We start from the raw sequence: 72,089 nt of genomic DNA on the forward strand, positions 1-72,089 counted from the left end.
CTCTTAATAGCAAATGATAGTGATCTGAGTTTCTTCTGAATGTGACACTGGAGAAATCATTTACCTTTGTGGACCTACTGATTCCTTACTTGTAAAATAAGGAAAGAGAAAAATAAGTACTTGTTAAGTAACTACTATATGTGAGGCACTGTGCTAAGATCTTTGCACATATTATCTCATTTAATCCTTATGACAACAGTGGAGCTATTATTATCCCCATTTTACAGTTGATGATACTGACAGGATTAAAGTTAATTGACTTGCCCAGAGAAACACAACTAGTTAAATGTCTGAGGCAGGCTTTGAATTTAGGTCTTATTGATTCTAGGCCCAGCACTCTGTCCATTGTACCAACTAGCTAGCTCTGCATAAGGAGAATTAAAATAAAGAGACTGAACCATATGGTCTTTAAAACAAATCCCTTTTCCAAAAATATTCAAAGTAGATTATTTTCTAACCTTCAATGATAACATCTGAGGAAAAAAGACTATCCTTCTTGCAACCAAATTCCAAAGTACTGTAGTATAATTATATAGCCATTTATCAAAACTTTTCCATAACAGCCCTATTTTAGGCATTGTGTGCCACAATTGTTTGTGAATTATATATTAGCTTTTTTGTATTGTTTTCAAAAGTGCCTGGACTTTTGCCCTACCTGTTTGCCTGGCCTATCCTATTGGAGTACAGACAAAGTCCATAATAGAGTCCTTTGATATTGAATAAAAGTTCTGAGTAAACAGATGGAGAACTTAAAAAGTCCGTTGCAATATTTATTTTGAAACCAAATACCACATTCATAAAAGTGTTGAAAATTCCATCTTTCTGAAACATAAGCATTTAAAAGAAAGAAAAAGTCCTATACTTTGGTGGAGGCACAGTAGCTGAAATATTGTAATTGCTTTTAAGTGCCAAGGCAGTTTGAATAATAAAAGAGAAAATTACAGTGACTGCTTCCCTTGTGAAAAGCCATTCTTTTAGTAATTCAGTAAACAAAAGCACTTACATAATCCTGTTCATCTGTGAAAAATAGTTTATGACAAAGATGTCTCTGTGATAAGAATTAATTAAGACCAGCCATCTGGTTTGAAGAATTCTTCTAGAAATGAAATATGTATGTGTGTATGTATGTATGTATGTATGTATGTACATGTGGGTGTAATTTTTTTTAATTGTTCCACTTATTAGAGAGTAAAAGTGTAGGCTTTTTTCTCCCAAATCATGAAGTTTTTTGAGTGGGAAGGTATATGTATGTGTGTGTGTATATACTATTTGATAAAATTAATAAGTATATCTTTAGTACAGAAAAGGAAAAACTATAAGAAATTTTTACTTTTTGCATGTTTCTGTATCTCTTTCATATCTGTAGTAATGTATGTTCCCCCAAAGAATAAGTTGTAAGGAGGGTACTAATTTCATTTAATCCATAATTGTGGCAAAAATACTCTGTAATGCTATCTCTATTTCAGATCCAACATTGATTCATTTTCTTTCTCATTTTGACTTATAAGTATTAATCAAATAAAATATTGCCAAATAGGGTATGCATAACAATGTATTTTTCCTGCCATAATAAAGGAATTATTTTTTCAATACCATTTATTTCATAGACTGAGATCAAAGGTTGAAAGGACTTTCAGAACTCATCTAGACCAAAGTTACATAACCTGGGTTACTTGGCTAGATTTCAGGGGGATCTATGTACTTAGATGGAAAAAAAACCATTATTATTTTCAGTACCCAATATAAACTTAGTTATTCTATATGTTACTTTATCATTTTATAAATCACTATTCTGAGAAGGATCCATAGGTTTCACTAGATTACCAAACGGGATCCATGACATAAAATAAAGGTTTAACAACATATGATCTTATAATATATTGCAATAAAAATTAATAAACTCAGCTCTATATTTGACAAACCAAACGTCACAAGATTATAAATATAAAATTACAGTGAGACTCCTTATCTTTCTATAGAAACTGCTGTCTCCAAAGTTACCAATGATCTTATTGCTGAATACAAAGGCCCTTTCTCAAACTTCATTCATCTTGACCTCTCTGCAGCCTTTGACACTATTGATCATTCTTCTTGATTCATTTCTCTAGAATTTTTGTGCAACCACTCACTCTTGTTTCTCCTCTTACCTATCTGACCACTCTTTCTGAGTCTCTCTCTCTCTCTCTCTGTCTCTGTCTCTCTCTCTGTCTCTCTCTCTCTCTCTCTCTCTTTTTGGTGAGGCATTTGGGGTTAAGTGACTTGCCCAGAGTCACACAGCTGGTGAGTATTATGTATCTGAGACTGGATTTGAACTCAGGTCCTACTGACTCCAGAGCTGGTGCTGTATCCATTGCACCATCTAGCTGCCACCCTGAGTCTCTTTTGATGGAACCTCGTCTAGTCCATACCCTCTAACCATAGATATCACTCAGGGTTCTATCCTGGGCCATTTTCTCTTCTTCTATACTACTTCACACAGTGATTTCATTAACTCAGCTAATTACAATTTCTATGTTAATGATTCTCAGATCCACTGTGTTTGGCTCAAACCTCCAATTTCACATCTCTAACTGCTTTTCAGTAATCTGCAACTGGATGTAGAATAGACATCTTAAATTCAACATGTCCAACACATAATTCATTATCTTTTAACCAAAAAACCCTCCCCACTTCCTAACTTTCCTATTACTACATAGGGCAACAGCATCTTCCTAGTACCTTAATCTTACATCCTAAATATTATCCTTAATTCCTCATTATTTCTCCCCCAAGCTCCACCATATCTGATCTGTTTCCATGACCTGTCAATTTCACCTTTGTAACATCTCTCAAATATCCCTCTGACATTGCCACCTTAATTGTGCATGCCTTCACCTCCTCATACCTGTAGTATTGTGATAGTGTAATGGTAATTCTCTCTGGTTCAAGTCTTTCCCCACTCCAATTCATGTTCCATTTAGCTCCTAAAGTGATTTTCCTAAAGTCCATGTCTGACCATGTCACACACTTAATCAATAAACTCTTATCATGGGCCAAAATCCTTTGTTTGGTGTTCAAAAGATTTCATAACCTACTCTTCCATTCCCCCTTGTGCACATATATAAATACACTTACACACACACACACACACACACAACCCTTTATATTCATCTTGAATCTTCTTGCTGTTGTTTTCTCTTTGATCCAATTGTTTCCTTGCTGTTAAAAAAAAAAAAGTACTCCATCTCTTGGATCCAGGTATTTTCTCTAATTGTCCCTCAATGCCTAGAAGCTCTCCCTCATCATATCTACCTACTCGCTTCTTTGGCTTCCTTAAAGTCTGCCCCACCAAAAAACAAACAAATAAATAATCTCATACAGGAAACCTTTCCTAACTCCACTTAATTCTATTACTTTTCTTTTAAAAAAAATTTCCTATTTATCTTCTATGTAGCTTGTTTGTCTATATATTTTTTGCTTGGTGTATCTCTGTCAGTTTGTGAACTCCTTGTGGGCAAGGACTGTCTTTTGCCTCTTTTTATATGGCTAGGCCTTAGCACAGTGCCTGAATCACATTAGGAACTTAATAAGTAACACTGGCTGACGGAGAATACAGTTATTTTGTTTCAAAATACAGTTCGCTTTCTAATATATCCTGTGCCCCAATGATCTATCATTAAAATATCTTTTTCTTCACTGAATTCTCCCCCAAATACATAAAATGTCCCTTTCTCACTCAGTACATTTTTCTGCTACAAATAATTTTCAAATTTTCAGTCATTATGGAATCTGAATCAGCTTTGTAAGAGAATTAGAGGTTATCCAGACCAACCCCTTCATTTTATAGATGAGAAAACTGAATCCCAGAGAGATTTGTGTCTTGCAAGTGCCAAAAATAAAGTGTCAGAGAGGATCTGATCACAGTTCCTCACTCTAAAATCTATCACTCTTTGCATTTCACCACCTTCCTTATATGATAGCAGATTTCATATGGACAATGGTCCCTTCTGAAGAAGAGACCCCCAAATCCCACTTTATTGGGATTGTGGGATATGAAAAGAAGAAAGATTGAGATAGTGAATAAGATAGAAGTTTGGGCAGAAATCATCAGCTCAGTTTACTCTTCAAGTTTCCATCTCCAGGTAACATATGGAAAACAGGCAAAAAGAAGAGAAGTAGTGGAGAGGAGAGGGCAAATTTGAAAATTCACTTCCTCATAACTTCTCAATTTGTGTCCTCTCCCTCCTCCCCCCTCTTCCACCAATACATCCACAAAAGCCGCTCTTTACAGACTTTCATACAAGACATAACCATTAAATTGTCTGTCCATTGCTGGAGATCTCTCTGTCTGTCTCTCTGTGTCTCTATCCCTCTGTCTCTGCCCGTCTCTCTGTTTCTCTCTGTCTCTTTCTCTGTCTCTGTCTCTGTCTCTGTCTCTCTCTATGTGTGTGTGTGTGTGTGTGTGTGTGTGTGTGTGCGTGCGCACGTGCATGTGTGTGTGTATGCATGTGTGTGTGTGTGCATGTGTGTGAGATATATATATATATATATAGATATCTATCTATCTATCTATCTATCTATATATATATATATATATATATATATATATATATATATATATGACAGATAGATAGACATATCTTCTTTGCCTATAGTTGCTTGAATGTTATCTTCTCCATTATACTGTGAGTTCCTTGAAAGCTGGGACTGTTTTTTGCCTGTCTTTGATACATGATAAATGCTTATTGAGTTGACTTTAACATAGTCCTATAACAGTAGTGTCAGGAGTTCACAAACTCAAAATAAACTATGGTTTGTATGAAGTGTGAAGCAAAATATTAAAAAAATACCTATATAAGAAATGAGGGACCAAAAGTGAGAGAAAATTGTTCTACTTGGAGTAAGTTTGATGATGATAATAGATGAAGGCAAGAAGACCAAGCTGAACAGTGAACACCTCCAATCTTTTATCTATTTTCCAGGCCATGGAGAATAATATTTTGACTGGAAGAAACAGAATAAAAAAAAATCATATAATTGTTATTGCCCAAGAAAAGTGGGAAGATAATAACTAAGTAAGAGACTATTAGTAGCCTTGATGAATTCAAATCAGTAGGCTAAAGGTCCAGAGGGCAGTGATTGTTAAAATATAGTCCAGAAAAATAGAAGAGCTAAAGAATAGCTTGTTTTATCCCATTTCTAAAACAGAAAATAAAATCTGCAAGCTATATATCTGTGATGTGACATAAAAAGTTCAAGAAATAATTTCTGGGCAATTAATCATTTTATTGATTTTGGCTAGCAAATGGTTAATAAAAGGAAGGCCATTTGGTTGTCTCTTGTGAACCAAAGATGGATCATGGCAGCCTATTGAAGCTTATATGTCTTTGGAAGAGTGGGTATTCCAGATAGATGGCAATCAACTCTGATTGGTTAACAATTAATGAGAGAATGAATGTTGTCATAAGAGGTTGACCTATTCTAATAAGGGGCTGGGGAAATGACTTTGATTATGTCACTATTACTTATCTGTACCCAGACCAACCACAGCCCCAGGGCAATCTAAACAAAGGATCTACCTACCAACTCAAGCCTGAGTAGAGCAAAATGAACTGCAATTCATCTATAATAAATTATTTTTTCTCTTTAATAAGAACTAATCTTCCTCACTTGGTTAGGGTCTGAACAAGATTGAGGAGAGAGTTAATCTAATCTCATTATCAGCAATATTATTCAGATGTTGACTGAATAATCTACAAGGGGCTGATTTCCAGATGAGAAAACAGAAAGGGGGGGGGAACTTAATCTTAATTCAATATTAATCTTAATATATGAGATATAATATAATATAATATTAATATAAGAGAGATAATCATTCTCAGTGTCTTGGCTTTGATTTTTGACAAAATATCTGCCATATATTATTTGAATGAAATGAGTAATTATTAAACTTCCAGAAAAAGGAAGCAGTAAAACTATAAAGAGCCAATATATCTTCATCAAGAACAAGTCCTAATGGAATAACCTCATGTCCTTTTTGGACAGGGTTATAAGACTTTTAAAAAATATCATAGCAGCCTAGTAGGGGCAGCTAAGTGGTGCAGTGGTCAGAGCACCAGGACTGGTGTCAGGAAGAACTGAATTAAAAATATGACCTCCTACACTTACCAGCTGTGTGACTCTGGGCAAGTAATTTAACCCTTATTTGCCTCATTTTCTCATCTGCAAAATGGGGACACAGTGGAAAAGGAAATGGGAAACCATTCCAGTATCTTTGCCAAGAAAACCCCAGAGACAAAGTTCATGGGGTCACATAGAGTCAAAAAGACTGATTACTGAATTAGAATACTCCAGATTCAAATTCCTCTTCAGACACTGGGCGTGTGACTCTGGGCAATAACTTCCCTGCATGTCTCAATTTCTCACCTATAAAATAAATGAAGGGGTAAACTCAGGGACTTTTAAAGTCCATTCCAAAAATGTCCAAAAATGATCTATGAACAATAACTCCAATGGCAATAATAACTGGTTTATATAGTACCTTAAGGTTTCCAAAAATGTTTGTATTAATTATCTCATTTGCTTCTCATAAAGACCCTGTAAAGTAATAATACTATATGTATTTGTGTTCAGGGAAAAATGCAAATTTGCAAAAAATGCAAAAAATTCCAAATATGAATAAGACATGATCGTTGTCATCTATAAGCTTAGAGTCTAATATGAGAAATCAGATATGCACACAAATGATATATAGTAATTGTAGAAAGGAACAAAATGAACTAAGGTATAAATAAGGTGCTATGGGAATATAAATCTGGGATGATAACATAATTTCAGGATTAAAGAGTTGGAAGGAATTTCAGCATCCTTTTGGACCAACCTATGTACAAAAGGAATCTCCACTGTGATGCCTGACTAGGAAAATCAAGACAGTCTTCATGGAGGAGGGAGTAATTGAGTTGAGCCAAGAGTTGGAGGATGGATAGGATTTCAATAATTAGAAATGGTAAGGAAGATCATTTTAAATAGAGGGAAGAGCAAGAATTAAAGACTGAGTATTGAGGAGACACAGGGTATATTCAGGTGTAAGGTGATGAACCTTTCATATTTAGGGATTTAATTTATAGGAAGAAGCAGAAACGAAGTATGTTTATGTGAACCGCTGAAAAAAAGCAGCTTCTTAACATTTGTTCAAAGAGACAGGCAGTTCAGAGAACCTGAGATAAAATGTCAAGTAAAATTACTGTGAGGACTTTAAAGAAAAAAAAGCTTCTTTGGGCCCGGAGTGTCTTATTTACTGAAAGCAAATATGACTGAAGTGCATTGTTTCCTAGAAGCTAAGTTTGACATGTATGTTTTTAGGCCTACGAAGTATGTGGCTGTGAAACTGAATCATTGAACACTTTGGGGACAATTAGACAATTGTTTAGTAAATATCTGTATCATTAATGTGAGAAACGTGGATCTTAGGTTTCTTGACACAAAATAAAGATGGGTCACTACACACGAGGAGGCTTTGATTTGTCAGGAGTGTGTTAAAGAAGCCAAGGAAACAGATGGTAGGAACCTATGAGAGAAGCTACTTATAGAAAATGAAATGTAAAAAGCCAGAAGCTAATGGAATTGAGAATATGAGGGATGTGAGAATTATAGCCCAGCTAGTAACAGCTGATGAGAGACAGATAGGATATGCAGTTGATGTGGGGAACTGGTCTGATTGGGGAAAGCTCTGGTTGGAGGGAATCAGCTTATTAGAGAAAATAGACTACTCTGCCATTGGAATAGTTGTTTGATGAAGGCTGTAATGCTCTCTAGTGCCTTAAGAGTAAGGAATCTTTTCAGACACTTGCTTATGGTTATCATCCTTTGCTGACCTCTATGTCTTGAGAGGGAGTAAGCCTAGCCATAGCCATAGATCAGAACTGAATGGTTTTGAAGGAACTTAAGGTAACTATTTTTCACTGAAAAAGTATACCACTATCTTAATACCTAGCCAAGGGGACAGGCATGAGGTATTGTGCATATCCCAAGCATGAGAGTGATGTTTCCTTAAAAAAAAAAAAAAAGTATGACAGTGTGGCAGTATCCTGAGAGAGTCAGAAGACATCAGGGGAGTAAAGAGGCCCAAAAGAGTAGTGGTCTCTTTTAGCAAGTAATACACGGGTCAGACATTTCCCTAAAGATATCAATTACATTCAAACTATAGTCCAGAGTTATGGGTTCCTCAGACCCTTGGATTTCCTATTAATATTTTTCATGTTGCTTTCTGTGATTTTGTGCTCACTTTTCCCCATGGTCACAGTATGCTTTGGTGAGGAAGTGTTACACAGAGTTTGGGCTATGCTATTATGTTATTTTATAATTATTTTTGCTTTATGGAGCAAGTGGTTCATTCTGGCTGCTTAGATTAAATGAGAAACAGGTATTCATTGGGTTCAGGAGGTAAAGGCATTGTTTGTATGTGTATGGTCTCCTTTCTACAATGTTCATCTCTAGGACAGAAAATTAGTTGTAGCAGCCTGTCTATCTCTTAGGGGAACAACCTGAAGTCCGCTTCCAGTGTAAGTATAGGTGGAATGAGTGCACCAAACTGAGGGCAAAAAAAGAAATAATAGAGAATGCTGGACTCTGATACCATGCTCTTGCTCATGTGACAGGTTAAATAGCAATTGATACAATTTAACTAGAACAAATTAGATTCTTCATGACTTATGATGGCTTAGAATTCACTCTGATTTATCAATGGCTATTCCAGAGGACAACAAGCTTTGTCAGATCCAAGCAAACTAGAAAATCTCCCATATTTGGGCACAAAGTAGTGTGACAAAGTTTGAAGAAGGTAAGCTATTTTGTCATTTTTACTTTTTTTTATAGTACTCATGAAGTCATCTATTAAAGCATTAGGAAATTATGTCTGTGTCTGTGGAAAACATGAATTATTGAATGAAAAATTACTTATTAAGTGTTCTCATTGATGATATTTAAGACCTTTTGAATTATTGGGGCATAAGCATGAAAGTTAGGAAAGTGAGATAAGGCTGAATAGAAAGATTAATAACAAATCTAAAAGGACCTTGAAAGTCATATTAAAGAGTTTAGATTTTATTCTGTAGACAATGTCTAGGGAGGAAATTATTATGATCATAAACGTACATTAGGAAGACAACTATGAAGAAGAGGGACACTGATGGTGAGAAGGTGGCATAAATAAGAGATGAAATATGTTTATACTATGCCAATCCCAAGGAAATCTATGCTTAAATTATGAAAGTTAATTTTGAAGAAATAGGGTTACCTATAATACTCGGAACTACTTAAATGGCTCAGAATAATAATTTTGACAAATTGAATTGATTTTTAAGATGCACCTTAACGAATTGTGTTACTGAACATTAATTTTCAGTGCATATTGAGATCTGCCCACTCCAATTTCCACCCAAAAGCCTAAAGGAATAGAGAACTACAGTCACACTCAACCCGCTTTTAGTGGTAAAGAGCAATTCAGGTTTCTGTCAAAATATCGTGACCTTTTGGGGGAAATCTATGGTCTGAAATCTATGGTCTATGGGGGAAGTTTGGCCTGAAATATATCTTAGGAGTCAAACTCATAGCAAACTATGACTGAAGTAGAGGGGAACAATAGATTTTAGAAGAAAAAAAAAGATATCGAACATTTGGGTAAAATTCCTCCCTAGGACTTTATCAAGTCATTTTTTATCTCCTTTCTTTTTAGTACATGGTCATCACTCAACAACTTAGCTTATTTAGTGATGCTCCTGCTTTGTGGTAGGCTTTTAGTCATTCATTTAATCCCTCCCTCTTTCTTTTTTGCCCAAATCTATAGGGGATTCAAATTGTGATTAAATTCAATTTTATTAGTTTTCCCCTAGTATAAGAACAGCTCATACTTTAGGAGCACTTTAAGGTTTTCATAGCATTTACAGACGCAGAAGGACAAAATTTAAGAATACCTCAAATGACCAAGATATGTCAGTTGACACAGTGCATATTTTTAGCCATAAGGAAAAGAAAATAGAGATAGGATGAAGAATGTTATTTCAAAAATAGAGATAAGATGAAACATTTTGTTTTAAAGTAAAATTATAATAAAGCGTTTGTGTCAGTTGACGTACTTTGTTCTAGTGTTAGATAATAACTCTGTGAGGAAGGCAGTACAGGTATTTATACCCTCAGTTTATAGATGAAGAAATTGCATCTCAGAGATATTAAATAACTTCCCTGGGGTCACACAGCTAGTAAGTATCACAGGCAAAATTGCAACCCTAGTGTCTCCAGGCTTCAAGTCCACAAGGCTGTCAAAAATACTGAACTGTTTCATATACCATACTCATTTAGATTTTCAACCTGACAAGCAACTCAGTCACCAAATTCACAAAAGGCAATATGTTCTATGACAGACTATTTCTTTACTTTTGAGAAAGAGGAGATTCATTTTACAAAATCATAGAATCTGAGTTGATTGGAACTCATAGTCATCAAGATCAGACATATCTCCTGTATCACCCTAATATGGTCATGAATCGTCTATTTGACAGGAAACTCATTTCCTCTTGCTAGAGGTCGTGCTACTTTTGTAGTGTTATAATCATTGACTATATATATATTTTTTCCAACTGAAATCAGTCTCTCTGCAGCTTTCTCTCTTTATTCCTAGTTGTTTACTCTGAAGCTAAGCTGAACAAGTCTAATTCCTTTCCCATATGACAGATCATTAACTACTTTAAAAACAACTATGATGTCCTCATTATGTCTTATCTTCTAAAGTTAAACATCTTTGGTTCCTTCAACCAATGCTTATTTAACATAGATTTATACCCTCTTGTTGTTCTATCTACCCTCCCTTCCTGGAGCTTGTCAATGTCCTTCATGCAATTTAGTGCTCAGATCTGAGTACAGGCCTTCAGTTGTGTTTACAGAATACGGTAGGTCATCCACCTTACTCCTTCTAGATATTATGTGTTTTTTTAATTGAATTCTAAGATATCAGTCTCCTGTTTATCCATAACTGTCAAATCATATTGAGTTTGCCAGTCAGTAAACCACCAGGATCTTTATCAAATAAATTATGGCCACCCCAATTCTATACTTGTGCAGTTTATTCTTTGAATAAAGCATAGAACTTTACATTTTATTCATTGAAATTTCACCACAATGCTTAAGGCCAGGCTCAAACTGAAGAATTTTGATGTCAGCCACATATACATAATAACAGCAGAAAACTAGGACAAAGTGATGAATTAAAGTAGATCCACTTAGTGGTCTGGTTCTTTTGCTCATTTCCTAACAATTCATTTGTATTGTTGATAAAAATCTTAAGGGGGAGAAAAATGGGGGTCCTTAGACCCAGAGATTCCTTGGCAGGTTGTAGGAAGGGTAGTCTCTAAAATGATGTTGAGTAGCTTGGTTTAAGTAAATAAGATTGAGATTTGTGACAGCAACCCTTCATTTGATCAGAGAGAGAGAGAGAGAGAGAGAGAGAGAGAGAGAGAGAGAGAGAGAGGGAGAGAGAGAGAGAGAGAGAGAGAGAAGAGAGAGAGAGAGAGAGAGAGAGAGAGAGGAGAGAGAGAGGAGAGAGAGGAGAGAGGGAGAGAGAGAGAGAGAGAGAGAGAGGGAGAGGAGAAGAGAAGAGAGGGAGAGGGAAGAGGGAGAGGAGAGAGGAGAGGAGAAGAGGGAGAAGAGAGAGAGAGAGAGAGAGAGGAGAGGAGAGGGAGAGGGAGAGGGAGAGAGGAGAGGGAGAGAGGGAGAGGGAGAGAAGGAGAGGGAGAGAGGGAGAGAGGAGGGAGAGAGAGAGAGAGGGGAGAGGGAGAGGGAGAGGAGAGGGAGAGAGGGAGAGAGAGGGAGAGAGAGAGAGAGGGAGAGAGAGGGAGAGGGAGAGGGGAGAGGGAGAGGAGAGAGGGAGAGAGAGAGAGAGAGAGAAGAGAGAGAGAGAGAGAGAGAGGAGGAGAGAGAGGAGAGAGAGAGGGAGAGAGAGAGAGAGAGAGAGAGAGAGAGAGAGAGAGAGAGAGAGAGAGAGAGAGATTTAAAGCTTATCGAAACCATTAAGCCAACAAGTTTTTCTTGGTTGTGCTTTTGCCTTTCTCTTTCAGGGTAAAATTATAAAAATTTAGGAGTAGAAAAGCAAAACTGCTGGGGGGTTTTCTTCCCCTGAGACTAGTCACTGAGTAAGTTAAGGGCTCTCCTTTTCTAAAAGCATTGTATTTTAAACTTTTGAGCTTCAAGCTAAAGGAGATGTCAAGCTCTTTCTCCCAATTACGGGAAAGAGGAATCGTCTCAGCTGGGGAATCCAGCAAGAGCTAGAAACTGGAAGCAGATACGACCTCCACAGCATTTTATTCCAGGGAACCATACAAAGCAGCAAATAACAGTGACTATGGGAGCAACAGAGAACTATCCAACCATGACCCTAGAAAGACTAATAGGTAGAAACACATGATACACTTGATTGCCTTGAAGAAATGGTACATCATGAGACATCAGGGGAGAACCTGTATATAACAACTTGGATCACCTCATGCAGGAGCACTGTGATGACCACCAGAAGATATCCTTGACCCTATTGCCTTAGAAATTTGAATTACTTCTGTGTGAATATGCCCTGTCCACAAATTTGCCTACATGGATGTCTCTCCACATGTTTAACAAAACTATCTTACAGGTATGACCTTCTGCATATATGCTCTGCCCGCATGTGTTCTGTTCATGTGCACCTCTCAACACAAATTCCTCAGACACATATACCCCCATTTGTGTGCTTCTTATTTTGTGAAAAGGTTTTTTTTTCTATAATCTCATTTTGTAAATGACTTAATTTTAAACCAATTAGGTCATCTAGCTGAGAAGTAAAAGTAAACATATTACAGTGGTTTGCATCATTTTGAGCAGAAGTAACCCAGAACTGACCTCAAACCTTGGGAACATATCTTGGGGAAACCTATATACAAATTTAGCAGCCTACAAGTCTAAATATATTCAGTCTAAATTTTAGGATGTCATAAACATTTTTTGAAAACCAATTTTTTTTTAAACCAATTTGATAGGAAATGCTCCTTCCCAAATTCATTACGCCTCTACATTTGGTCAGATATGACATCTATTACCTTTATTCAAACCATTGACAGTGCTTGAACAGAACAGAGACAAAGCTAGGTAGGTGTTACTTCACTGACATGAAAGTGGGGGAGGAATAAGGATTGATTAAGTACTTATTATGTACCAGGCATTACACTAAGCAGTTTACAATTATCTCATTTGCTCCTCATAACAATTTGGGGGGTAGATTTTATTTTTATACCAATTGTACATCTGATGAAACTAAAGCAGAGGTTAGGCAACATGTAAGTAAATGTAACTAGTAACTTCTGAGGCTGAATTGAACTCAGGTCCTGATTCCAGCTCCAGAGTTGTATCTACTGTCGTACCTAATTCTCTCCAATGATATTCCTTCATTTATCTAATCTTAGAGAAAAACAGGTGCTTTTGTAAAGATCCACTTCCTTTGTACATGTTCAATCCTAATAGTTTGCAAAACTTAACCAATAACTGGATGGTCAGCTCCAGCTTTAACTCTAGGACCAGTACTGTCATTAGGCAAGAAACCCATGCCTAGTAACTCTGGAGCTGAGAAGTGAATCAGATTTGCCTCTGCTTCTTTTTTAACCTTGCATCCACAGTCTAGTAAATTGTTTCCAATGGCGCTCCATTTTATCACCCCTTCCAACTTCTCCCCTACAAATGCAGGAACTAAGTCCCTATTTATCATCCATTCATCCATCCATCCATCCATCCATCCATCCATCCATCCATCCATCCATCCATAAATCTATCTTTCATCATCATCATTGTCACCATCAGCATGTAAGCTAGCATTTCTATTGTTCTACTGTGTGACAAGCAGTGTGCTACACACTTTATAAATAGTATGTCCATTTGGTCCTCACAACAACCCTGGGAGATAGGTGCTGTTATTATACCCATTTTACAATTGCAAAGATTGAGACAAACAGAGAATAAGTTAATTACTCAACTTGCTACAAATAGTAAATGTATGGGATTAAATTTGAAGGCAGATCTTCCTGACTTCATTTCTTAGCATAGTGTTTGTCTCATAGTAGGCACTTAATAAATAAATATTAATTGATTGACTTCAGACCCAATAGTTGTGCCATCAAGCTGCCTGATCTCTGTATATATGTCTTCTTTCTTTCACCTATCATCTAACTTTTGCCATAGTTCTTGCTTTCATACTTCTGCACAAAGCCTTAGTTGTTGTGAGAATAAGGTCCTACCTGACTCTGCCACTCTTTCCAGAAACTGAAGTTCTGTCCCTAACCAGAAACCCATTGGTGGAGTTCATGCTCAGTGCTGCCAAAACCGTCCAAAAATGACCACCTGCTTATCTGAGCTCAGTTGACATGTACTACTAGATTTCCTGATGCTTCCTTCCACTTGCACAAGCAGACTTTCACCTATTACCCGATACCAGAACATCCCTGTGTTGATTAATCTCCTGCCTCTTCCTCTCACATAATATTGGGACTACTACAAATATTTGATGTACAAGTGGGAATTTGTCAGGTTTGGGGATCTTAACAATTCCTGTTCTGGTCAGTTAAGCTAGTGAGGACAAAAGGAAATAGGATAATAGAATCATTAACAATTAAAATGACAAGTCTTATAAATCATTGATCTACCCCCTTCCCTTTCCTCTTTTTTAAAACAGACTTGACAGACACAGGTGAAAATAAGAAAAATTGGGTTAATTTTGGAAGGTGAAAACTGATTAAAGCACAGTAATTAATAAATTGTAAGGACTGATTTTGAATAGTTAAATGGCTGGGAAGTGTAGGAATCAATAGTCTTACAAATAGCTTCTACTTCAATCATTACGCATGACCTGAGCTTCACAACTCTTAATTTTTACTTCAATAGTTCCAGGACAAAGACAACTTGCATTTATTTGGCCCTTTAAAGTTTGCAAAGTGTTTTAGATGTGTTATCTTATTGGGGTCTCACAAGAATTCAATGAGGCCAAGGCTAAAATTATTACGCCCATTTTATAGATGAGGAAAGTGAAATTCGGGTACATGGGCCAAGCTACTAAATATTCAAGGTGGCACTTTAACCTTTATCTTTCTGACTCCAGCTCTATTCTTCATATATCATTGCTATTTTGTTTGTCTATTATCCTGTCTGAATGTGGCCCATAAGATGCTAAGAAGATACATCTCTATCATCTCCACCCCAAACATACTCCAAGGGTAACTATAACCAAAAAAATTCGTTGTCCCTTGGAATAATTTGATAAGGAGCTTCTCTGAACTCAGCAGATAAACACATGACTTATTTGTGGGCTCAAACACTATACACACACACACACACACGCACACACACACGCCCTTAAAAATGTGCCTTTAGTTCAATGGAGTCATATTAACCACTTCTTCTAAAATGGAGTAGTATTGCCTGGTGGGAAGGACAACTTATTTGGAGTCAGAAGAGAGGAGTTTGAATCCTTGCTCTGCTACATTTTACTTTTAATATGTAGAAAGTCAATTAACTTTCATAGACCTCAGTTTTAACATCTGTAAAATGGGAGCTGGGTAGGAATATGTGCCTTTCTGCTCTAATCCATATAATCTATTAAAAAACACCCACGAATACCAAACACTAAACTTTCTTTTTCTTTTTCAAGTATACTTCAATCGGTATTAAAAAAACACCTCTTACCTCTTTTATGTGTTATAATTTACCCAATTCTACATCTCTCTTTTTCTTTCTCCCAGGACATTCCTCTCTCATTCTTAATTTTAGAACACCATCAGTTCTTTCTCTGGGGATTGACAGCACATTTCGTCATAAGTCCTTTAGAGTTGTCGTGGATCATTATGTTTCTGAGAATAGCTAAGTCATTCACAACTTATCATCTTACAATACTGTTACTTTGTACACAGTGCATTTCACTTTGAATCAGGCCGTGCAAGTCTTTCCAGGTTTTTCTGACAGCATTTTGCTCATCATTTCTTAGACTACATTAGTATTCCATCATAATCACATACTACAGTTCGTTTAGCCATTCTGCAATTCCTAATTCTTTGCCCCCAGAAATGAGCTGCTATAAATATTTTTGTACATATCGGTCCTTTTCCTTTTTTTTTTATCTCTTTTTGGATACAGACCTAATAATGGAATTGCTAAGAGAAAGGATATGCATGATTTTATAGCCCTTTGGGCATAGCTCCAAATTACTGTATATATTGGTCGAATTCATCCATAACTCCACCAACAGTGCATTAATGTCTCATCTTTCCCACATCCCCTCCAATATTTGTCCTTTACCTTTTCTGTCCTATTAGCCAACCTAATAGATATGAGGTAGCAACTCAGAATGGTTTTAATTTGCATTTTTCCAATCAATAGTGAGTTAGCAATATTGCAATCATATAGCAATAGATAGTTTGATTACTTCATCTGAAAACTGATCATAACCTTTGACCACTTATCAACAGAGGAATGGCTCTTATATTTCATAAATTTGACTCAGTTCTTTATATATTTGAGAAATGAGGCCTTTATCTAATAAATTTGCTTCAAATATTTTTCACAGTTACTATCGCTATTTCCCTCCACATTATTACCCCTACCCCACATTTATTCTATTCTCTCTTTCCTTTCACCTTGTCCTTCCTCAAAAGTTTTTAGCTTCTGACTACCACCTCCACCAATCTGTCATTCCTTCTGTCACACATATTCCCTTCTCTTATCCCTTTCCCCTCCTACTTTCCTGTAGGGTAAAATAGATTTCTGTAGTCAATTTATTGTGTATGTTATTCCCTCTTTGAGCCAATTCTGATGGGAGTAAGGTTCTCCTCCCCCCAGCTCTCCTTCTTCCTTCCACTGTAAAAGCTTTTTCTTACCTCTTTTATGTGTTATAATTTACTCCATTCTACCTCTTCCTTTCTCTTTCTCCCAGGACGTTCCTCTCTCATTCTTAATTTTATATTTTAGATATCATTCCTTCATAGTCAAATTACCCCTGTGCCCTCTGTCTATATATATTCCCTCCAACTACCCTAATACTGAGAAAGGTCTCATGAGTTACAAATATCACCTTTCCAAGTAGGAATGCAAATAGTTCAACTTTAATAAGTCCCTTATGATTTCTCTTTCCTGTTTACCTGGGTGAGAAAGGAGCACAGTCTGGCCCTTGCCCCAGCTCAGCTCTGGAGTGGCAGCAGTGGTAAAATTATTGGAATACCTGAAAACCATGATAAAAAAAAAAACCTAGAAATCATCTTTCAAGAAATTATCAAAGAGGGGCAGCTAGGTGGTGCAGTGGATAGAGCACCAGCCCTAGATTCAGGAGGACATGAGTTCAAATCCCTGCTTAAACACTTAACAATTACTAGCTGTGTGACCCTGGGCAAGTCACTTAACAAAAAAAAATCAAGGAAAACTGCCTTGATATTCTAGAACTAGAGGGTAAAATAAAACTTGAAAGAATCCACCAATCATCTCCTGAAAGAGATCCCGAAATGAAAACTGCCAAGAATATTATAGCCAAATTCCAGAATTCCCAAGTCAAGGAGGAAATATTGCAAGCAGTCAGAAAGAAACAATTCAAGTATTATGGAAACACAAGCAGAATAACATAAGATTTATCAGCTTCTACATTGAGAGATTGGAGGCCTTAGAATATGATATTTTGGAGGTCAAAGGAGCTAGGATTAAAACGAGGAATCACCTACCCAGCAAAAATGAGTATAATCCTTCAGGGGAAAATGGATATTTGGTATAATAGAGGACTTTCAAGCATTCTTGATGAAAATGCATGAGCTGAATAGAAATTTGACTTTCAGATACAAGACTTGAGAGAAGCATGACAAGGTAAACAGGAAAGATAAATCATAAGGAGCTTATTAACGTTGACCTGTTACATTCCTACATGGAAATATATTTGTAACTCATGAGACCTTTGTCAATATGAGGGTAGTTGGAGGGGGAAAATATATATATGTACATATATATGTGTGTGTGTGTATATATACATACATATATGTATATATATATATACATATATACATATATGTATATATATATATATACATATATATATATATATGGCATAGTGTGAGTTGAATATAAAGGGACAATATCTAAAAAATAAAATTAAGAGGAGAGAGAAAATTGTAGTGGGAGGAGAAAGGGAGAGGTAGAATGGGGTAAATTATCTCACATAAAAGAGGAAAGAAAAAGCTTTTACAGTGGAGGGGAAGAGGGTCAAGGTTAGAGGGAATGAGTGAACCTTACTCTCATTGGATTTGGCTTAAGGAGGGAATGACATACACACTTAACTGGGTGTGGAAATCTATCTTACCCTTCAGGAAAGTAGGAAGAGAAGGGATAGGAGAAGGGAGATTATTGAAGGGAAGGCAGATTGGGGAAGGAGGTAATCAAAAGCAAATACATTTGAGGAGGGACAGGGTCAAAGGAGAGAATAGAAAAAATGGAGCAGTGAGATAGGATGAAGGGAAATATAGTTACTTTTCCACAACATGGCTATTATGGAAGGGTTTTACATGACTACACATGTGTAATCTTTATCAAATTGCTTGCCTTCTCAATGAAGGTGGGCGGGGAAGAATTTGGAACTCAATTTTTTAAAAACAAATTTTAAAAATTGTTTTTACAAGCAACTGAGAAATAAGATATGCAGGCAATGGAGTATAGAAATCTTTCCTGCCCTACAGGAAAATAGAAAGGGAAGAGGATAAGGGAAAGGCAGGTGATAGAAAGGAGGGCAGGTTGTGGAAAGGGCTATTCAGAATGCACAATGTTTTGGGGTGGGGGGAGGAGAGAGATGGGGAGAAAATTTAGAACTCAAAATCTTGTGGAAGTGAGTGTTGAAAACTAACAATAAGTAAATTAATTGATAATAGAAAAAAAAGAAGAATGCTTGAAAGTCCTCTGTCTTATTGAATGACCATTTTTTCCCTCAAAAATTATGCTCAGTTTTGCTGGGTAGGTGATTCTTGGTTGTAATCCCAGATCCTTTTCCCTCCAGACTATCATATTCCAATCCCTCTTACACTTCAGTGTAGAAACTGCTAAATCTTGTGTTATCCTGAATGTAGCTCCATGATATTTGAATTGTTTCTTTCTGGCTGCTTGCAATATTTTCTCCTTGAACTGGGAACTCTGGAATTTGGCTATAATATTCCTGGCAGTTTTCATTTTGGGATCTCTTTCAGGAGGTGATTGGTGGATTCTTTCAATTTATTTTTTACTCTGTGGTTCTAGAATATGGGGTCAGTTTTCCTTTGTACTTTCGTGAAAGATGATGTCTAGGCTCTTTTTTTGATCATGGCTTTCAGGTAGTCTAATAATTTTTGAATTATCTCTTCTGAATCTATTTTTTTCCGATGAGATATTTCACATTGTCTTCTATTTTTTCATTCTTTTGATTTTTTTTATTTCATGATTTACCATAAAATCATTAGCTTCCATTTACTCCATGCTAATAATTTTTAAGGAATTATTTTCTTCAGTGAGCTTTTGGACCTCCATTTCCATTTGGCCAATTCTGCTTTGTAAGGCAGAATTGTTGTTTTGGAACTCTTTTGCCATTTGATCTAGTCTATTTTTTAAGGTGTTATTTTCTTCAGTAGTGTGTGTGTGTGTGTGTGTGTGTGTGTGTGTGTGTGTCTCCTTTACCAAGCTATTGAATTGTTTTTCATGATTTTCTTGCATCACTTTCATTTTTCTTTCCAATTTTTCCTCTTCCTGTCTTACTTGATTTTCAAAATCCTTTTTGAACTCTTCCATGACCTGAGACCAATTCATATTTTTCTTGGAGGCTTTGGATGTAACATTTTTGACTTTGCAGTCTTTTTCTGAGTGTGTTTTTTTGATTTTCCGTGTCACCACAGTAACTTTTTATAGCAAGAGGTTTTTTTTTTTCAGTGTTTGCTTATTTTCTCAGCCTGTTACTTGACTTTAAATACCTTGTTAAAGTAGGGCTCTGCTTCCAGGGTGGAGGGTACACTGTCCCAAAATTGAGGGCTTTCATGTAGCTATTTTCAGAGTTACTTTAAGTTTTCTTACAAAGTGGTATTCTCTAAGGAGAGGTGCTTAGTAGTCTCCTGGCCTGTGTTCTATTCTGTGAGTGCCCAAAAGCACTTTTTTCTTACTAGGGTCCCCTTTCACTTCATCTGCAAGCTCTGCTATGCTAGTGCTCCTCCTCTCCCTGGGATTACCATGCAAGAAAGAGACCCAGATCCAAGTATAGGTAGAGCAACAGAGCCCTGCCTCAGTGCCAGCAGAGACTCCTGTAATCTTCTGATTAGTTGTTTGAACCCATTACTGTCTGTGGTCTGACAGCTCTGGAATCCGCCACAGTCCCCACTGCTGCTGATTCAGTGGCTCCCAAAGCCTGTTCCTGGTTTGCTATTATGGCTGGGGCTGTGCTGGTACTGCCTGTGCTGGACCGTGCTCCATTCTCACCAGGTAACACAGACCCTTCCTGCTGACCTTTTAGGTTTTCTTTTGTGTCTGTGAACTGAGAAGTCTAGAAATTATGATGCTGCCACTGATTCAGTCACCACTAAAGTGGTTGTTCTTCTGCAACCCCTTCAGCATTTATAATTTTCCCTTATTATTAACTATTCACTGACTTTTGGATGACTCTTTTCACCCAGTGTCAAATAGGGTATTGATATTAGGCAAACAGCTAATACTGCTTATTTCATTGCAACCATCTTTAATATAATTTTCTATATTGTATTCATCTTTTACATCATTCACCTACTTTTTCAACCCAGTTTAACACCTAGCTTCTGGAATCACCATTCTACTACAATAGTTGTTTCTAAGTTGGACAATGATACAATAATTATTAAGTTTAATGACCATTTACTCATCACCTCTTTTATGATTCTTCATTTTTGACACTATTAAGCAGCTCTTACTACCTCTCCTTCCTAGATATGCCAAACTCATTTCCAAATGAATATGTCCAAAGTGGGATTAGTTATCTTTCCGCTCAAAATCCCAGCCTGTTCCTAAATTCCATATTTTTGAGACTGCCATGATTTTACTAATTAACTAAACTCCTTCATCCTACATATCTAATTAGTCACCATGTCTTATTAATTCCAGTTGCACACCTTCTATCATATACATTCCATTCTTTTCACCCATATGTCTATGATTTCTAATATGGCACATCATCATCTCTTTCCTGGTCTCTTAAAAGGACTACCTAAATGGTCTCTCTGCTTCATTTCTTTCCCTAATATAGTCCATTCTATACACATACCTGCCAAAAAAATCTTCCTAGAGCACAGGTCCTAACAGGTCAAAAATTAAAAAAAAATTAGTGACTCCTTGTTGCTGTAAAAATAATAAAAAACCTCCCTAGTTATTTATAGCTACAATGTATCACATGCATATACGTATATATATGTCTGTATATATGTGCATACATACATACATTATATATATATAATATTATATATATATATATATATATTTGTCATTCATTCCTCTTTGGGTTTCTTGTTACTATTTCTTTTTGGAAGCTTAACATTTTTTTTAAATTGACTTTTAATTGTCCTCCAAACTCAATACATGCTTAGCAGGAGACCATGGTCCATATTCTTGGTTTATATTCTTTCTTCATCTCTAACTTTGAAAAGCATTGTTTGTTTTGAAGGTTCAATCAGCTGCCAACTGCTCCATAATAATTTCCCTCATCTTACTAATTGTTGTTATTCTGTCCCCACAAATTACTTTGCGTGTTTTTTATTTGTGTTGCTTTTGTGTATAGCCAGTAAAACATGAGCCAGTTTGAGGGTAAAGACTAGTTTCTATTTTTGTACTTGTGATATAGCATCTAATAAATAGTAGGTACGTAATAAATGTTTATGGGATTTGAATGAATTGCATCTAAACCAAGTACAATAAATGAATATGAGATGGTATTAAACTAAAATGTCATGGAGAAAAACAACCTGATTTTCAAATATTTTTCAAGAGAATTAGGATAACAAGCATATCATGAATATGAAAGATTAATCTTTGGCAATGTGCAATCATAGTAACTGGAGAACAATATCACTATTGACTAAATAAGATACTGTTACTTAGTGAAAAGCCTCTCAGAATAAATATAATCTAATACACAATTGACAATGTGAATCATGACCTCATATGTCTGCTACTTCACTGATTTTTTTCCCCACACAAAATAAATATAATTAAATACTTTCTACTGATGTTTGCCTGGCTAAATTAAAAAAACAACAACATGTGTCTCTTCTATACTCTAATTCTCCAATGAGGTGAGAATGCACCTTGAATATTTGATGGTTCAATGATTTCATCATCTTGGATACACCTCTTCCACCCCCTCATCTCTGCTTCCAGATTAGAAAGCCTCCATACTTTCTCATATTAAGTGCTGCTTATTCATGTCTTTCCATAAACCTAGCTGAGTAGAGAGGGGACTTTGCCTGGAGTCGGGAAGACCTGAGTTAAAATCTGGAATCAAACACTTGCTGTTTGGACAAGTCACTTAGTCTCTATTTCCCTAAGTCTACTCAACTGTGAAATAAGGATAATAATGGTACTTTCATTACAATGTTGTGATAAGCAAATGAGATAATTTCTGTAAAGGATTTTGCATAGTGTATGAAACAGTATGTGCTTTATAAAGTTTCATTCTCTTCCCATCCCCCAATAAAGCTTCTATAAAAGAACCCCCAGCATCCAATAGGATTTCCACACTGTAACCTGCAATAGTTCAGTAGCACCATGGATAAAGCATTAGATGTGAAGTTAGGAAGACTTGAATTCAAATATGGCCTCAGAAACTTCCTAGATGTACAGTCTTGGGCAACTTCACCTTTATGTGCCTCAGTTTTCTCATCTGTTACATTGGGATAATAATAGCACCTACCTCTCAAGGTTGTTGTGAAGATCAAATGAGATAATAATTGTAAAATGCTTAACATAGTGCCCAGCACATATAAACACTAATAATAATAATGATAATAATAGTTCATGAGTATTCATCATATCATGCCTAGACCCATATGTGCCCTGTTGTTTCAACATTTTTATTCCATTTTTCCATGTGTGTACCCTATCCTTCTTCGTCTGCTTTGGCACTCTAGCTCTGAGATCAGTAATCAAATCAGTACTACCATTCCTGCAAAGGACTTATAAATCAAGTATGCAATGATTCCAATCACCATTCCTCTGACTCCTTATCCAATACACTGTCGTTTGTTCAACATTTCTTAATTTGTGTTGTCTTTATATGCTGGAATGTAAGATCCTTAATGGCAAGAACTATTTTATGTACTTATATTTGTATCTCCAGTGCTTAGCACAATGATTAGAATACATTAAATACTTAGTAAATAGTTCATTTGCTAGTTAGCTAGATAAATTCTTTTCATGTCTGGTGATTATCAATGATCCATTAATAACTAATAGGTACAAATTACTTTTTTTTTTCAAACTTCAGCATCTTAACACTGTTAGCTATTACTAGAATTCTTAGGAAGAGGGAAATTGGGCTAGATCACATTTGGAAATTGTGCAGTGTTTTCAGTTACTTCAAACTACCCACAATCCTGAATACCTACTTCTGTTACATTAATTTTTTTTTGCATTGATCCTATGAGATTATGTGTTGTGGGCCACTACGAACTTGGAAAAACCAAAATTATGAGTCAGGCTAAAAGAAATTTATAAAATACATAGTGGAAATAAGTAGTACATTACCAACTTGAAAGTAAGAAGCATTACAAAGGATAGTGAGTTAATATAGGATTTGAAAGAGAAATGTACCCATTTTATAGCAAGGAGAGATATCATATAGACAGTAGGCTTGGTAGCCAAGAGATGTTAAGCGAATGGGAAGAAAGTTTCCATGGGCTTGGGGTTTTGTCTGTATCATTTGTAACTTCAATACCTAGCTCACAATTATTCTTCTTTCTCCAACTCCCACTCTCATAGTAGGAGACTTCAAGATACATGATGGCTCTCCCTCAAACAGTCTAACTACTTAGTTCCTTACCCTACTCACTTCTCATGACCTACTCCTCCATGCCACCTCAGTCACAAAGTCATATCCTTTTTCTTGCCAACATATACACACAAATGCACCAATTCTATTTTTTAAAAAATTCCAAAATATCTTTAACTGACTCTAATCTTTAGGCTCTCTGTTTCTCCCTCTGCCTACCCTTACCAAGCCTGAGTCTTTTTATACTCAACCTCTTTGTTTTCTGTAGGCCATCTCCTCTGCACTAGCCACTGTCTCCTCTCTTTTGCAGTTTTACTCATTGTGAGTCAGTTCAGCTCTACATTATAATCTTCTCTTGAGTTTCTATCTCCCTTATCCTATAACCAATTATGCCTGTCAAGCCTCAACTATGGATGCCTCCCACCATCTTCTGGTTTTACGCCTACACACATACTACTGAATGTAGTTCCAGACGAGATCCACTACAAATATGTGTTGTGCAAGTTTAATTGTACCTGCTGCTAGGCAATTCTTTTACATTTACATTATCAACTTACTGTCTTATTCTCCAGTGACTCTTACAAAATTTTTCATCCCTCCTCAAGCCTTTCATGGATCCCTCTCCTCTTACCCTGTCATCTGATAACCTTGCCTCACATTTTACAGAAAAAAAATTGAAGCTATTCCCCTTGTACTCCTCCTCTTGTTCATTTCTGTTTTTTTACTAATTTTTTAATTTATCAACAATCATTTCCATAAGCTTTTGAGTTTTAAATTTTTCTCCCCCTCTCTCCCCTCCTCCATCCCCAAGATGGCATGCAATCTGATATAGGCTATACACATACATTCCTATTAAACGTATTTTCTCATTAGTAATGTTGTAAGGAAGAAATAGAACCAATAGGAGGAATCACAAGAAAGAGAAAACAAAAGAGAAGGAAAAAAATAGCAAATACAAATAGTATGCTTTACTCTTTTCTTCATTTCATATCATTCAGATGTCTTTGACAGCTATCTCTATCTTCACCCCCTCTCACCTTGAGAGGTGGCCTTATTACTTACTAAGGCCCATGCCTCTACCTGCACAAGCAATCCCATTCTATCTCAACTTTCTAACAGATTTCTCCCTTCTGTAATACCTACTCTGGCATTCATCCCTTTCTTTTTTTTTCTTTTTTTAGGTGATTAGGGTTAAGTGACTTTCCCAGGGTCATACAGCTAGTAAGTGTCAAGTGTTTGGTCTGAGGTGGGATTTGAACTCAAGTCCTCCTGACTTCAGGGCTGGTGCTCTATCCACTGTGCCATCTAGCTGGCCCCATTCATCCCTTTCTGCTGGCTCCTTGCCTACTGCCTACACTCATGCCCAACTCCACCGTTGCCTTAAGGACCAAATACAATATCTACTCTGTTTGTTATTCAAAACCCTTGATAACATCCCCCAACTTCTACTTGATCTTTTTACATCTTATAATTCCCCACATACTCTTTGGTCCAGTTAAACTAGCCTACTTGCTGTTCTTAGAACAGCACACATTCTGTCTCTCAGCTCCAGGCTTTTTTTTTTTAATGGTTTTTATCTATGTCCAGAGCACTATCCCTCTTCACTTATACCTATTTGTTTCTCTGGCTTCCTTCAAGTCCTTACTAAAGTCTCATTTTCAACAGGAACCTTTCCTAATTGTGCTTTTTAATAGTTCCTATTTTTTTCCCTGTATATAGCTTGTTTATACATCTTGGCTTTTTGTTTCCCTTATTAGATTATGGGCCCATTGAGGACATTAAAGATCTTTTTATATGCTTGACATAGTGCCTGGGATGCAGTAGGTGCTTAATAAATGTTCATCAAGGACTGACAAACACATTGATGGAAGGATTTCTCATGAGAGTTCCCCATGTGACCCAATCACTGATGGTTCAGTTATGAGGTAAGTTATTGGCCTAAATCTTTAAACCAGAAAACTTCTTTCCTCTTTTCCCAACAATTCTTGTTGAATAAAGAGTCCTTTTCCCAGTAATTTATGGTTTCATCAAACATTAGCATTCTATATATTTGTTCATTTAGACCTTCCTTATCTAATTTATCTACTGATTTACTTTCTGAATGCCAATTTAAAAGAATTACTTTGTAATATAGTCTAATATTTAAGTAATATCAAGCCATATTCTTCCTATTTTTTATTATTTCCTTTAACATTCTTGACCTCTTGTTCCTCCATAGAGATTTCATTATTTTTTTTTCTCTAAGTTTGTAAAGAACCCTAATGATAGCTAAGTTTGGTGATAAATCCATAGAATATCTTAAGTAGTATCATCATCATTATTATATCAGTATAGCCCAGCCATGACAAAAAAAAAATTCCCAATTATTTAGATCTTTTTTTTTTTGGATATCTATTTCTATATATCCTATGAACATATTGCTAGGTTAACTCCCGATGTGTTTCTTGTTAGGTTAATGAATGGTCTTATTTTAAATACAGTTTTTGTTACTCTTTCTCCCAACATTTTTTTCTGTTTTGTTAATAATATACTGAAATGCTGATGATTTTTCTTGATATTTTGTATTCTGTCACTCAACTATTATTTGTCTCAACATTTTTATTTCAATTATTTTGGAGTAGTGGCATGACATAGTGATAAGATCTGACCTTGGAGTAAAAAAGACCTGGGTAATTGTAATGATCTTTATGTATGGCATTATAATTTTGAGGAAAATTTTTCAGGGCTAACTTTTATGGGATTTCCTATATTTTTTTCTTTGAATAGCTGTTAGGCAAGATAGGGCACTAAAAGATTCTTGTCTCCTATATAAAACACATAAACATTGAGTTATCACCACAGGTATGCTATAGCTAGTTCTCACCTCAGAATTCACCTGTTCAGGAGATTTGTGTTAAACTTTTAATGTGAACATTTTTACTTCAGAAAACACAATTGTTACAAAGAAAGGCTTGATTTATTTTATTCATTGAATTTCTATAATTGATGTGACAGCAATTTAAATTAAACTTAAAACTATGTGCATACATTTTTGTTATTACATATTCCCCAGCATACCCCCATTTTGCTCTATAAATATTGCTTGAGCTCAGCAAGAGTGAAGTAGAAAGCTCAAGGAATGAGGCCATAAAAGTCATCACCATTTTACTGACCTGGTGACTCTTTAGGCAATAGGCTGTTTCTGCTGCTGCTACTACTGCTACTTAGTAATGTAGCACTTTAACATTTATAAAATACATTGCATCCATTGTCTCATTTGAGCTTGAAAACACTCCTGGTTCTCCCCTAGAATTTTCATGCCATTTGGGTTTCTTTGGCTTCACTGTTTAGCTTTGTTACTTTTGAATTTCAAAAGCCCTAACAGTGTTTGATGTCTATAAAGAAATGATTGAAAGTCTGTCATCTTTCTCATTTCCCCCAGATACTAATTCAGTTATTCAATTGTTTTTCAGTCATATCCAACTCTTCATGACCACATTTGGAGTTTTCTTGGCAGAGATACTGGAGTGGTTTGAATTTCCTTTTCCAGCTCATTTTATAAATGAGGAACTCAGGCAAATAGGCATAAGTAACTTGCCCAAAGTCACACAACTAGTAAGTGTCTGAGGCCAGATTTGAATTCACAAAGATAAATCTTCCTGACTCTAGACCTGGCACTCTTTCCACCATGCCACCTAGCTATCCACATATAGGAATATGACCGTATTATTGAAATATCCTTTCCTATGTTGTGACACATTTTCCTTTTTTAATATTGTATTATAACCATTTATTTCATTTTTATTATTGATTATGAAATTTGGCCAAATCAAATGAATATCCCTTAATGTAAAATTGCTTGCTCCTATCTGGATATAAGAATGTTTCTTTCAAAGAAAAAAAAATTAGTGAGATGCATAATGAAACAGCTAGATAGTATACTTTTCTGGTAATTATTAATACCACCATTCAAATACTGCTTTCAGACATTTACCAACTGTGTGATTGTAGACTCAATGTAGCCTCTAAAACTGGGATGCAACAATGTATGGATCAGTTCTTTGCTGCTTGTGCTAATTTTGACCCAACAATTAACACCGAGAAAACACAAGTGCTCCACCAGCTAGCACCACACCATCAATATGTGGAACCATTGGTTACAATAAATTGAAATGTTTTGAACATTGTGGGCAAGTTCACTTACCTTGGCAGTATACTTTCCAGGGATGTACACATTGATAATGAGATTGGTGTGCACATTTCCAGAGCTAGAAGTGCTTGGGAGGCTCAGAAGGAAAGTGTGGGGAAAAGATGTAATAGAGTCTATTACATATTAAATAGACTGACTACCAAATTGAGGGTATATAGAGCCATTGTGCTGACCTCATTGTTGTATGATTGTGAAACCTGGACAGTATACCAGAGCTATGCCAGGAAATTGAATCGTGTCCATTTGAATTGTCTTAGGAAGATTCTGAAGATCACCTGGCAGGATAAAGGACACTGAGGTCCTTTCTCAAACTAAATTGCCAAGCATTCAAACTCTACTGCAGAGAGCACAACTCTGATGGGCTAACCATGTTCTTCAAATGCCAAATGTGTGCTTACCTAAAACACTATTTTATGGTGAACTCACAAAAGGCAAGCGATCACATGGTGGTCAGAAGTTATACAAAGACAGTCCAAGGTCTCTTTGTAGAACTCTGAAACTGGTTGCATGACAATGCAGCTCACTGGCAAAGCACTGTCCAGCATGGAGTGCCCTCATCAAAGAAGGTGCTGTGCTCTACAAGCAAAGCAGAATGAAGTAGCTCAAAAGAAACATGAGATGTACAAATTTAGAAAATGCACCCAAATATTCACATGCACTATTCTGTGCAACCTGTGGTAGGGCATTCAGAGCTCATATTGGTCTGATCAACCACAGTTGGACATACTGTAACATGACTCTAACACAGTGATGTCATTTTGGTCCTCTTTGAGAATGAAGGAAAACAACCAACTAATCTCCTGTTGAAGAATTCACTACTTACTCATAGTCATGAAAGGAATATTATTTGCATCTCTTCTAGAATTTTAAAGTGATATTATATTTAAAATTCAGTTCCTACATCAATTTTGAATGTAAAATTGAATATGCATGAGGTGTGATTTAAGTGTAATTTCTTCTTGACTGCCAAATTTGCCAACAGTCCTAATAAAATAGAGAATTATTTTCTTTGTGTTTATTTTTTTCAGGTTTATATAATACTGAATTATTAAGTTCAGTTTTACTTTTGCTTCTTCCTTTTCTAATCTGTTTCACTAATCTTTTTTTTGTTTTTTTCCACATAACAATAACAGTCGTTTTTTGTTATTGTTAATATATAATACATGTTGAATTATAGAAGTGCTGTATTTCCCACATTTCCTACAAATTCCTATATTTTTCATTATTTTTTCTTAATATTCTAGATGTACTCTACCACCACCCTATCTTGTTTATGATCTCATTAGCTCTCATGGGCTCCATTTTTATCTTTTCAAATATTATTCCCAGATTTATAAACCAACCCAATGCTTATCTTTCTCCTGACCTCCAGTCTCCCATTACCAATGGCCCTTTGGATATTTCCAAGTGGTCATGTCTTAGGCATCTCAAAATAAATATGTACAAAAAATAAACCATCATCTGAACTCAGGAATATTTACTTCTCTTCGTGAGTTCAAATCCAGCCTCAGACACTTACTAGTTCTGTGACCCTGGGCCATACATTTAACCCTGCTTGCCTCAGTTCTTCATATATAAAATGAACTGGAGAAGGAAATGCCAAATCATTCCAATATCTTTGCCAAGAAAACCCCAAATGGAGTAAAAATAGTTGGACATAACTGAAACGACTGAACAACCAAAACAACAGCAATAGCAACAACAAAATATGTATATTTATATACCTTTGTACCCCCCATTAGAACGCAAGCTTTTTTTGGATGGGTCATAATTCATTTTGCTTTTATTGTATCCAAAGTACACACAGAGGTGTGTACAAATACTGTTTACAGGACAATTATAAGCATATAAAATGCTCTTTAAATGTTTATTGACTTAATGTTTTATCTCTCCAAATAAAGATTTTGTCTAAAGCTAGAGTTGATTAGAATAAAACTAAGTCTGTTAAAACAACTTTGGTAGTCTTTTCATTTTTTATCATATGTGTATAAACTAGATATGAACATGGAATATTCTTTAATCAAGTTAAGTTGACCATTATTTGAGTTGCATTTTCTAGTTGAATATGTACAAGTATTGCGTGTCATTTAATAAACTGACTCCCTAATATTTTAAGCAGTAAATGTTTACTTTAAATGGGAATTGCCTTTCTATTTTTATCATCTGGATTTTGATGTTATTATATAGGAATTCAGATTTTTGTGGATTTATTATGCAAGCTTGTGCAGAATATTAGTTGTCTAAATCAGTTTTTTTTAAATTCCCCAAATTTCCTGGGAAAGCCTGTAATGATTCTTCATTGGATAAAATGTTTGCTTTCAATTTTATGGACACACTTTTTAATCACATTAAAAAAAGTTTATTCTATGTTTTCTATCTCAATTTTAAAGAATATTGTTGCATTTATGATACTGAAAAAAAGCATGCTAGAATTTTCCTGTATATCCTTCTGGACCAGGGGTGTTTTCTGTTGTGAGTTTCTGTGCAACTTACTCTACTTCCTTTTTTGGAAAATATTTAAGACTTTTATTTGTTATTCAGATAGTCTGAGTATTCAATATCAATTAGTCAATCAACAGACCAACATTTATTAAGTGCCTATTTAATGGCATTTAAAGACCACTTAAATACGTGGAGTCCTTGGGAGGAATGGAGTTGGAAAAAGCAGCAGCAATGGTCACTTACTCCTAAAGACTTGTGCATCTCATGACCTTCTCATCACCAACACTGTCTTCTACAATGACATATGTCATTGTAAGGAGAAGAGACAGACAAGATGTGAAAATGACAAAGGCAATATTTGATGGGGAGTGCTGGACTAATCATAGGGTTATGTGCTCCAAGCTAAATATTCACATTCAACCAAAGAGATGGCCCCAAGGCAAGACTACCAGAACACTTTCAACAGATTAGAGTACTTTTCTGAGCATGAACATTTCATTGCTCATTTGGAAGGGGAGATGAGCCAACACACGATTGGCAACAGTGGAGAAGAAAAGAAGTGACTACCTTTTAGAGATCTGTTGTGCAGTACCACGGTTACTCATCTGGACCCGAATACTTGCAAACATCAAGACTGATTTGATGAAAATAAGGGGGAAATTCAGAAGCTGCTAAACAAACAGAGTTTAGCAACAGAACATTCCATCTGTCTCTATGAGGGCAATGTTAACTCCATTAAAAATAAAGTGCAAGTGATGCTTAGAGACATGCAGGATCCTTGCCTCAATAAAAAGGCAGAAAAAATTCAGTTTTACCCTGATAGTAACAACTCAAGCCATTTTTATGATACCCTGAAGGGCATTTATAGGCTGAAGACCTATGATGCATCTCAACTTCTCAGTGCTGATGGAGCCAGTGATAAGGACAAGATTCTAGAGAGATGGGCTGAACAATTCCATAATGTTCTCAACAGACCAACATCAATCAATGCTGAAGTCACCATATACCTCAGGATGAAGTCAATCCCTCTTTAGCCGAACTTCCAACTGAAGAAGGAGTATTGAATGTCATTAAGCTCCTCTCCTGTGGCAAAGCACCTGGTGCTGATTCTATTACAACTGAGATTTACAAGGCAGGACATCTACTGTTCATAGAAAAGATTTCTTTCTTAGCTATTGCTGGCAAGATTCTTTTCAGAGTCCTTTTTATAGGTTAATCCTTCACCTGGAAGATGGTCATCTACCTGAGAGTGTGGCTTCAGAAAGAAATTGAGGGAATGGTTGGTATGGTGTTTGCTGCCCAAGAATTCCAGGATAAATGACAGGAGCAGAACAGAGATATGTACACAAAGTTTATGTATCTCACCAAAGTCTCAAACACTGTTTGTCCTGAGGACTTGTGGAAAATTATGACAAAATTTGGTTGCACAGAGAAATTAATTAGCATTGTACATAAGTTTCATGACAGCATGCTTGAACAGATTCTGAATAATGGACAATCCTTTTGAACTTTACCAGTCAGTAATGGAGTGATAGAATGTTGTGTACTTTTTCCCATGCCTTTTAGCATGATGTTTTCAGCAATGTCAGATGACTTCAATGAGGATGAAAACAGAATCAAGGACAGCTACCATACTGACAGCAAATTATTTAACATGAAATGACTACAATCCAAGACTAAAGTGGAGGGTAGTTGGCAGATGATTTTTGGTTCTCAGGTGATTCTGCACCCAATGCAGCCTCTGAGGCTAAGATGCAAGAGTATGGATTGATTCTCTGATGCTTGTGATAATTTTGGCCTAACAAGTTACACAAAAATAAAAAAAAATACGGGTGCTCTACCAGTCAGCACTACGTCATTAATACATGTAACCATTGGTTACAGCCAAATGGAGAAATATTGAATGTTGTGGATAAGTTCACTCACCTCGGTTCTTTCCAGGAATGTACAGATATATGATAAGGTTGACACACTTGTTCTCAGAACATACTCAGTGCTTTGGAGGCTCACAAGAAAAGTGTGGGAGAGAAGAGGTATTAGACTGACTACCAAATTGAAGGTCTACAGAGGCATTGTGCTGACTTCATTGTTGTATTACTGTGAAACCTGGACATTATACCAGCTCCATGCCAGAAAACTGAACCACTTCCATGTGAATTGTCTTAGGAAGATCCTGAAGATTACCTGGCAAGATAAAGTACCGAACCCTGAGGTCCTTTCTCAAACTAAACTGCCAAGCATTCAAACTCCACTGCAGAGAGCACAACTCCAATAGACTGGCCACAATATCCAAATGCCAAATGTGTGTTTGCCTACAAGGCTATTTTACAGAAACTTCATATAAGGCAAACACTTACTCAGAGGTCAGAAGAAGTGATACAAAGACACTCTCGAGGTCTCTCTGAATAACTTTTCAATAAATTGTGAGAAATGGGAGGTGCAGGTACAGGATTGCCCAACATGGCATGGTCCCACCATAGACACTGTGCACTATGAGCAAAGCAGACTTATAGTAGTTCAAAAGAAATATGAGATGTGAAAATCTGGAGACATCTCCACTCCAAGTGTTAATATGGACTATTTGTACCCATCCTGTGTAGTCTGATTAACCACAGTCAGACACACTGTACCTTGACTTCAGCATATTGATGTCATTTTGGTCCTCTTTGAGAATGAAAGACAACCACCACCAGCTCCCGTGTACCAGACACTGTGTTAAGCACTGGGGGTACAAACAGAGGCAAAAGACAGTCCCTGTGCATAAGGAACACATAATCTAATAGGGTAAATAACAAAAAAAAATATATGGGCAGGAAATATGAAGGATAAATAATAATAAGTAATTAATAGAGGGCAGGCAGTAATATCAAGAGAGGTTAGGAAAGGCTTTCTATATGAAATGGCTTATTTGTTGGGAGTTAAAACAAGATAAGGGCAAGTAGGGAGTACAATGAATTAAGCAGCAGACCTGAAGTTAGGAAGACCTGAATTCAAATCCAGCTTCAGACACTTACTATCTTTATGAAACTTGGCAAGTCACTTATCCATTTTTGCCTCAGTTTCCTCATCTATAAAATGATCTGGAGAAGGGAATGGCAAACCAATTTCAGTTTCCATCTCAAGAAAACACCAAATAGGGTAACAAAGAGTGAACTGAAAAATTAATGAAGAGCAGCAAATGAAGTAAATTGGTAGAGATGGGCATGGAGGACATTTCAGACATAGATGGTAGCCAGAGAAAATTCTCAGAGCAAAGAGATGGCTATTCTTATTTGTAGGAAAGCAAGGTGGCCTGTGTCACTGCACTTAAGAATACATGGTGGGGAGTAAGGTGTAAGAATGGAAAGTTAAGAGGAAGCTACCAGGTTTGAAGGGCTTTGAATGTCAATCAGAGGAGTTCTTTCTGAAGATATTCCTGTATTTCTTTTCTATTCTGAATTTTATTTATATGAAACAGCCTTTAATATGTTCTGACCTTGGTGTATTTTTTTTTGTAGTTCTACAATATTCATTTTAATTTTTTGATTTGATTATTGCCTATTTAAAAAAATACATTTTATTAATATCTTGTTTCTATGTCTTCTCAATTTCCCCTTGTATCTCTTTACTTTCTGTCTCCCAAAACTATCCCACAGTTAATATATTTATATAATTATTACATGTGATAGCATAATAGAACATATAAATGTATGTAATATTGCTGTATGTATAGTTAAATGTATATTTATAATGCATATTATTTATATTATATTCTATAATGTAGGTTATGTGATAGAATATTTAATATCAACTAATTATATAAATTATAGTATGTGATATCACAATATTATAATACATAGAATTATTCATGTATATATTTTATTTGTTTTCAGATAGCTCTCTTGGACTGAGGAAGTGGAAAGACAAGAGGAAATTGAGATGATGTAGAAACAAAATAAACAAAAAATATTTCTTAAAATTTTATGCACACTCACATATTAAAGAAAAAAGGAAGAAGAAAAAAGTAAGTAAAATTGGTCATTACATTGAAAAATCCTGATAATATATGCAATGTTTTTCACCTATCGACCCATCTTTGCAAAAGAGTGGTTTCGCCCTCTTCTTTTGTGTTATTTAGGCTAAAGATTTATTATTTTTGTTACTATTTTTGAAGAAAAAAAATTTAGGTTTTGATTAGCAAAAATAAATTCCTTTAATTTTAGGGTTTCTTGATTTGTAGTTTTCAAAAAAAATTAGATCTGTTAGCTTTCAAATTTTAATTGCATTTTCACTTGACTAATACTTCTTTTAAAAAAGCAGTTACTCTTTGCATTTAGTGTCATTTTTTTCTTTGAAAATTGTTTCAGCTACATACCAGAAATTTTAATATGTTACCACATAATTATCATTGTTTTTGATATAATTATTAATGTTTCTATGGTTTGTTTTTTATCTAATTGCTATTTAGGTTTTTATTATTAAGCCTCCATTTAGATACATCTTTTGTTTGTGCTCCATTAATTTAATTACAATTTTTATACTGTGATAGAATTTCAGTGATGTTTGACATTTTTATGTTTTTATGTTTATTTGCAAATTCTTTTCAAGTCAATTTCTTTCTGAATGCAATTTAAAGATGCCTTTTTAAATTTCTTCATATTTTTTGTTTTCTTTCATAGCACAACTAATATGGAAATACATTTTGTATGACTGCACATTTATAACTGATATCAAATTAATTGCCTTCTAGATGATGGGAGAGGGAAGGGAGAGAGAGAAAGAATTTGGATCTCAAAATTTAAAAGAAATGTAAAAATAGTTTTTACATATAATTGGAAAAAATAAAATAATTTTTAAAAAGAAAGTCATTGCTCTTCTCTTTTTCTGGCTATGAATTTCTAGTATATTCACATCCTTCAACATACCTTAATTATATACATGAGATCAAGTTTCAGTTTGTTATGAAATAAATAAAAAAGTGGCTACTAAAATAAATAAAAGTCAGAGGATTCAAATTTCAAAGTAATATTAGAGATCAAGTAATCAACTACTAATTTTGTCAATGTGGGAATTGTGCCGCAAAACGATTGTGATTTGCTCAGTGTTGTATAGATACTAAACAGCGTTACATCAGTTAAATCTAGGTACCCTGCACCCCTTTCACTTCTCAGCTATTTAATTTTTCTTGGTATTTTGATTATTGGAAGACTATGTTTTGAGAATAAATTCCTGGGTTTGTAGAATTTTAGGTTTAGTATGTGTGGGACTAATAATCAGGGTCAAGAGTTGAAAAGGAAAAGATGAGCATAGCTGCTAGGAAATTGACAAGTTCTTTAATTGGTTCCAAGCTGAGCATGAAGGCAAAGGGTCATTTTCAATACTAATATTTCACTAGTATTGTCATTTGATGATAAAAATTGAAACTCTACTGCTTCCAAAGAACTGAAGAAGATCATTCCAAAGTAGGATACGGAGAATTAAGTATATGCTAAGTTTGAAAATTTTGCAATGTATAATCAATAAAAATCTTCAAAGAAGAATAGGAGTAAAAGTTGTCATCAACAAACCATTGACAGGAAGGTAGAAGAGGCTGAACATTTGTAAGAGTAAGAGATGACAGGTAAATTTCTAAAGTATTTCATTGCTATTAAAGTAATGTTGGAATCATTTAAAGAAGGCCCCATGTTACTGAGTAGACTATCCATAGAAATCTTTTGGAAGAAGGAAGAGTCATCAATGGCTTGCTACCCACATCATACAAGTATGTTCCTGAATTGATGAGGTCACAGAAATATTTGAGTTGAGTGATCATTTTCATCTTTGTATGATTAGTATCTGGTACATAGTGCACTCTTGAAAAAAAATGCCATTTGTTGAATTGGGGTAAAGAAATATACAAAAATAAATAGTATCACAGGACAGAAAGAAAAATTGATTTCCTTTTAATGTTGTTTCTCTTTCCCCCTATGGTTCCAAGGGCTTAAGTAAGGTTAACTGTTTACTTTCATACATTCATAAATGCTAATATTAAAAAAAGGAGTAAAAAAGAGGAATGCACTAGGAGAAGGGGCAAGGGAGAGGTAGAATGGGGCAAATTATCTCACAGAAAAGAGACTAGAAAAAGCTTTTACAATAAAGGAGAAAATGAGAGGTGGGGTGACAGACAAGTCTTGAATATTACTCTCACCACAGTTGGCTCAAAGAGGAAATAACATACATACACACTCAGATACTCAGATTACTATACAAATCTATCTTACCTTATACGGAAGGAGAGGGCAAACAGAGGAAGAGGGCTGATAGAAGGGCAGCAGATTGGGGAAGGTGGTGGTCAGAAGTAAAACACTTTTGATGAGGGACATGATGAAAAGAGAAAGAGAAGGATTATCAATAAGTAGAATGAAGAAAATTACACAGTTTTCATAACTGAATGTGAACTGGATGAACTCATCCCAAAAATGGAAGCAGCAGAGTGGATTACATGATTTAGACATAAAGGGTAATACCATAAGCAAGTTAAGGAATTGTGGAATAGTTTTCCTGTCAGATCTGTAGAAAAGAGAAGAATATATGACCAAACAAGAGATAGAGAACATTATGACCTATAACATGGATAATTTTGATCATATCAAATTTAAAAGATTGCACAAATAGACCAATGGAATGAAAGCAGAAAGCTGGGGGAAATTTATAACAATATTTTCAGAGAATGTCCTGATTTCTCATCTATATAGAAAACTGAGTTAAATTTATAAGAATTCAAACCATTCTCTAATTGATAAATGGTTAAAGGTTACAAACAGGCAGTTTTCAGGTAAAGAAATCAAAGCTATTTAAGTTGTATGAAAAAAAGTCATAAATCACTATTGATTAAAGAAAAGCAAATTTAAAAATTTGAGGTATCACCTCACACCTATTAGATTGTCTAATATGACAGAAAGGGCAAATCACAAATGTTGGAGTAGATCTGGAAAAATTGGGATACTAATACACTATTGGAGTTGTGAATTGAACCAGTCATTCTGGAAAGTAATTTAGAACCATTTTATATATAAAACTATACATATTCTTCAATCCAGCAATACAATTCCCAAGTCTGTATTCAAGAGGAATTTTTTAAAAAATGGAAAATGACCAATATGCACAAAACTATAGTAATTCTTTTTGTGGTAGCAAATAATTGACAATTGACAGAATCCCCATCATTTGGGGAATGGCCTAACAAGTTGTGGCACATGATTGTGATTGTATAGTATTATGTTATAAGAAATTATGAGCAGAATACTTTCAGAAAAAAAAAACTATGAAGACTTGGAAGAACTGGTGCAAAGTGAAGTGAGCGGAACCATGAGAACATTGTACACAGTAACAGCAATATCATATGATGATCAATTGTGAATGATTTAGCTATTCTCAACAATACAATGATCTAAGACAATTCAGAAGGACTTATAAAGAAAAATTCCATCCATCTGGGGCAGGGAGAGGGGGAAACTGATGGAGCATGAATGCACAATTGAAGTATGTTTTTTTTAAATTAACTTTCTTTTTCTCTCTGTATTTTTTAAAGCATAATATGGAAATTTGCGAGACTGCATATTTGTAAATGCATAATTGTTATATCATTTTGCTTGCCTTCTCAAAGGGGGCAGGGGAAGGAGGCATGAAAGAATTTGTAATTCAAAATTCAAAAAAAAAGAATTTTTTTTTCTACAGTTAATTGGGGAAAAAAGGTAAACTCCTTCATGGTAGAATTGATAATAAGTAGACTTTTGTAATTTTATCCCCAGAACACAGCCTTGTGAGTATGTAATTAACAAATACATGTTTTAAAATGAATGCTATTGGTAGCAGTTGAAGTTTCCTAGTACAGTTATAAAAGTTATCATTCCCCTTCTTTGGGCAGCTAGGTGGCACAGTGGATAGAGCAGTGGCCATGGAGTCAGGAAGACCTGAGTTCAAATATGGCCTCAGAGCAAACACTTGACACTTACTATCTGTGTGACCATGGGCAAGTCACTTAACCCCAATTGCCTAAAAACAAACAAAAACAAAACAAAACAAAAAGTTTTGAATCATGAGACCTCAGGAAACATTTGGAACAATTGGACCCTGAAAAACAATCCTCTGCATCCCCCCAAATGACCGTCTAGTCTTTGCTTTAAAGCCTTAATGAGAGAGGACCAAAATCTTCTGAGACAATACATTATTCTTTAAACTACATATAATTACTAATTTTTTTCTTCATAATAATTTTTTTTTAAGTAGCAGAATGAATTTAATACTTTTTTCTTAGGGAAACATTTCAGGTAGTGCTATCTTCTTTCCCCTAAGTCACCTTGTGAAATGGATTGAATGCCAGGCCTAAAAGCAGGAAGACCTGAGTTCAAATATGGCTTCGCTCAGATACTTATTATCTATGTCACCTTGACCAAGTCATACCACCTCTTTCTGCCTTAATTTCCTTAGATGTAAATGGGGATAGTAGCACCCACCTCATGGAGTTGGTGTGAGGATTAGATGAGATTATATTTGCAAAATGTTTAGCAGAGTTCCTGGAATATAGCAGGTTTAACAAATGCTTCTGCCTTCCTCCCCTCCCCCAACAAGATTTTTCCTCTCAAATTCTTTCAAATCATCTTCATCTGAGTCTTTAACTCTCTTTTTTGCAATCTTGTGGGCAATCCCCATCTAATCACTGTCCTTGCCACAAATATTATATCCAGAATTAAACATCAAATCACTTACGTAATCTGACCATGGCTGTGTGCTGTGCTAGATCACTTTGGCCTTAGGTATTAGCATATTAAAAAAAAAAAAGTCTAAATAGCATTTGTTGGTTTGGCTTCCATATTGTCCTGTTGACTCACATTGAGCTTTCAGTTCATTAAATCCATTGGATTTTTTCCCCTCAAGATAACATCTGTCTAGCAATACTTGTTCTATATTGTACTGAAGAAATGGATCTTTTTCTTTTTTTAGCTCATTTGTAAGACACTTCATTTATTCCTATTACATTTCTATGTTTCCAATTCAGCCTATGTTCTGTCCTGTCAAGATTTTTTTGGATCTTGACTCTTTTATCTAACATATTAGACTATTTGCCTGACAGAAGTATAGTATCAATGCTACTGAAATAAGAATTGGTGTTCACATTTCAAAAGAAAGCAGAAAGCTAAAGATATGAACTTGACATGTGTGTTACCATAGGAATTTCAGTACCAATTTTGTGATCTTATGAATACTTGAAAGCTCTCTAAAAGACATGTTAAATTTGCATAGTCTTAGGTGCGTTAAATTTTTAAAGTTCTTTAGTATTTAAATTTTATCCACTTTGGAAAAACTTACCAAAAGTTACTGGATAAATTAAAATATTAATCATTTAAAATGGGCATAATTGCACATAAAAGGAGTGGTTGTGAGGGTATTAAATTAATACAAATGCACTTCTAAGTTGCAGATCAGTGGAAAAAAATCTCAAATGGTCAGCAAAAGTGTATGTTGGGAGTAAGAAAAATTTGGAAAAAAAAAGAATTATCTAGTTATATGAGAATAAAAACTTTAGTTGGTATCAGATCCCTTTTAAAGTTTTTTTTCTATTTTGACAGATGTAAACATAAAAATACAAATAAAAATGCTTTGCTTTCAAAAGGAATCCTTTATATAATATAATATATATATATATATACACACACACATACACACACAATCTCAGCCTCTGAAGCTGAGATGCAGCAAAGTATGGATTGATCCTCTGCTGCTTGTGCTAATTTTAAACTAACAATCCATATGTGGAACCACTAATTACAGTAAATGGAGAAGTTTTGAATGCTGTGGATAAGTTCACTTACCTTGGCAGTTTACTTTTCTGGGATGTACACATTGATAATGAGGTTGACATGCATATTGCCAGAGCTAGCTCAGTGTTTGGGAGGCTCCCAAGGAAAGTATGGGAGAGAAGAGACATTAGACTGAGTACCAAACTGAAGGTCTACAGAGCTGTTGTGCTGACCTCATTGTTGTATGCCTGTGAAACCTGAACAGTATACCAGTGCTATGCAAGGAAACTGAATCACTTCCATATGAATTGTCTTAAGAAGATTTTAAAGATCACCTGGCAAGATAAAATACCAGAGACTGAAGTCCTTTTTTTTTTTTTAAATAAATTATTTATTTATTTTTTGCAATTGGGGTTAAGTGACTTGCCCAGGGTCACACACCTAGTACATGTCAAGTGTTTGGTATGAGACTGGATTTGAACTCAGGTACTCCTGACTTCAGGGCCTCTGCTCTATCCACTGCACCACCTAGCTGCCCCACTGAGGTCCTTTCTTGAACAAAACTGACAACCATTGAAACTCTGCTTCAGAGAGCACAGCTCTGTTGGGCTGACCATGTTGTTCGAATGTGAAATGTATGCTTGCCAAAAAGATTATTTTATGGAGAACTCACACAAAGCAAGTGCTCTTGTGGTAGTCAGAAGAAGCAATACAAGGACACTCTCAAGAATTGATTGTGTGACATGGAAGACACTGGCAAAGGACTATTCATTATGGCATGCCCCCTACAAAAAGGTGATGTGCTCTATGAGCAAAGCAGAATTGAAATAGCTCAAAAAAAAAAAGCAAGATGAACAAATTTAGAGAATCCACCTCAAATGTGTACATGGAGTATTTGTGCCCAGCCTGTGGTACAACATTCTGAGCTTATATTGGTCTAATCAGCCATAGTTAGAACACACTGAAACTTGACTCTAACATAGTGATGTCATTTTGGTCCTCTTTGAGAAAAAAGGATAACAACCAACCACCAAACCGTATTTGAGGGAGGAAATCTTGAACCATGAACTTATTTAGGATCTCCACAGTGAGGAAACTTTTTCCAAAGCCTTTTTTTATCTATTACTTTGTAAAATTAGAAGAAACTATTTTTGAAAATAAATTAAATCTCAACTATATTTTATTGTCAATGTTGGTGTTCACAGCACTAAGAAAGCTAATCTTCTACTGTAAGCATGTACTCCTACTCAACCAAACTTCATTTGAGAAAGAAACAATCATAATGCTTAACCATACTTGGAAATGATACTTGTATGTGTATGTGTGTGTGCGTGTGCATTTATATATTCTTCTAAGGGCATTCATTTATGCTCCTGTCCTAATACACTGCAGATTAGGGTTTTGTTTTATTTTAATGAAATATTATTTAATCCAAATTGCTCATAGATAAGGAAAATGAAACCCTGAGAGAATGAGAAGCAATGGTATGTAAAGGATAGATTACTGAATTTAGAGTCAGGAGGATCTAGATTCAAGTCCTACTTTGGCAAATTACTAGGTGTCTCTGGGATAATCCTTGAATATTTATTTAAAAAAACTATTTCCCCCCAAATATAAAAGACAGATAATAATAGAACATCTCTCAGACAATTGTGGTAAATATGAAATGAGATCGTATATGAAAAGCACTTTGCAGCTCTTAAATGTCTATGTTATTACAGCTTATTATTATATTATATTACAGTGTATATTATATTAATTATAATTAACATGATTAATTACTTACATACTATATAATTATGTAAAATATATAATTAATATATTTATATTATATCTTATTATTATTATTATAGCTTCTAACCTAGTACACTTTGAAGTATAACAAGTACATGAGAGTGATACAGATGTTTTGCAGAAAAAGCTGAAGGTTCTCCTTTGGAAAAGCCTGTTTTGATACATATCTTGCATTCATGGGTAGAAAAATGATAAAGGGATATGGCTAGACTATTAATCAATAAATATGTCTTTTGAGAGTACCCACCTTGGCATGGAAAAAAAGTCAAGTATAGGATGCAGTTGCTTACAAGGAGCTTAATGTAAAGTTGGTAAGAGAACATATACCCAATTTAGTTCAGTGCAATAACCATTATTATGTATATGCGACGTACAAAGAGAAAAAGAATCACATAGAAATTAGACCACCTTACGCATATACATATATCACATCTTAACCTGTCATGCCATACTATACCATGCCAATATCACATCATATTTCATAGTTTGCTATAGTTTCCAAAATAAGCATTTCTGAACTGGTCCTCAAATAGCAACACAATATTTCAAAGGGTTGATATTTAAATCCCTTCTAGTTTTGTGACTGCTGATAGAGTTTACATTTTATTGCCATATATGACCTTTGAGAAACTAGTGTCTGCCACACTCCATAAATTGTCCTAAGAAAAGTATTTTTTTTTGGTGGAGGGTGGGACCTGGAAAATTCCTAGGTTATATCCCAAAATGTATACTGTATTGTAAGTTTTTGTTACTCACCAAGTCAGTAGTACCAGCTTCTCTAACACTAACATGATTCCTCTTTTGATGCTACACAACCATGGATTGTGAAAAGCTGTTCTCTCAGAAGACACAAATTTGCAAATGAGAAAACAAATGAACAAATAATTGGATGATGTATGATGGGCATAACTAGATAGCACAGTGGATAAAGTCTTGGGCCTGGAATCAGGAAGACCTGAATTCAAATCAAGACTCAGATGTTTAATAGCTGTGTGACCGTGAACAAGTCACTTAATACTTTTGGCTTCAGTTTCCTTATTTGTAAAATGATCTGGAGAAGAAAATGGCAAACCACTCCAGTATCTTTTCGAAGAAAACCTTAAATGGAGTCATAAAGAATCAGACACTACTGAAATGACTAAACAACAAAACCAAAAATAAATGCCAATTACAAGGTGAGAAACAGGAAAAGATTGTCATCTGTACCAGTGGAGGGAGAGCCCTCATCAATGGTCTTATGTATTAAATCAACACCTATGCTTCACAAGTGTGTATAAACATAATAATATAATTATTTATTTTCATGCTGTTTTTCCCATTCATTTTAATTATTTTCCTTGATAAAAATTTAAGGATTAATTTTAAGGGCAACTAGAATTACAGGTTTTATGTATTATTGATTAATAGTGAAATTTCTTTCTAGTTAAATTGACTGTTCATTTAATTATCTTACTCCACAACTTCTGTGAAGGTTGATTCCTTAGTTTGCTTGCCCTAAGGTATAACATGCGTGTATTCTAAACATGGTGTCAGTTACTCCATTGAAGTGGTAGCCTCTTAGACATATTATTCAGTCACTGGGAAATTTGTGTGTATCTGTATGTGGGGTGGGTAGGTGACAGACTTGGACTCAGAAGTGGCAATATTGGTGAATAATTATGAATATTTCTTTGGCAAAGAGATATAGCACTTTCCTCAAGTGAACACTGCAGGAGGGAACCTAAACTATAACTTATGCAACAATCGCTCACAGATTAAATATTGATAAGCTCAAAATTTGGTGCCATCTAAAGGGAGCTACATGAGTTGATGGGTTTTGGCTTCAATCCCAGTACTTCTTTCAGCTTTGTATTTGAACAGTGGATAGAATGGTGCTTTTTTTTTCCTGAACCTTTAGTGATTTAGAAAAAGAAGATACATCCCACTATTTAAAAGAAGTGTGTTGTTCAAGTATATGAACACTTGTCAGGGGGAAATCCATACTACTAGCAGATGCCCTTGGAATCCTCATTCAGTTCTTAAGATGCTATGACTCTATGGTAGTAGAATGAAAGTGATTGTAAGGGTCTCAGAGGAAGGTGTTATTGTCCCATGGCTTGAATAAGCTTGAAAGACATGCCTCTTTATGCAAAATGCAATCATCTTTTATATCTGCTTACCTAAAATAGATGGAGGAAGAAGGAAAGACAGTGGAGTGTTTCTCTACACATTGTAAAGAGTCAGGAGCTGAAATAAGAACACTCTAAGGAACTGTCTTTCCAAAGTCTTTTAACTCTCAAAAAGTATTGACACTTCATTTAATAGTTATGTGATAAATGCTGAGAGTGTGGTTTTCTTTCACTGATTATAAGCTACCCTGGAGACAACAAGGATCAAAAGACTGGGAAATGTCATGAAAATGGAAGGAGGGTCTAAGTTTTATCATTCTAATTTATTTTTATTATTTTCCAAAATTCTCTAGATTTAGTGTTGGCTTATCCTAGAATACGATAATATTGATGGGATCATTATACACATAGTTTGCAATGAAAATAACAAATGGCATCAGTCTAAAAAATTTATTGCAAAAAAAGTTATTTCCTTAAAGTTGAATTTATTTTTATGGCTGCTATTATTTTATTTAGCTAGATGGTAAGAATAACCTCAAATCCTAGAAAAAAAGTATGTTACATATTATATATTTTTTGTATGTTTATGCCTATAGAAGTAAGAAGTTATCTTTCACAAAAAAATATGGTTTAAATATGAATGAATCAGACAGATTATCTTCCATTCTTTTTTTGAAGGATTGCCATTCAAGATGATTAACATAGAGATAATATATTTGATTTTAGCAAGACATTTAAAAATAACCTCTCATGATGCCTGTGTAGACAAGTTACTATTATAGTTAGTTTTATTCAGAACTGACTACATGACTGACTGAGCCCAAACAGGAACAGTTAATGGATTATTGTTAACATAGAAGTAGTTATCCGTCACAATATCCAACAAATTTTTCCAGAAACATGTCATATTCCATATTTTATCAATGACTTGGATGAGAGAATAATGTGCATACTTATCAAACTTTAAGAAAATATGAATCTGGAAATACTAGCAATGACTATATTTAATCTTATACATAAGTATATAAAAAGATGACACTGGTCTAAAAGAATGGGACAGCAAAATTTAATAATAATAATAATAAATATGAAATCCTACACTTAGGCTAAAACAATTCCCATGAGTGTAGCATGGGAGGAGAATTGCTAGTTAAGAGTTCATGTTGAAAAATATCTGAGATGGGGCAGCTAGGTGGCACAGTGGTTAGAGCACTGAAACTGGAGTCAGGAGGACCTGGGTTCAAATTCGGCCTCAGACCAAACACTTGACACTCACTAGCTATGTGACCTGGGCAAATTACTTAACCCCAATTGCCTACAAAAAAAAAAGAAAGAAAGAAAGAAAGAGAGAGAAAGAGAACTAAAACTATTTAAATTCAGAAATTATCCTTGATTTTACGACTATATCAATATCTATGTTTCAATCTTTCATCTCTTTATATGTATCTATCTATTTATCCATCATCTATGTATCTTCTTTCACTCTATCTTCTATATATTGAAGTGAAGGATTTGGGACTTTGTCAAGTGGGGGAACTCCCAATGTTCAACAGTGAAAGTGGCTTATATAGTTGATCTTTCTGAATATGGTATCAGAGAAACTTGGTTTCAATCTTGACTCTTCTGTATGCTACCTAAGTGAAACTCGAATCATGTCATTTCACTTCCCCAATATTCAAATTCGTTCATTTCTAAAATGAGGACACTGAACTAGGTGGTCCCCAATGCCCCATCAGGCTTCATAGCCATAATCCTAATGACTTAGGAAGGTACCTGAGGCACATAGAGGTAAAGTGATTTGTCCAGAGTTGTTCAGATAATGTGTCAGAGGCAACGTATGACTTCAGGTATTTCCTGAATACAAGATTAACACTCTCTTACTCTCTCCACTATGCCACACTAAATACATACATACACACATATGTATATACACATACAATATGTACACACATATATATATATATATATATATACATATACACAAATACACATAAATACTATGTAAAGAATTATGCATATATGTGCTATATGTGTGTAGTATGTAAGATGCATCCATTTATATACTACTTTAAATGGTGCTTGATTCTAATTATATTTAGGTCATGAATAGAAATCCTTACTTATTTATATACAATTCCTGAAAAAAATAACATTTCTTTAACATTACATTACTTCCTAAATTCTATTTTCTATTCATAACATATACTTACTTCATTTAGCATCTGATTTTAGGCAACCAACTCTCCATTGGAAACACTTGGCTTTTCCTATAAAAGTGTAATTTTCAGCTTGAAATAACATTGGCACCTTCAGGGGACGATGTACTTTCCTGTTCCAGTAGCTTCTTATTTTATTTTATTTTATTTTTTGTCAAGTAACCAAAAATAAAACCCTACCATACCATAAGAGGCACAAGTCTATGGATGTTGTTTATTAGTAAGAGCTTTTCTTTTTTCTTTTTTCTTTTTTTACTGGAAACATTGAACAAAATTAATACTAATTGTGCTTTTTTAAAACATTTGTTTAATTCAATCCATTGGCTGATAAGAGAATAGACAAACCCACAACAGTTGTTTGAGATGAAAAACACGGATAAGAGTCATACACGATAAACAATAAATTAGTTGTAATGTAGAAGTACATAGATTTATATAACCATAGATATATTGAAATATTAAAGTGTAAGTAACTGAATCTGAAATAATGTAATATGGATGTTTTTAAAACTAAAAATTATGAACATTGGGCCTTCCTTTCCATATCTGACTGTACAGAAGAGGAAAAGAGAAAGAGCTATCTTTAGACACTTTGGATATAGAATAATATTCATGTATCAATATCAGTTTTTTCTTTTGATATAATATACATGCTGGGTCCATTTTTATTCATATGACAGATGAAAGAGATAGATGATCTATTTTTAAAAATATTATCTATTTTACAATTATTTCTTTAAATGTTATGTTCCAAATTCTCTCCCTTCTTCCTGCAATCTCCCCTACCCAATGAGAAGGCAAGAAATATATCAATTTTACACTTGAAATCATGTAAAAAATCAGTATTAGCCATATTTTTAAAAAATCAAGAAAAATATAGTGAGAAAATTATACTTCAATGTGCACTCAGAGCTATCAGTTCTCTCTTTGGAGGTGGATAGAATTTTTTTCGTGACTTTTTTGGAATTATCTTGGATCATGGCATTGGTCACAGTAGCCAAACCTTCTTCAGTCGATCATCATTAAAACATTGTTGTTACTATGCACAATGATGTCATAGTTCTTTTCTTTTCTTTTTACATCAATTCATTCCCTTAATCTGCCCTCCCTTTTATTATTTGCCCTTTTCTATTATCCCCTTCTTTCCCTCATATTTTCCTATTGGGTAAGTTAGATCTCTGTATAAAATTGAATATACATGTGTGTATATATATATATATATATATATATATATATATATATATATATATATATATATATTTATATATATATATATATATATATATATATATATATTTATATATATATATATATATATATATATATATACATATGTATATATTCTTCCCTCTTTAAATAAATACCTGAGATTGAGTTTCAAGAATTGCTTGCCAGCCCCCACCCTCTCATTTTCCCTTCAGCCATAAAATATCTTTTTTGTGTAACTCTTTTATGGGAGAAAATTTTTCCCATTCTACCTCTCCATTCACCATTCTTCCAGTACATCCTTCTTTCTCACTACTTCAATTTTTTTCCCAGATGATTTCAACATAATTGATACACAATATGCTCTGTTTCTATGTAAATTTCCTTTAACTGTTCTAATAATGATAAAGTTCTTAGGAGTTACATGCATCATTTTCCCATATAGGAATGTAAACAATTTAAACATATTATGTGCTTTATGATTTCTCTTTAAAGTTTATCTTTCTATACTCCTTTTGAGTCATGTGTTTGAATGTCAACATTTCTGTTCAGCTCTGGCCTTTTCATCAAGAATGCTTGAAAGCCTATCTTATTCAGTGTTTATTTCCCCCACCAAGGATTATATTACATTTTACTGGATAGGTTATTCATTTTTAATTCTATTTTTAATATTTAAATTTATAATTTACTTATTTTTAACATTTCTTTTTAAATTTCAAGTTTTGAATTGCCTCCCTCAATCCCAAACCTCTCCTACTCATTAAGGCAAGTAATATATCAATTATACATGTGAAATCTTGTAAAACATATTTCCATATTTTAAAAAAAGAAAAAAAAATGAGAAAATCATATTTTAATTTGTACTGAGTTAGTAAGTTATCTCTCTGGATGTGAAGATCATTTTTTTTTCATCATAGGTCCTTTGGAGTTTTGGATCATTGTACTGATCTGAGTAGCTAAGCCTTTCACAGGTGATCATCATTACGGCATTGCTAGTACTATGCACAAAGATCTCTGGGTTCTTCTAATTCACTTAGCTTTAATTCCTAAAGATCTTGCCATATTTTTCGGAAACCAAGCCCCTTTTCATTTTGCACAATATAATAGTACTCCATTACAATCGTATGCCACAATTTGTTCAGTCATTTCCCAATTGTTATAACATCCCCTGAATTCCCAATTCTTTGCCATCACAAAAAGAGATGTTATAATTATCTCATACATATCAGTCTCTTTTGATCTCTTTGGTATACAGACTTAGTAGTAGTGGTATTGCTGGGTCAAAGGGTATGCACAAGTTTGTACCTTTTGAGCAGAATTTCAAATTGTTCTCAAGAACAGTTAGATCACTTCACTACTTCACCAGTAGTTAATTCGTGTATCCATTTCCCCCTCATCCTGTTCCAGCATTTGTCATTTACAATAGGTGTGAGGTAGTACCTTAGACTTATTTTATTTGTTTTCCTCTAATCAATAATGATTTAGAACATTTATTCATAAGACTAGAGATAACTTTGTTTTCTTCTTCTGAAAACTGATTGTTTATATCCTTTGATCATTTATCAATTGAAGAATGGCTTGTATTTATTTTTTATAAATTGGACCCAGTTCTATATTTAGAAACCTATTTGAGAAGTGACATTTTTATGGAATAAACTTGCAGCGAAATGTTTTGATATTGCTTCATTATCTATGGTACTATTTATCACAGTGTAGTTTACATGATCATGTTTTTTAAATTGGATCTATTTTGTGCTTTTCTTTGCTGACATCATATTGTTACTACTGCTTCTTTTTATTTTAGCTAAAGCATATTAGATTCTACTCCAGTCCTTTATTTTAACTCTGTCTGTGTTTCTCTGTTTCAAGTGTCTCTTCTAAACAACATATTGTTGGATTCTGGTTTCTAATGCATTCTGTTATCTGCTTTTGTTTTATGTGTACACTTATCCCATTTATATTCACAGTTATAATTAAAAACTGCCTTTTTCTTTCCATCCCATTTTCTTCTTTCTTCTCTCTCTCTTTTTACCCTGTCCCTACTCAAGTCTATTTTGCTTATAATAATTTCTTCCCTTAATACCTTTTATTACATGCTTTCCTTTCTTTTATCCCCTTCATCTTCTATTTGCCTATTTGGTAAAGTAAATTTCTGTACCCGACAGAATGTGTGTATATTATTCCCTTTTTGAACCAACTCGAATGAGAATGAAGTTCCAATATTACCCATCCACCCCTATTTTCTCTTCCATTGTAAGGGTTCTTTGTTCCTCTTTTATATGAAAACATTTCCTTATTTTACCTCTGCCTTCTCCCAGTGCATCCTCACCACCCCAGAAGTGTGACCCGCACTTGCCTATGGACAATAGAGTTGCCAATCATCACCAGCTTTACCCAGTGCCAGCAAAAGGTCCCCAGAAATTGTCTGACCCCCTTACTATCTCTGAGCCAAGAGCTCTTGAACATCCTGCTGCTGCTGCTGCTCCTCTGTTGCTGAATCCTGCCTTTCTCTGACATTTAGACAGGCATCCACCCAGGAGCCAAAAATGTCTGCCGATAAATTCCTAAATTTTCTTAGGCTGGAAAATCTCTCTCCTTGACCTTTTGTTGGCTCTGCTGCACCAAAATTTGATTTGTGGCCTTATCTTAAGATTATTTGGAGGGGAATGTCAAGAGTTCAGCTAAATTTTTGCCTCTAATAGGACATCTACTACTATAAGGACAGAGATATTTCTTGGCACACAAGTATTACCAAATTCATTATTCTTAAGAAAATGATGATGATTTATTAAAAGGGCAATTATTTTTGTAAAACTTGAAATTAAATCAAATCAAATAATATATCAAATCAAACACATATTAAAACCTTACCCTATGTAAGATATTTTGTAAAGCCCTGGAGATACAAAGCCCTGCCCTGATCTCCCCCAAAAATATATCAAATAGTTTTCAGTCTAGGAGCTTTGCAATTTGAACATTAATAAATACAAGTTGTCTCCTATTTTTTAACAGAAGTGGGGGAATAAGGGTATGGAATAATAGCAAATGCTGACAATAATAGGTAATATGTGCTTGGATTTACTGAAGTACCTTTTAGTCTTTCTTTTTTATGTTTTATCTCAGTGGTTGGTTCACTGTATATGGAAAAGGGAGGTATACATTCAGGAGCTGAAGTAGTGTAAAATAAAGATATATTAAGAAAGCATTTTTAAAGGAACTGGATTTGTTTTTAGGGATCATTTGGAGATCATGGAAAATACTGCAATTATTCAAATGAAAACCTGTATATTCCTTTCTTTGTATCCATTTCTTGACCCCAAATACTGTTCTTATATAGAATCTGTTCAAAGTGTTTTACTATATTATTAATGCCTATTCATCCATATCTATCTATATCTATATATGTATACATCTACATCTACATCTATATATCAATCAATATTTAGAAATCAGAAATTCTACATGCTGTTGTCCACTGCTCCCCCAACTTGACTGAAAGGTTGACCTGTTTTATGTGCTTTTGAATGATACTTTGTAGTCTCTATCGTGTTCAGGGGTTTGATTGAATTTGCAAAATTTCACCTGTTATTAGAAATATAAAAAAGATTTCACAATTCACTGTAAATCCTTTTTCGTTCTGAATTCTGCCTCTATAGGAATAGCAAAGAAATATGTCTAGTACAAATCTCCATTATTTTCAGTTTATGCATATTGGATTATCAAATGGAATTATTTTTATTGTTACATATAAGAAGAGATTTTGTATTATTATCTTAGCCTATATCTTGGTGTAGGAGAGTCTTTAAGGCTAAATATTTCTCTTCTAAAAAGAATATTTTTGTCATTATTTCTTTGTTTTTTAATAATAACAAATTAGCAATACTCACATACATTCTCTGTTCCTTTTAGTCAATTATGTGATTTTGAAGATATAGTTTTTTAAAGAATACATGTTCCAAAAGCTTTTCTATTACTTCATGTTTTTCATGAAGGATAGCATCAGTATAGGTGTAGATTATTCTCATAAAGATAGTATAGAGATGAGAATTTACTCATATATGTCAGGAGTTTTGAATTTCATTTCAGACTCTCCACCCCCTTTTTAATAATAGCATACATCACTTTTCCTAGTTTTTCAGGATTTTCTCCTCTACAAGACATCAGAAAAACATTTTCTCAAAATTTTGTCACCCTTAGAAAAGTTTTTCTTTATGTGTACGTGGTTTCATCTGCCTATTCTTCTTCCTTCTGTGTTCTATATTGGCATTTTTACTTCCTTAATTAACACATTTGGACCAAAGGTTACAAAGTATTGTTCAAAAATGAAATACTATATGGATTCGACTTGTGTTTTCATTGTTCTTCTCCCTTAAAGTACACAGAACAATATGTTTTGGGAACAATTGACTAATATGGTGTCATTTAAAGATGACTTCTGGACCATAGCACAAAATATAGATATAACAGATTTTTGGTCACAAATATAGGACAGTTAAAAAAGGCTAAGAATATATTTTCTGTGAGTCTTCCTCACTGCTCTGACACTTTGTGTTATGATTTTGGTACGTTAACACATTGATGTTTTTTTCACTTAAACTTCTGTCTAATTATGCACCTGTCATTTTCCATTAACAAAGCTGATTTTTTGGACCTAAGCACAGGCTGCATATTTATCCTTCTTGAATTTCATATCACCAGATTTAACCCAATGCTCTAAATTAACAATACATATTTCAGTGCTTTTTCTTATACACCCTACAAAGTACATAAGGTCCTCTTCTGAACACAGGGTTGGGGAGAGATCAAAGCTCTTTTCCTCCCCCACTCAAATGACTAGCTTTTACTTAGTTTAGCTGCAGCTTCCCTCTCTAGGTTCACAACTGCAATTTCTTGAGCTCTAAATGAGTCTGGTATTTTATATAATACTCACAGAATGTGGCCAATAATATTTAATTATACTTTCTGTACAGCACTGTTGATTTCATCCAATGGCAGCGCAATCATCACATTTAGACACTGACATCAGAGTACCAGATGAATTAAAAATTGATTTCCTTGAGGAACACTTAATGGTCTCTCACAATTTGGGAGTGAGATAAAAGTCAGGGTGACCAGTGATGGCACATGATGCAATGGAAATCTTATTTTCAGTGTCTGACCAAGCTCATGTTGTTCTTATCTATCCATTCCGCCAGGGGAAGTCTTCACATATTTGGTTAGATATCCCCCTGGCTCATTGATGAGTTTGAGGCTTGAGAGTTATCCTCAATCTGGTTTACCTGCCGGCCCAGTGGGTTTTACCTAAATATCTCTGCTGTGCATGCTGCATCTTCTTGGCTCCAAGAAGCTTGGAGAGTTAGGTGAAGATGGACACCAAAAGTAGATGAGCAGCCTTGAAAAGGCTCAGCAAACCCATTCATCTGAGGTGCTAATCCTCCCTAACACCTCATACACCCCACCACCACGTTATATTCCCAGACTGAAGTCACTAAGTGTGAGAGGTGTGCATCAGGTTATTTCTGGGGCCCTTCTCAGAACTTTTTAGCCCTTCCACTCACCAGTATTTGCTCCCAGGAAAGGGTTTGAAACATTTCATTGGCTAAGTTATCAATAACTTCTAAGGGATAATGTGTGACCCCTCCCAGATATATTTGCACTTCAACAATCATCTCCCCAAATCCTCCACCCTCTTTGTTTATTAAGCCTAAGAAAAGTTAAGGTATTGACAAATGGAGTAGATCAGGTATTTTGGAGCAGGGCTAAAATCACATCACGTAATCAGTTCCTCAACAACTAGTCCTGGTGGTTTCCTAATTGTTTCTGTTTGGAAAGCTATAAAGTGTCATTTTAATGAAAAATGGTATCACTCAAGGAGGGGCCCTAAATAGTTAGATTCAGTACTGTCAACCTTTATTAAATGCCTGGTAAGTGCAAGCCCCTGGGGTAAGTGCTGGAGACACAAAGATTTTTTTTAAAAAATTACAGTTTAGTGCCTTGGAAAGACTTCTGGAGTCTGAAGCTGCAGGCTCAAATCCCACCTCTAACAATTAATACCTTTTTGACCTTCAGTAAGTAACTTATACTTTGGAAGCCTCAGTTTCCTCTTTTGTAAGATGTGGTGATTGGATTTGATACCTGGAGGTCCTTCCTAGCTTTGGATCTAGGATCCAATCTTAAACAGTCCAAAAGGAAAGAGGAACTGAGCCCCAGAGAGGTCATATAGTTTGGCCAACATTAATTGATACAATCAGCATTAGGAACCTGGTCTTTCCTTTCCTCATTCCTTATTTTTAACAAGGGAGTATTAACTAACACATGGATATTTTTAGTTCAAATGACAGGCAGTGTGGAATAATATATAAAACAATATAAACATTAGGTATTGTTATAGGAAGAACTGTGGCTCTGATTTCAAGGGTCATGGGATCAAGCTCGAGGCTTCATTTTTCTCATCTTAAAATGGGAATAGTTCTCACAAACACAGGTTAAGCATGCTGTAAGTGATGAAGCACTCCATCATCTCTCTAAAATAATGAAAAGTAAGGATAACTATTCAGCTTCATCCAGCAGTAAAGTATTTAATCTGAGCCCCAGTCTTCTCTATAAAATAGGGATATTACTAAATTCCAAAAACCGTTGATGAAAAACAGACTGCAATCACTTCTTAGTGCTAAAGAAATGTCAATCATCACTCTTGCAAGTTGGTGAGGCCTGAGCTTATTCTTCAGTGCTGGTGCCTCCAAGAATCCAGGTCACTTGCAAAGTGCAGCTGTGTTTTCTGTGTGATTTAAGAAATAGTGAAGAGCCAAAGATCACACCTAGGTTGTTAGCCTGTGAGACTAGGAGGATGGTAGTGTCCTTGAAAGTAATGGGGAGATTTCTGGTGTCAAAAATGATGTGGCAATGGGACCTAAAAGTCCCTGAACTTTCCCACACAGTTCAGGTCACTGGTTTTTGCCTAAGGCATCTGGCCCACCCCAGTCTATCTAGATACTCAATAACCTTTTTAACTGTCCTTTCATTGTGGCTCTCTGACCCAGCCCAGGCCAATTGACTTCTTTCATTGTCTGCAGCTAGCCCACTGCAGGCTACTTGACATTCCTTATCCAGATCTTTTCACAGTCTTTTTCTGTATAAAAGTATCAGTCTCATCCTCATCAAGATCACAGATTTGCTAAGAATGATACCCACCTAACCAGTATCATAAAAAAACCTCACTACTGTGACTGAAGAAAAGGCTTGAGTGGTCAAATTCTTTCAAGGCAGACCCCCTATAGGCTTGTATTTTGGGGTTCCCAACACCCTAAACCCCAACAAAGCCAAGGTGGCAGAATAAAAGAAAAGCACTCAACTAAGCTCTCCCAAAATTCCCCATCAAAATGACTTTTTAAAAAGACCTCAAATTGAACGTTAGAGTGCAGAGGCAACAAAAGGTATACTAAGCCATTCTTCCAACCCTAGACAACATATGCAGTGAAAAAGAGAGATCTGTGAAAAAGGGGAGGAGGCTGGCCCAGAGCTAAAGTGGATGAAACAGAAATGGTTGGACTATCTAGTGCTAACAGAAGTAGCAACATCTGGAGAAGCTCTCAAGCTGAAGTCCACAAAGTGTCCTGGCAACTTGTGAGAAAGAGAAAATGAGGTACTCCTGTCCTAGCTCTGGATAAAAGACCAGATTTGTTTGGAAGCTCCATTGTCTATATTCAATTCTAGGTCATAGTTCAAGGGCAGACAGTAGTACTTTATCTGAAGAGGGGTTGCCCTAAGGGGCAGTTTCACCTCCTGTTCCAAGGGAGCAATAGCCTTGAGGAATATGAATTGTAATCCCAAAGGATCAGGGGCTTTTCTTGGGTAAGGAACAGAATGAAGACCAAGAGAGCAGTGACCACATCTGTTCACAAATCATACCAGCCTTGGAAGAACCTAAAGCTTCCAAACCCCTGCAATTAGTTCTGGAAAAAAAAGCCTGAAAAAGACTGAAGCCTGAGACAGTGGCCCTCCTAATCTCCCTACCCCCATTCTGAGAAGAGAGCCCAACACTAACATAAAGTTCCAAATCAAGAAAGAGTGTGGAAAGATGAGCAAATAACCAAAAAGAAAAATTTGTAAATAGAAAGATCTTGACCTTAAGAAACTAATATGGTGAGAGGGAAGATTAAGAATCAGACTCAGAAAACAATGAAATCAAAACAGTTAAAAGCAAAGCCTCAAAGAAAAAAAAATGAATTTGATAAAAGCCCAAAAAGAATTCCTAGAAACCAAAAAATGATTTTCAAAATCAAAGAAGTGTGGTAGAAGAAAAACTGGGTAAAGAAATGAAAAGAAAGGAAGAAAAGTATATAAAAAAATCACCAACTAGGAAAAAAAGGATAAAAATACTCAAAAAAAACCCACATTATAAAACAAACTTGGCAAAGAGTAAAAAGTGGTATGAAAATTCACTGATGAAATTGTCATTAAAAAGCAGAATGGCTAAATGTGAAAAGAAGTACAAAAGCTCAATGAAGAAAATAATTCCTTATAATTAAAATTTGGTAAGTGGAAGGTAATGAGTCCATGAGACACCAAGAAATAATATAACAAAGTCAAAGGAATAAAAAAAAAATAGAATGAAATATGAAATATATCATTAAAAAAACTGACTTGGAAAATTTATTGAGAATAAATGTTCTAAGAATTATTGAATTACCAGAAAGTTATAATCAAAGAACAAACCCAGACACTACATTTCAAGAAAATTAAGGAAAAAATACTGCCAAGACATCCTAGAATGAGAGGATAAAATCAAAATTTAAAAAAATTCACTAATCAGCACCTGAAGAAGATGCCAAAAGTACCAGACTCAAAGGGAAAATAATTTAAGCAGCCAGAAAGCAACAATTCAAACACCATAGAGCCAAAACAAGGATCACAGATGATTTGGCAGATACCACATTAAAGAAGTGGAGGGAATATGATATTCCACAAGGAAAAAGAGCAGCAATTGAGTGGTGTATCAGTGGAATAGGTTAGGTATATAAGGCACAGTAGTCAATGACTATAGTAATCTACTGTTTGATAAACCCAAAGACTCCAGCTTCTGGGATAAGAACTCACTATTTGACAAAAACTGCTGGGAAAGCTGGAAAATGGTATGGCAGAAACTAGGCATAAACCAACCTCTAACACTATGGTACCCAGATTCAAAATGAGTACATTATCTGAACAAAAAGGGTGATGTCATAAGCAAATTAGGAGAGCAAGGAATAGTTCACCTGTCAGATCTATGGAGAAGGGAGGGATTGGTGACTAAACAAGAGACAGATTACATTATGAAATGCAAAATGGATACTTTTAATTGCATTACATTAAAAAGAGGTTGACAAAGCAAAGCCAATGCAACCACATTTAGAAGGGAAGCAGAAAGCTGGGAATCAATTTTTACTGCCAGTGTTTCTGATAAAGGCCTCATTTCTCACATATATAGAAAACTGAGTCAAATTTATAAAAATACAAGTCATTTCCGAATTCATAAATCATCAAAGAATACGAACAAGCATTTTTCATATGAAGAAATTAAAGCTATCTATAGTCTATAAAAGAAATGCTTCAAATCACTGTTGATTAGGGAAATGCAAATTATAACAAATCTGAGGAACCACATCATACATATCAGATTGGGTAATAGGACAGAAAAAGAAAATGATAAATGTTGGACAAGATGTGGGAAAATTGGAACACTGATGCATTTTTGGTTGAGTTGTGAACTGATCTAAACATTCTGGGGAATATTTTGGAATTATGCTCAAAGGGTTATAAAACTGTGCCTACCCTTTGGTCCAGGAATGTCAGTACAGAAATCATAAAAATGGAAAAGGACCCACATGTACAAAAAATATTTATAGCAGCTCTTTTTGTGGTGGCAAAGAATTGAAAATTGAGGGGATGCCCATCAAATGGGGAATTGCTGAACAAGTTGTGATATATGAATGCAATGGAATCCTATTACTCTATAAGAAATGATGAGCAGGCAGATTTCAGAAAAAACCTGGAAAAATTTGCATGAACTGATGCTGAATTGAAGTGAGCAGAAGAACACTGTACACAGTAACAGCAACACTGTGTAATGATCAACTTTAATAGACTTGGCTCTTTGGAGCAATATAATGATCTAAGACAATTCTTAGAGGCTCATGATATAAAATGCTATTCACATCCAGAGAAAGAACTATGGAGTCTGAATGCAGATCAAAGCTATTATTTTCATTTTTATTTTTCTTTCTCATGGTTTTTTGCTTTTGTTCTGATTTTTCTTTCAAAACATGGCTAATGTGGAAATATGTTAAATATGATTGTACATGTATAGCCTATATCATATTGTTTTCTGTCTTGGGAGGGGAGAAGAGAGGGAGCTAGGGAGAAGAAATTTGGAACTCAAAATGTTTAAAAAAAAGTGAATGTTGAAAACTAAAAAAAAACCCTAATAATAAAAAAGGAAAAGAGAGCAGGGATTGCAACAAAGAATAACCTATACAGAAAATTAAGTGTAAACCTTCAAGGGAAAAATGAATATATACTATAATAGAGTTCTTTCAAGCATTCCTGATGAAAAGACCAGAGCTGAATTGAAAATTTGACTTCCAAATGTAAGACTCAAGAGATGCATAAAAGGTAAACGTGAAAAAGAAATCATAAAGAACATGATAAATTAATCTATTTACCTTTCTATGGGAACATGACACATGGACACATGTATCTTTTAAGAACTTTATCATTAATAGGACAGTTAAAATGATTCTACATAAAAAAAAAGAATTGGTGTGAGAGTGAGTTGATTATGTTAGAATGATGGCCAAAAAATAGATAAGTGAGGAAAAAGGATTTCTTGAGAGAATAGGGAAGGAAGAAGAAAAAGGGGGAAATTATTTCACATAAATGAGATATACAAGGAAAATCATGTACAATGGAGGGGAAAATGGTGAGAAAGGGAAAGGTAAAGATTGGACCTCACTCACATCTAAATTGATACGTGTATATATATATATATATACATATGCGTACATACTACATATACTTTGTATATGTATGTGTGCATATACATATTATATACATATATGCACATATATACATATGTGTATATACACACATATGAGATAGATCTTTAGAGAAAATTGAATGGAAACAAAATTGAGTACACTTTTTTCTCAGCTGTAAATATTACCTACATAAAAACCGATCTTGTATTAGGGCACATAAACTTCACAAACAAATTCAGAAAAGCAGAAATATTAAAAACACTCTTTTCAGACCATAATGCAATAACAATTGTGTTCCATAAAGGGCCATGGAAAAAAAAAACATGAAAAATTAATTGGAACCTAATCTAATCCTAAAAAAAATGAATGAGTCCAGGAACAAATTATAGAAATGATAGCTTAATTAAAATAAATGATCTCAATGAGACAACATATCAAAACTTGTGTGATGAAGATAAAGCAATACTTAGGGGAAAGTTTCTATCTCTAAATGCTTACATCAACAAAATAAAGAAAGAAAGGATCAATGAATTGGACATGCAACTAAAAAATGCTAGAAAAAGAACAAATTAAAAATCACCAATTAAGCACTAAATTGGAAATTCTGAAGATCAAAAAAAGGTAATAAAATTGAAAGTTAAATATTGAACTAAAAAACCTAGGAGCTGATTTTATGAAAAAAAAATAAACTGACTTCATTTAAAAATAAGAAAAGAACCAAATTACCAGCAAAAAATGAAAAGGATAAATGTACCACCAATGAAGATGAAATTAAAGCACTTCTTTGAAGTTATTTCACCCAATTATATGCCAAAAATTCTGACAATCTGAGAGAAGTGAATGAATATTTTAAAAAATATAAACTGTACAGATTAATACAAGAACAAGACAAATTAGTTTCCTTGGGAAAATATCCCAGTACTGAATGATTCACAAATGAATTCAACCAAACATTAAAGGAACAATTAATCCCAATTCTATATAAACTACTTTGGAAAATATACATAGAAAGAATCCAATCAAATTACTTTTATAACACAGAAGTGGTCTTGATATCTAAAGGAGGGAGAGCAAAAACAGAAAAGAAAACTTTAGCCCATTTCCTTAATAAATGTTGATGTAAAAATTTTTAAATAAAATACTAGAAAAGAGATTACAGCAATATATGATAAAAATCATTCACTATAACCAGGTAGTATTCATACCAGGAATGCGTGGTTGGTGCAATATTAGTAAAACTATCAACATAATTGACCATATCAATAACAAAACCAACAGAAATCCTATGATTACCTCAATAGATACACAAAAGGCCTTTGGAAATTATAACACTTAGGGTAACTTGGGTGGTGAAGTGAATAGAGCACTGGCCCTGGAGTCAGGAAGACCTGAGCTCAAATCACAGATGCTTGATACTTACTAGCTATGTGACCCTGGGCAAGCCACTTAAGCCCATTTGCCTAACCAAAACAAAAACAAAGAAAATTATAACACCCACTCCTATTAAAAACACTAGAAAGCAAAGGGATCAATGGACTGAATCTTAACATGGTACATAGTATATATCTAAAACAAAAAACAAGCATTTTCTGTAATGAGGATACAGTTGAAGTCTTCCCAAAAAGATCGAAAGTAAAACAAGGATGTCCTTTTTAACCACTATTCTTCGATATACTAGAGATACTAAAAATGTTAGCTATAGCAATAAAACAAGAAAAAGAAATTGAAGAAATAAAAATAGGAAGTGAGGAAACAAAATTATCACTCTTTGCAGATGATATGATTATGTACTTGGAGAACCTTAGAGAATTAACTAAAAACCTATTTGAAACAACTAACAACTTCAGCAAATTTGTAGGATATAAAATAAACCTAAAATCATTAGCATTTTTATGTAATAGGAAGAAAACACAGCAGGAAGATACAGTAAGAGAAATTCCATTTAAAATAACTGTAGAAAATATAAAGTACCAGAGAGTCTATCTCCCAAAAAAAAAAAAAAACAACCCAGGGACTGTAGGAATAAAATTATAAAACATTTTTTTCCCAGAAAAATGCTTACCTAAGCAGTTGTAAAAAAATTTTAAATGCTTATGGGTAAACTCAGGTAATATAATAAAAAATTGAGAATTCAAGGAAATTATTATTCAGTGGCATGCCAATCAAGCTACCAAAGAAGTCTTTGGTAGAGTTGGAAGAACAAGATGAACAAGAAGAACAAGATGTTAAGAATATCAAAGAAATTAATGAAAAAATATTAATAAGGCAGCCTAGGATTTCCATATTTCAAACTATATCACAAAGAAGTAATCATCAAAACAATTTGGTACTGGGTAAGAAATAAAATGGTGGATCAATGGAATAGATTAGGTACACAGTATACAGCAGTAAATGATCATAGTAATCTAGTGTTTGATAAATCCAAAGAACCGAAGCTTTTGGGGTAAGAACACACTCTGACAAAAACTGCTGGAAAAACTGGAAAACAGTTTTGCTGAAACTAGGCATAAACCAACATCTCGTGCCAAAATAAAGTCAATATGGATAAATGACTTATAAATAAAGAGTGATATCATAAATAAGAGGAACAACAAAAATGTAAAGTATATGAAGAGAAAGGAGATAGAGAGGATTTCAAGAAGTAATTACAGATAATTTTGATTATATTTTTAAACAGCTGTTGCACAAACAAAATTAATGCAGCCAAAATTAGAATGAAAATAGGAAAGTGAGGAATAATTTAGAGCACGTTTCTCTGATAAAGGCCTCATTTCTCAAATATTTAGGGAGCTCAGCCAAATTCATAAAAGTAAGAGCTATTTCCCAATTGATAAATGGTCAAAAGATATGAATAATTTTCAGATGAAGAAATCAAAGCTATGTATAATCACATGAAAAAATGCACTGAATCACTATTCATTAGAGAAATGAAAATTAAAACAATTCTGATATATCACATCATCAGTATCAGATTGGCTAACATGTTAGTAAAGAGAAATGACAAATGCTGGAGGGAATGTTGAAAAATTGGTACATTAATGTATTGTTGGTAGAACTGTGAACCAGTCCAACCATTCTGGAGAACAAGGTGGAACTATGCCCAAAGGGCTATGTAACTATATGTACCTTTTGACCCAGAAATAGCACTAGTAGGTCTCTATCCTAAAGAGATTTTTAAAAACAGGGAAAAAGGACCTACTTGTACAAAAAAAAAGTTTGTAGTAGCTCTTTTTGTGGTGGCAAAGAATTGTAAATTGAAGAGATGCCTATAAATTGAAGAATGGCTGCAAAAGTTGTAGCATATGATTTTGATGGAGTATTAGTGTGCTAAAAAAAAAAAAAAAGATGTGTAGGGTGATTTCAGAAAAACCTGGAAGGACATTAACTCATTTGAAGTGTAAGGATGCTTAACTATGAAAGACTCACCTACACTGATCAAGACAATGATTTAAGACAATTCCAAAAGCACTATGATGAAAGAAGCTATCCACTTCCAGAGAGGGAACTGATGAATTCTGAATTCAGAATGAAGCATACTTTTTTTATAACTTCCTTTATTTTATTCTTTTATTTTGTTTGTGTTTTTTTTGGGGGGGGACAAGGCTAATATGGAAATATGTTTCACATGACTTAACATTTATAATCAATAGCAAATTGTTTGCTTTCTCAAGGAAGGGATAGGTCAGTAGCTGGGGAGAGAATTTTGAACTCAAAAAAAATTTAAAAATCATTAACTTATTTTCATTTAATTGGCAAATACTAAAAAATAAATATGAACAATTAAAAAAGAATATAATAGAAAGTTTAAAGGGAAGAGTGGAGGTTTAAAGGGAAAAATAAATGATTTACATTTTGGACATGTTGAGTTTAAGATGTCTGCTGGACATCCTATTTGAGATGTCTTATAGACAGTTTGGGATGTGAATCTTGAGTTCAACAGAGTGATTAGAGTTGGATAAATAAGTTTGAGAATCATCAGCACAGAAATAGTCATCTCTGTCCATGGGAGCCTATTCAAGTTTACAAGGAGAAGCAAAGAGTTTTCAATTAAACAGGAAAAGGGGAACAAAGATGCTTAAAAGTTAATTTATGCATTTTTTTCTGAATTCCCAGGATTCCTTTAAACTTACATTTGTTACAATTTGTCACTTCCACCATCTTCTTTGATGTCTAAACTCATTAGCAGGGCACAAATGTGCATTGACAGTAAATCATATGTTGCCTCTGCCCTTGCACCTTACCCGAAATCACTTAACCTCTGTCTGCCTTAGTTTCCTCATCTTTAAAATTAGGATAAGAATGCTAATTAGCACGTAGGATTGTTGTGAATATGAAATGATATAATAATTGTGAAACACATGAAAACACTTAAAGTATGTTAGCTATTATTGTTATTATTATTATTATTTACAGTAGTAGTAAAATTTATTTTAATGTCATTGCTATTGATGCTTCTTTCCCTTGCCCTTATATCATGTCATTTCTATAAACTAAAAAATGGCTGGAAAGATATTTGGAAGCCAGATTGTGAAGAAATTTACATATCAAGCTGAGGATTTTGTTTATCTTAGTGGCAATAGAGACAAACTAGAGATATTTGAGTAGAACAGTATCTTAATAGAATTCTTTAATTCTTGATTAAATAATTTCATTATTTAAGTATACTCCCACTGCTAATGTAGAGCACAAACCCACCTGTGTGTTTTCATTTGATATGACTTGTCTCCATTATTTAGTCAATGTTGAATTCCAAAGATGTCAATGAAAAACAGTTAGGAGTAGTTGTTTGAGAAGCAGAACAGGAATACTGCAACCTTTACTATTAACTTAGTATTCCAAGAACAGTAAAGCAATAAACAAGAAGAGTAACAGCAAAGTCCTAGAGGAGTATACAGATTCATTCTTTATTTGGCAGAGTATGGTAGGCAATTACAAAGCTATCAAGCCTCTAAAGCCATAAATTTAATTAAGGATAAAGATGGGCAAGAATCTACATACTAATGAGGAAATGTTGTTTAGGTGTAATTGTACAGTCTTCTTATTTTGAAGGAAAACAGTCTATTTCTATGGCCCTAGCTAATGTAATCAGACCCAAGTTCTACTTTATGCCCTTTAAACCCCTGTAAAACACACAGTAAAGCTACACTCCCTCCAGCAAGAATGTATGCTTGGAATTCATTAATACAAAAGCAAGGCCAACTCTCTTATTCAAAATTAATTTTAAGCATAGTGAAAATACATGCATACATTCAAAATTCTGGATCCCATCTATTTATTCTGCTTGTATCAGTCTCCCCAAGGACCTGGATTTCACCAAAAAAAAAATTGCAAATCTCAAAATGGAAGAATTTGATATCTCATTTATCTATTATCTTTCCAAGTAGCATTGCCATTAGCTTTCTTCTATTCCTTAGCTTTATCTTCTAGACTCTCCCAAAGTACCTAAATCTATTGTTGACTCTAATTAAGAATATACCCTAGATTCCATACTTCATATTCTATGATCATACTTTTCCACTAAATTCTTTCCGAAGCCTCATCATTTTAAGAAGAAGTCTATGGGATTTTGAAGTCTATGTTAGGAGAATGAAACCTTGTCAGTTCCTACCAAACTGACAATAAGCCCAGAAGGAATTTATGTCTATCATCTGAAGACAACCTTAGGTAAATTTAGAAAGATTCAACACCCCCCTCCCCCAGGTGGCAGTGGAATGATTATTTTTTTTAGATAATATACATGTCAAAAATGTGTCCAAGTAAGTCATAGCTGAGCTGTTGCTGCTTGTTATTGGTTATTGGTTATTAAGTTTTTGTTATTGGTTATTAAGATTTAACTTGGTGAAGGAAGTTCTACACCAATGATACCACCCTATCCTATAAGCCAGGTGTTTTCTGTGAGTTGCTTAACAAGTAGTAGACTAAGACACCCCCTCCACCCCAGAAATTGTCACAGACCCAATCAACCTCAAACATTTGTTCTTTTGATGGACATATTTGGGAAAACCAGCATGATAAGGCATCTTCCATACCTCCTACAAATTTATGTGATTAACTATTGGAGGAAGAGGAAGCATCCTTGTTTGACCTTTTCTAACATTTTTCTATCATTCTCAACACCCACAGAGCCAAGTGCTTATATCTCCATTTTTCATCCCTTGTGAGTGTGGGCATCAAGATAGAACACTTGAAGAAATGGGACCTTCCATTTAGAGTTTAATGCTCTAGCACAACACCAACTGAGAATGTTGGCAGGACTCTTCTTGGAAAAAGAATGCTACGATTCTTGGTAGGGTTGGGTCCCTGAGACATCGAGGAATCTAAGTACATGAGTATTATTAAAATATGTATGATCAGGGTCTGAATTTAATACATACAGCCAAGCAATCATGAACCAGTGCCACATTAAACTATAGAAATAGCCCTTAACAAAGTTATTCCAGTTGAGACAAGAAATATTCAATCAGATAAACTTATAAGTTTACCTAAATATTTCAAGGGCAGAAACAAAAGTTTTCCTATTTAGTCATCCTTAGAGTAATACTAACAAATAATTATATTTTAATTTGGTTTTATTTTAAAGGAAACAGGTCAAAATAGACTTCTCACACTCATTGCCAGCCAGTTCAGTAGACCCCATAAAATGATGTTACTTAGTAGGTTGGAGACTAAGAATGCTATTTTGTCATAATAAAAAGGACAGAGCTCCCATGGGTCAAGACTGACTCCTTCCTTGGAAAACAGAAAGCCTCCACTGATTTTGAAACTTTGGGAAACAAACCCAGCAAGAAGGAAAGTGACTAGAAAGAAGCGATTTGACTTCAACAGAAGTATTAAATACAGTTCTAAGACAGACTTTTCTTGGATTAGCTTTTTGCCTCCCAGTTGGCAACAAGCATAGGGACTAGTCTCTGCTTTAGTGTGTCACTCACTCATGCACCTAATGACCAGGGAAGAGTGGCTATTTTATAGCTATGCTCAAACGCATTCATTTCTTCTGTTCCATTCAATCTCAGGATTTTTACTTCATTTTCCTATTCCCTTGGTTAGCCAGAAATACTTGTTTTGATCATATACCTTTTCCAGGTGAGCACATAGCATTCGCTTATAAGCCTAAGAAAAGAGTCAAATATTAATTTATTTCTATCATTTTAGGAATAATTACCTCTTTCTTGTCCTTATTCCTTCCTGCCACCTCTCTCTTTCTTGTTCTTCTTGTTCTTATTCTTGTTCCTCCTCCTCTTCCTCTTTTTCTACTATTTCTTCTTCTTCTTGTTCTCCTCCTCCCCCTTCCCTTTCTCCTTCCCTCCCCCTTTTTATCCTCCCCCTCCTCTTTTTCTCTTCCCCTCCCACTTTTTTCCTCCTCCCCTCCTTCTTCTCCTCCTTCCCCCCTCATTCTCTTTTCCCTTCACCTTCTCCTTTTCCTTCTTTATCCTTTCCCCTCATTTCCCCTTTCCCCTTTCCCTTCTCCTTCTCCTTCCCCTTCTCCTTCTTGTCCATCTCCTTTCCCCCCTTCTTTTTCTGCTCTTCTCTTATTTATAGTATTTTTATTTTTCTCCTATACTATTATTGTTATTGTTTTTCAAAATTGTCATAATATCATTGTACTATATTATTGAATATTATAATCAATATTAATTTCTATCACATATAACTCATTTTGTTAAAATAAATGCTCATATTTGCAATAAGCTAGTGTTACAATGCTTTTGGGCAGTACTTTCACAAATGATATTTGCATAGTTATATTTGGTGACAAGAAGGTGGCTGCTACTCATACTCAGGTTATTAGGGGATTACCCTGAGGAATTAGGTTTCTAAATATATAACTCACAAGTCACCAAAAGTGTGTGTTTAATTGACTATCAGCCTGTTGCTGCAAAACAAAAAAGATATCACCCTACATACTGAGGGTGCATTCTCATGTCACATAAATGCCAACCCTAAGAAGAGTGGGCTCAAACTTAAGTTAGAAGGTAATGGGACATACATGTAGGGAAGAGAGTTGGCAAAGGGATACCTTCTATGTACTGGCCCTGGGATTTGTTTTTCTTGTTTTGAAAAATCTATCTATCTATATCTATATATCTATGTATGTAGACATATACACACACACACACACATACATATATGTTTATGTATGTGCATATGTACACACACATATACACACATATACACACACATTTCCTTAGTAGTAGCTCTCTTCTGGATTGTACTCTGTGACCTTCTGCCTTTCTACAATTTATAGCTACTATTCTCTCCTTTGGGGCAGGTTATTCTTACTTTCCTGGTCAACTGTCTTTCTATTTCTGTTTTTGTTTGTTTTTTGTTTCTATTCAAAGTGTCTTTCCAAATCCTGTTTCAATAGAGTGTTGTCTTGTGGTCTGGTCTCTCCATTAAATGGTCAAAAAATGATGTTGAAATAGAGAGAAAAAACTCCCTAATACCCCCCCCCAAAGTAATTTTCCTCAGAGGCTAAGCCCAAATGAGAATACTGAACCATTTAACTTCAATATTCCACTATTCAAATGAGCTCTTTACTGGATAACAACTTATATTCCTCTACTAGTAAAGGTCTCAGTGATAGGGATAGAAAAATCGTGCTTTCCCCCACCTCCAGAACAAATTGTAGCTTCCTATAGCAAAGTGTAGACAATCTTGATTACATATCTTGTATTGTTTGACTCATTCATTCTGTAACTCAATGAGAGTAGCATTTTTTTTTCATTTTTGATAGATCATGGTATTAGACATACAACATCTTATTTACTGACATGGAGATGGAACAACATTCTTTATTCTAGGCATATTGCATTATAGTCTATTTGCTTCAATGATATAATGTTTTTTTACTGGGTTTATTGAGCTAAGAAACTTTGTTGTAGTCTATTTGTCTTGGAAGTTGAGAGATTCCATAGAGAAGGCAAGATCATATTTTTTTTTTTGTCTCCAAGCTCTTTGGATGAACATTCGACTAGACAGGAGGGAACAGAGTGCATTCTGGGAAGATGAGGGAGTAGGTTAGAAAATTCTAAGCTCTTCAGATTTCCCCCACAAACAAGATGAAAAAGCACCTCAAGGTGAATAGAGTTATAGAATTAAACAAGAGTTGGGGCAGAACAGTAGTCCTCCTGGGACACTGGGAGAAGAGTAGGAGAAAAATGCTGAGACTGAGGTTTGATTCCTGTGAAGGGTAAATACATCCTGTCAAGTTCTGGTGAAACAGCAAGCAGCAAGTCCTGGGGCTAGCTGAATTGGAAGGTAGCCTCAGCCCCAGCCTCACGAATTTTCATCTCTTGGACAGTGTGGGTAGTTTGATGTTTGAGCAGGGGAATATTGAGGGAACCTTTACTGATAAAGGATGCCAGGCCCTGCTGGTTGTGCTGCTTAGATGAGGCCCTGGGCGAGAAGGAATCAGCACATGCCCAGTGAGTGCAAAAGCAGTGGGGAGGAAGAAGACTGAGGGGGGCCCACTGGCTATTAACACTTATAGGAGGGCAGAGTTCTTGGTATTGGTTCCAGGCCAGAAGGGAGAACTGAAGGAAGACTCGAGGCTAGAGGCACCATACCCCAAGATATGCCAAGATTAGAGGTGATTACAAGTTGCTATAAATTAAAAAAAAAAAGCAGGCAAAGGAGAAACAAGCCAACCATGGAAAGTTACTATAGGAATAGGGAAGACTGGGGTTCATCTTTAGAGGAGGTTACAGAAGCAAAAAAGCCTCTCTTAACCCAAAGAATATTGTCATATAGTCACCTGCCCAAAAGGAATTCATAGAAGAACTTGAAAGAAACTTTAAAAATCAAATGAGACAGACTGAGGAAAAAATTAAAAGAAAAATAAGAACAATCCAAGAAAAAGAAGATTATGAAAAGAAACTTAATCAGCTGGAAAAGGAGATCCAGAATCCTTAGGAAGAAAATGACTCTTTGAAAATTAGAATTGGGGCTCAGATTCTTAAAATCTGGCCCAAATGCTTACATTCCTTAAGAATCTGGCCAATAAGGAAGATTCTTAAAATCTTGCCCACCAACCTGATGAATATTGCTGTCTCTTGTTGTCGATATTTCAGGGTCCCAGCACCCCTAAACCTCAACAGCCCCTGCCTCACCAGTCTATTTTTGTACAGTTTATTCTGAAAGTAGCAACCTGCCTAAGGCCTGCTGAGAATGTAAAATCTAAGGACTCGAAATGAAAGCTTCCTACTCACAACACCATAAGGACTTCTGAAAAAAAAAAGTTGCACTGGGACTCCCAACTAATTCTAATTTGTTTGAAGTATCATGTGCTGAAATAAAAAAAAAAAAAAGGAAAAGAAAGGGCAATCAACCCACCATTGTGTTAGTGTGCAAGTCACCATGTGGTTTGAAGCTTTTCCAGCTCTATACACAAAGTGAAAGAGTTGAGAATCTGAAAATGAGGCCATGGACTGGCTCCTGGCATTGGACTATGCTAATTTTCTTTGCTTGGGGACTTTGTTGTTTTACACAGGTGGACATTTGGTATGGGACAATGATCATCCTGATCACTCTAACAGAGAACTCTAAGATACTGGCAAATCTTGAATTCTTATAACAATAGAATGAAGAATTGGAGGACGTGGCAGAGTCTCCCAGAGTCAACGTCCATTATAATTGATTAAAATTGAGAAACAGAAGGAACCAAGAAATCAAAAGTGTTTATAATAGAGATTCTATGGATGAATCAGATATGCAGAAATGGAGTTGAAGGACAAGCAACACAGGGTATTGACAAGAATTGGAACTTTAAAATCTTACAGTTTAAATATGATTTCTTATCCTAGTTCACCTTTAACTCTCATTTCCTCTCATCACTTGTAATAAACCTACCCTTTGCTTTTATCTAGGGAAAAAATTGGGCAAGGGGAAGCCAGCGAAGTTATGAGACCAAGAAATAATAAAAACAAAATTTAAAGAATGAACAAATAGGACACAATGTAAAATACCTTATAAGAAAAACAACAGATCTGAAGAACAGATCAAGAGAAAATATAAGAATAATTAGACTACCTGAAAGCTATGATCAGAAAAAGAATCTTGGTACAATACTACAAGAAAAAAAATAAATAAAATTGTCCTGAAGTGTTAGAATAAAAGGGGAAACTTTGGGGGGGGGAAACTAATCACCACCTGAAAGACAGCGTACAAGGAAAATTTACAGGAACATCATAGCTAAATTCTGAAACTCCAAGCTCAAGAAGAAAATATTATAAGAAACAAATAAACACACATAAAAAAAAAACAATTGAAACATGGCAGAGCCACAATTAAGACCACAGAAAACCTAGCAGTGGCTACATTAAAAGACCACAGGTCTTGGAATGCTATATGTCAAAGAGCAAAAGAAATTTTGCTGACCAAATTTTGTGACCAAAAATATCATACCAGAAAAGTTAAGAAAAATCCCCCCCCCAATGAAAAGGACATTCAATGAATTGCCAAAGTTTCAGGATTTTATTACAGAAAGACCTGAACTTAATAGAAAATTTGACATACAAGATCCAAGAGAAATACAGGGTAAACATCAAAGACTAATTGCAAGGAACTCAATAAGGAGAGAATGTTTACTTTTTATATGAGGAAATGCAAACTATGTCTAGGATTGTAATTAGTAATTGAGTAGTTCAAAAGAAAGGGTGGAACAGAGCTGAGTGTGATGTGATTTTAAAAAGTAGTACCACCTAGGAAAAGGTAAAATGAGTAATTATCTTAGAGAAATGAGGTGTCAGAGCAAGAACTGACACAAGGGAATTAGATGGGGGAAGAGGGCTAATAGTTCCAGAACTCTACTCTCATTAGGGATGAATTAAAAAGGGAATTATACATAAATTCATAAATTTCTAAATGCAGAAAGAAATAAAAGGCTAAAGGGATAGAGAGAGGGGTGGAATTTTTAGGGGGAACCCTACTCACTTCAGATCTGGTTTAAAGAGAGAACAATAAATGCATTTAGAAGGAAATAAAACTTTCCTAAATATATAAAGAAATAAGAGGGTGAGGCAATAGGATAAGGGAGGTATAGAAGGGTGTGGGAATGTGATGAAGAGGGAACAACATATATTTGGATGATTACAAAAGTTTACTAAATTCAGACAGAAATGAGAGGACAAGGAGAAAAATTGGAGGGAGAGGATAAGTGAGGGGTCCTTGGATGGGGGTGGGTTAAGTAATAGGAGAGCAAGGTAGTGGGTAGGAGTAAAGTAGAAGAGTCAGGAGGGATAGGAAATGAGATATACACAAACAACAAAGCGTCATTAACCAATACTGAAAACTTGATTGTATACCACAGCCATTAGGCTCCTCTCATGTGACAAAGTACTTGGTGCTGATTCTATTAGAGCTGAGATTTACAAGGCAGGAAGTCTACTGTACATACAAAAGCTGAGTGAAATTTTCCAAGTTATATGGAAAGAAGAGGTTATCTTCCAAGAGTTAAAGAATCCCTTCATTGTATATATCTATAAAGGAAAAGAAAACAGGTTGTCCTATGGCAATCACTGGGGGTAGGGTTACTTTCTCTTAATAACTGATGGCAAAGTTCTTTCCAGAGTCCTCCATAATAAGCTGGTTCTTCACTTGGAAGATGATCACCTACCCAAGAGTCACTGTGGCTTCTTAAAGGGCTGAAAACTATCAATATGGTGTTTGCTGCCTAGCAATTGCAGGAGGAAATGCTAGGAGCAGGACAGAGTTCTGTACACAATGTTTTGGATGTAACCAAAGTCTCTCATAATATCATTCTGAAGTCTTGTGGAAAATCATCACAAAATTTGGTTACCCAGAGAAGATCATCAATATCGTACAGCACTTCTACAATGGTGTGCTTGCATAGGTTCTGGATAATAGACAATGCTCTCATGATTTCCCAGTCACCAGTGAAGTAAAGCAATTCTGTGTGTTTCCTCCAATGTATAATGTTTTCAGAGATGTTGTCACATACCTTCAGTGAGGCATCAAGATCAGCTAACTCAGTGATGGTTAATTATTTAACTTGAAAAGGCTACAAACTAAGACTAAAGTAGAGGGAGAGTTGGTGAGTGACATTTTGTTCAGAGATAATTGTGCACTCAATGCAGCCTCTGAAGCTGAGATACAACAAAGTATGGATCATTTCTCTATTCCTTATGATAATTTTGGCCTAACAATTAACACCAAGAAAACAGAAGTTCTTCACCAGCCATCACCACACCATGCACACGTGGAACCATCAGTTAAAGCAAACAGAGAGATTTTGAATATTGTGGATAAGTTCACTTACCTTGATAATATACTTTCCAGAGATGTACACATAGATGATGAGATTAATGCATTC

The sequence above is a fragment of the Phascolarctos cinereus genome, unplaced genomic scaffold (genome assembly GCF_003287225.1).
Source record: "Phascolarctos cinereus isolate Bilbo 61053 unplaced genomic scaffold, phaCin_HiC Scaffold_2;HRSCAF=192, whole genome shotgun sequence".
NCBI classification, from domain to species: Eukaryota; Metazoa; Chordata; class Mammalia; order Diprotodontia; family Phascolarctidae; genus Phascolarctos; species Phascolarctos cinereus.